Below are 72089 nucleotides of genomic sequence, written 5' to 3'. Positions count from 1 at the left end.
GACTCCTTACAAATCAGGAAAGATAAAATACCACCGAAAAGTTATGAAATAATGAGACTTCAAGAAAGAATAGAGAAACAAGTGAAGTAAGAAAGAAATGTCCCACGAATGCATGAAATAGGAAAATATCTGAGTGTAATTATGTTCAGAATAGGTACTGATCAATAATTCTAAAGAAATTTCTAATTTCTTTATGAAATCCTCCCTAAGGGTGAATCAGATTTTCCCTCTTATCTCCTCCACAGTGCATTGAAACATGTAAGTCAGTGATTGAAATGGAGCTCAATTAAAATGCATGGCAAAAAGTCAGAAAGCTGTGCATCTCACGCACATGTACATACACAACACACACACACACACACACACCCGCCTGCCCCATCAAAGTCATATGTTGAAACTCTAACCACCGGTACCTCAGAATGTGACTGCGTTTGCAGAAGGGTCTTTGAAGAGGTAATTAAGGTTAAATGTGGCCATGTGGGAGAGCCCTTAATCCAATCAGACTGGTGTCTTTATGAGAAGAGGAGATTAGGGCACACAGAGACACACAAGGGATGAGTGACCGGAAGAAAGATTTCTGTGAGAAGCTGGTCGTGCCAGGCGTTTGCCTTCTCAGCCTTCTTTGCAGCTGGATGTGGGAGGAGACCCAAATTCTGCTACCCCCACACACCTGCCTGGCCTAAGTCTGTAGCTAGTAACACAAACAAGGCAGAACTGAGGTCCCTCTCTGGAAGTGGTGGCAGTCACAGGCAGTAGCAGATGTTCCGGGGGTGGACAGTGGCGGCAGTGCCTGCTGCACCAGGAGAGCCAGACGTCAGCCGGGCCCCCAGTGTAAGCTACAGTGTTTGGATCGGGCCTGGCAGGATCAGCCCTGCTGTGTGAGTCCAAGTGACACTCCTGGTCGCTGCCCAGCCTCTTACCTCAATGCCCAGCCTCCAAGTAATTGCACGAGCTGCCCCAAATCCTTTTTTTTTTTTAATAGATCTTTATTGGAGTATAATTGCTTCACAATACCATGTTAGTTTCTGTTGCACAACAAAGCAAATCAGCCATATGCATACACATGTCCCCATATCTCCTCCCTCTTGAGCCTCCCTCCCATCCTCCCTATCCACCTCTCTAGGTCATCGCAAAGCATGGAGCTGATCTCCAATCTCCCTGTGCTATGCTGCTGCTTCCCACCAGCCAACTATTTTACATTCAGTAGTGTACATATGCCGATGCTACTCTCACTTTGCCCCAGCTTTGCCCTCCCACCCTATGTCATCAAGCCCATTCTCTATGTCTACCTCTTTATTCTTGCTCTGCAACTAGGTTTATCAGTACCATTTTTTTTCTTAGATTCCATATATATGCATTAGCATACGATATTTGTTTTTCTCTTTCTGACTTACTTCACTCTGTATGACAGACTCTAGGTCTATACAACTCACTACAAATAACTCAATTTTGTTTCTTTTTATGGCTGAGTAATATTCCATTGTATATATGTGCCACATCTTACTCATCTTTCCATCTGTTGATGGACATCTAGGTTGGTTCCATGTCCTGGCTATTGTAAATAGTGCTGCAATGAACACTGTGGTGCATGTCTCTTTTTGAATTATGGTTTTCTCAGGGTATATACCCAGCAGTGGGGTTGCTGGGTCATATGGTAGTTCTATTTTTAGTTTTTTAAGGAACCTCCATACTGTCTTCCATAGTGATTGTATCAATTTACATTCCCACCAACAGTGTAGGAGGGTTCCCTTTTCACCACACCCTTTCCAGCATTTATTGTTTCTAGCTTTTTTGATAATGGCCATTCTGACTAGTGTGAGGTGATAACTCATTGTAGTTTTGATTTGCATTTCTCTAATAATTAGTGATGTTGAGCATCTTTTCATGTGCCTCTTGGCCATCTGTATGTCTTCCTTGGTGAAATGTCTATTTAGGTCTTCTGCCCATTTTTTAACTGGATTGTTTCTTTTTTTGATATTGAGTTCCATGAGCTGTTTGTACATTTTGGAGATTAATCCTTTGTCTGTTGTTTCATTTGCAAATATTTTCTCCCATTCTGAGGGTTGTCTTTTTGTCTTGTTTATGGTTTCCTTTGCTGTGCAAAAGCTTTTAAGTTTCATTAGGTCCCATTTGTTTATTTTTGTTTTTATTTCCATTACTCTAGGAGGTGTGTCGAAAAAGATCTTTCTGTGGTTTATGTCAAAGAGTGTTTTTCCTATGTTTCCTCTAAGAGTTTTTAGTGTCTTGTCTTACATATAAGTCTTTAATCCATTTGGAGTTTATTTTTGTGTATGGTGTTAAGTAGTGTTCTAATTTCATTCTTTTACCTGTAGCTGTCCAGTTTTCCCAGCACCACTTGTTGAAGAGGCTGTCTTTTCTCCATTGTATGTTCTTGCCTCCTTTGGCATAAATTAGGTGCCCATATGTGCATGGGTTTATATCTGGGCATTCTATCTTGTACTATTGATCTATACTTCTGTTTTTGTGCCAGTACCATACTGTCTTGATTACTGTAGGTTTATGGTATAGTTTGAAGTCGGGGAGTCTGATTCTTCCAACTCGGTTTTTCTTTCTCAAGATTGCTTTGGCTATTTGGGGTCTTTTGTGTTTTCATATGAATTGTAAGATTTTTTGTTCTAATTCTTTGAAGAATGCCATTGGTAGTTTGATAGGGATTGCACTGAATCTGTAGATTGCTTTGGGTAGTATAGTCATTTTCACAATGTTAGTTCTTCCAATCCAAGAATATGGTGTATTTCTCCATCTGTTTATGTCATCTTTGATTTCTTTCATCAGTGTTTTATAGTTCTCTGAGTACAAGTCTTTCACCTCCTTAGGCAGGTTTATTCCTAGGTATTTTATTCTTTTTATTGCAATGGTAAATGGGAGTGTTTCCTTATTTTCTCTTTCTGATTTTTCATTGTTGGTGTGTAGGAATGCCAGAGATTTCTGTGTATTAACTTTATATCCTGCAACCTTACCAAATTCATTGATTAGTTCTAGTAGTTTTCTGGTGGCATCTTCAGGATTTTCTATGTATAGTATCATGTCATCGGCAAATAGTGACAGCTTTACTTCTTTTCCAATTTGTATTACTTTTATTTCTTTTTCTTCTCTGACTGCTGTGGCTAGGACTTCCAAAACTATGTTGAATAAGAGTGGCAAGAGTGGATATCCTTGTCTTGTGCCTCATCCTAGTGGAAATGCTTTCAGTTTTTAACCATTGAGTATGATCCTTGCTGTGGGTTTGTCATATATGGCCTTTATTATGTTGAGGTAGGTTCCCTCTATGCCCATTTTCTGGAGAGTTTTTATCATAAATGGGTGTTGAATTTTGTCAAAAGCTTTTTCTGTCTATTGAGATGATCATATGGTTTTTATTCCTTAATTTGTTAATGTGGTGTATCACATTGATTGATTTGCATATATTGAAGAAGCCTTGCATCCCTGGGATAAATCCCACTTGATCATGGTGTATGATACTTTTAATGTGTTGTTGGATTCTGTTTGCTAGTATTTTGTTGAGGATTTTTGCATCTATGTTCATCAGTGATAGTGGTCTGTAATTTTCTTTTTTTGTGCTATCTTTTTCTGGTTTTGGTATCAGGGTGATGGTGGCCTCGTAGAATGAATTTGGGAGTGTTTCTCCCTCTCAATTTTTGGGAAGAGTTTGAGACAGATCGGTGTTAGCTCTCCTCTAAATGTTTGATAGAAATAGCCTGTGAAGCCATCTGGTCCTGGAGTTTTGCTTGTTGGAAGATTTTTAATTATGGTTTCAATTTCATTACTTGTGATAGGTCTGTTTATATTTTCTAATTCTTCCTAGTTCAGTCTTGGAAAATTGTACATTTCCAAGAATTTGTCCATTTCTTCATGGTTGTCCATTTTATTGGTCTATATAGTTGTTTGTAGTAGTCTTTTATATCCTTTGTATTTCTGCAGTGTCAGTTGTGATTTCTCCTTTTTCATTTCTAATTTTATTGATTTGCATCCTCTCCCTTTTTTTCTTCATGAGTCTGGCTAAAGGTTTATCATTTTTGTTTATCTTCTCAAAGAACCAGCTTTTAGTTTTATTGATCTTTGCTATTGTTTTCTTCATTTCTATTTCATTTATTTCTGCTCTGATCTTTATGATTTCTCTCCTTCTATTGACTTTGGGTTTTCTTTGTTCTTCTTTCTCTAGTTGCTTTAGGTGTAAGGTTAGATTGTTTATTTGAGATTTTTCTTGTTTCTTGAGGTGAGATTGAATTGCTACAAACTTCCGTCTTAGAACTGCTTTTGCTGCATCCCATAGGTTTTGGGTCATCATGTTTTCATTGTCACTTGTTTCTATGTATTTTTTAATTTCTTCTTTGATTTCTTCAGTGATCTCTTGGTTATTTAGTAATGCCCTGTTTAGCCTCCATGTATTTGTGTTTTTTACAGTTTTTTTGCCTGTAATTGATTTCCAATCTCACAGCATTGTGGTCAGAAAATATGCTTGATATGATTTCAATATTCTTAAATTTACTGAGGCTTGATTTGTGATCCAAGATGGAATCTATCCTGGAGAATGTTCCATGTGCACTTGAGAAGAAAGTATATTCTGCTACTTTTGGGTGGAATTTTCTGTAAATATCTATTAGATCTATCTGGTCTATTGTGTCATTTAATGTTTGTGTTTCCTTATTTATTTTCTGTTTGGATGATCTGTCCATTGGTGTAAGTGGGGCGTTAGAGTTCCCTACTATTATTATGTTACTGTCGATTTCTCCTTTCATGGTTGTTAGCATTTGTCTTATGTATTGGGGTGCTCCTATGTTGGGTACATAAACATTTATAATTGTTATAACTTCTTCTTGGATTGATCCCTTGATCATTATGTAGTGTCTCTCTTTATCTCTTGTAACAGTCTTTATTTTAAAGTCTCTTTCATCTGATATGAGTATTGCTACGCCAGCTTTCTTTTGATTTCCATTTGCATGGAATATCTTTTTCCATCCCTTCACTTTCAGTCTGTATGTGTCCCTAGGTCTGAAGTGGGTCTCTTGTAGACAGCATATATATGGGTCTTGTTTTTGTATCCATTTAGCCAGTCTGTGTCTTTTGGTTGGGGCATTTAATCCATTTACCTTCAAGGTTATTATCAATATGTATGTTCCTATTACCATTTTCTTAATTGTTTTGGGTTTGCTTTTGTGGGTCTTTTTCTTCTCTTGTGTTTCTGGCTTAGGGAAGTTTCTTTAGCACTTGTTGTAAAGCTGGTTTGGTGGTGCTGAATTCTCTTAGCTTTTGTTTGTCTGAAAAGCTTTTGACTTCTCCATGGAATCTGAATGAGATCCTTGCTGGGTAGAGTAATCTTGGTAGTAGATTTTTCTCTTTCATCACTTTAAATATGTCTTGCCACTCCCTTCTGGCCTGCAGAGTTTCCACTGAAAAATCAACTGATAATCTTATGGGGATTCCTTTGTATGTTATTTTTTGTTTTTCCCTTGCTGCTTTTAATATTTTTTCTTTGAATTTAATTTTTGTTAGTTTGATTAATATGTGTCTCAGTGTGTTTTTCCTAGAGTTTATCCTGTATGTGACTCTCTGTGCTTCCTGGACTTGGGTGACTATTTCCTTTCCCATGTTAGGGAAGTTTTCCACTCTAATCTCTTCAAATATTTTCTCAGACCGTTTTTTTTCTCTTCTTCTTCTGGGACCCCTATAATTCAAATGTTGGTGCATTTAGTGTTGTCCCAGAAGTCTCTGAAATTGTCTTCAATTCTTTTCATTCTTTTTTCTTTATTCTGCTCCTTGCAGGAAATACCACCATTTTGTCTTCCAGCTCACTTATTCGTTCTGTTGCCTCCGTTATTCTGTTATTGATTCCTTCTAGTATATTTTTCATTTCAGTTATTGTGATGTTCATCTCTGTTTGTTCTTTAGTTCTTGTAGATCTTTGTTAAACATTTCTTGTATTTCCTCAATCCGTGCTTCCATTCTATTTCTGAGATTCTAGATCATCTTTACTGTCATTACTCTGAATTCTTTTTCAGGTAGATTGACTATTTCCTCTTCATTTACTTGTTCTTGTAGGTTTTTACCTTACTCCTTCACCTGTGACATATTTTTTTGTTGTCTCATTTTTTTCTTTTTTTTCATGAGTGGGATTGTGTCCCTGTTTTACTGGTTGTTTGACTTGAGGCTTCCAACACTGGAATTTGTAGGCTATTGGGTAGAGTTGGGTCTTGGTGCTGAGATGAGGAAGTCTGTGAGACCTCACTCCAATGAATATTCCCTGGGATCTGCGGTTCTCTGTTAGTCCAGTGGTTTGGACCCAGAGCTCCCCCCACAGGAGCTTCCCCCCGACCCCAGGCTGTGAATCAAGATCCTGCAAGCCACATGGGGTGGCAAAAAAAAAAAAGAGAGAGAAAAATAACAAAGTAAAAAATAAAATTAGACTAGGAAACTAACAGATATGTTAGAAAGAATGTAAAAATAAAAATATAGATGAATTGACAACCAGAAGGTACATCAGTACCACAATATTAAAAAAGAGGAGGGGGGGAAAGAAAAAAAAAAAAGGGGAGGGGAAGGCCTTGGCTGTGGAGAGCAGGGTTTGGGCGGTGGGCAGGGCCAATGCTCAGGACCCACAGAGCTGGAAAAGGCCCTGGGGGCTGTGGGGGGTGGGGCTTAAGGTCAAGGAACAGAAGGGGCCCAGGCATGCCCCCCAGCCCAGTCTCAGGGGCAGGGGACCTCACCTGGGAGCCTAGCAAACTTCCTGGGCTCGAGTGGGTGGAGCAAGTGTCCTCCTCTCCTCTCCTGCTCCTCTGGTGTGGGGTCTGAGAGGGCCCCTCCCTCCTGCTTCTCCTGATCTCCCCAGCCTCCCTCCTATTCCCCCAGGACCAATATGGCTGGGGAGGGGGGAGGGGGACCTTGCAGGGCAGGGGACCTGCCTGGGAGCTCAGCAGGCTCCCCTTGCCCAATTGGGCGGGGCAATCACCCTCTGCTCCTCTCCCACTCCTCCCTGAGGGCCCCTCCTGCTGCCTCTCCTGTTCTACTCTCAGCCTCCTTCCTATGCCTCCAAGGACCCACACAACCTAGAGGGGGCTTTGGAGGGCAGGGGATTGGCCTGAGAGGTCAGCAGGCTCCCCGGACCCCAGTGGGCAGGGCGACCGCCCTCCTCTCCTCTCCTGCTCTTCCTGGATGGCCCCTCCTGCCTGCCACTCCTGATCTCCCTGGCCTCCCTCCTATGCTCACAGGACCCACACAGCCTGGATGGGGCTTTGGATGAGGCGGAAGCAGCTTGGGAGCTCAGCAGGCTCCCCTGCCCAAGTGGGCCAGGCGATCGCCCTCTGCTCCTCTCCCGCTCTCCCCAGAGAGTCCTGCCCACCTGCCTCTCCTGATCTCCCTGGCCTCAGGGGCGCTGATCTTGTCTGGCCTCCACTTCTCCTCCCTCCTCGGTCCCCCTACATCCTACCAGTTCACTTTGGGGTTCATCCTGTCTCCTTGGGGGTCAGAGTCCCCCACCAGCGGCCAGCAGATGCCCTAGTTGTGGGGAGGCACTAACTCCGCGTCTTCCCACATTGCCATCTTGACTCCTCCCCCCCAAATCCTTTTAACAAATTCATTTTCTGTTCAAAATCAACCAGAGTTTTTCTGTGATTGCACTGAAAACGCTGACTGACAATATTGCTATCTGAGTTAGAGCTCTTTGCTATCTTTGTCTAAAGTTCTCACCTATTCCAGGAAGCAGCCAACCTTCCATTGTTTCTATATATTTTCCTTCTTACCCCAAATGGTACCTCACCCTGTACAAGACCATGTTAGTCGCTTGGCTTGATGATACTCTGCCATGACAGTGTGTGTCTTACATCTTATGTATATCTTCACTTAAAGCAAAAAACAAACAAAACAAATTGTAATACATATGTATCTTCATTTAAAGCAAAAATATATTTTAAATATATATATTTAGGAATGTTAAATATATTGTAAATATTGATCTCAGTTGCATACTTATGAACTGTGTGAGGTGCAGAAGTGTGAAAAAACACTGAGTTAGAGTATGGAGAATGGATCTACTCAATTTCTGGAGGCAGAGAAGAGAGCCTAGGGCAATGGTTACCAATCAGATGATCATTAGAACATTCCAAGAGCTTCTGATTTTAAATATAGATTCCAAGTCCCTCAGAGAAACTTACTTTATATATCTAGCATATAGCCCAGAAATATGAGCTTTTATAATGCTTAGCAGAATCAAAAAAGACTGTCCAAACTGACCAAATAAGAATGGAGGTTCAAGTTACAAAGGTAAGCAATAAAAAGATTAACGTAAAATATAACTAACAAAACTTGGGAGAAGTGTTGTGGAGTAGGGAACTATCGTAAGAAAGCTAAATACTTCATCTTTCATGATGAGGGCTCAATAGATAAGGACTAAAGATGGTAAATCTACAAATGGACTTATAAGCCTTATCACTCAGAATTATGGCAGCAACCATCTGGAAAAACTAAAACTGTATCTTTTCAAGGTTCTGGCCCAATTAACTAGTCTTTTCCTGCCCATTATGCTCTTTTTTCTGCAATTCTTTTTTTTTTTTTAATTTTTATTTATTTATTTTATTTATTTTTGGCTGTGTTGGGTCTTCATTTCTGTGCGAGGGCTTTCTATAGTTGTGGTGAGTGGGGGCCACTCTTCATCACGGTGCACGAGCTTCTCACCATCATGGCCTCTCTTGTTGTGGAACACAGGCTCCAGATGCACAGTCTCAGCAGTTGTGGCTCACGGGCCTAGTTGCTCCGCAGCATGTGGGATCTTCCCAGACCAGGGCTCGAACCCATGTCTCCTGCATTAACAGGCAGATTCTCAACCACTGCACCACCAGGGAAGCCCTCTGCAATTCTTTATACTTTCTATTTGATAATATATTTTTATTTGTTTATTTCTAAAGTTATAGCAAGGCCCATTAGGCAAGGATCTTGTCTGTCCTGTTCTTTGTGTCCCCACAATTGGAACAGTGCCTGTATATAGCAGGTGTTTAATAAATTTTTGAAGAAGGAAGGAAGGAAGGAAGGAAGGAAGGGAGGGAGGGAGGGAGGAAAGAAGGAAGGGAGGGAGGAAGGAAGGAAGGGATGGAGGGAGGGAGAAAGGGAGAGAGGGAAGGAGGAAGGAAGGAAGGAAGGAGGGAAGGAAGGAAGGGAGGAAGAGAGGGAAGGAGGAAGGGAGGGAGAGAGGGAAAGAGGAAGGAAGGAAGGAAAGAAGGAAGGGAGGGAGGAAGGGAGGGGGAGGGAATGAGGGAGGAAGGAAGGGAGGGAGGGAGGGAGGGAAAAGGGGAGGGAAGGAGGGAGGGAGGGAGGGAACAAGGGAGGGAAGGAAGGAGGGAGGCATATGTAATGGTAGATACTCCTGGGGAGTAGAATAAGGATGGCAGAATTTTACACTTTATTTATGCTATTCTGGACCATTTGAACATATTTTTCCATGAAAATGTATTATTTTCTAATAAAAAAATGTAAATGCTCTCCTAGCAGCTCTGATGTGTAGCCAGGTTTGGGCACTGGACTAGGGAATGAAAGAAAATACCTATACGGTTAGAGAAGGATTTAGAATCAACTTAGATAAGTGTGTGTGTGTGGGGGGGGTGGTGGGTTTGCTGATTTTTTAGTAAGCTTTTTTGTTTTAACATTTTTTCTTTTTTTTTCTGATTGTGTTAGTACTAGGCTGTCCCCCATATTATGTGATGCGAATAGCGTTGGAAAGACAGTACCCAATCTTCTCCTAACAATTTAAAATTATCCATTCCTTTATTCAAAAAACTTTTCCAGATTGTTTATTCTGGTTGGATGGCCACTTCAGTCCTCTTTTAAAATGCGAACACTCTATAGAGGGGTGGCACACATTATGTGATCAGTATCTTAGTGTGAATTTCTTGTGTGGTTTAATCATCTCCTCACTCTGTTTAAATGCCAAAACACAGAAAAAAGAGATAAATCTCTCTACAGGATTCCAGCTACGAATGTTTCATATGATGAATGATGAATTTGATCTTCTCTTTCATATTTGCATTTACACAAAGGCTGAGAGTAAATATGGAACTTTCAACTTAGCCTTTTTTTCTTTTTTGAAAACTGAGTTTTTCTTTTTCATTGAAATATAGTTTATTTACAATGTTTCAGGTGAACAGTAGAGTGATTCAGTTATATACATTCAGTTATTTATACATATATATTCTTTTTCAAGTTCTTTTCCATTATAGGTTATTACAAGATATTGAGTATAGTTCCCTGTGCTATACAGTAGGTCCTTGTTGGTTATCTATTTTATATATAGTAGTGTGTATCTATTAATCCCAAATTCCTAAGTTATCCCTCCCACTCCCTTTTCCACTTCAGTAATCATAAGTTTGTTTTCTATGTCCATGAGTCCATTTCTGTTTTATAAATAAGTTCATTTGTATCAATATTTTAGATTCCACATATAAGTGATATCATATGACATTTGTCTCTCTCTGTCTGACTTACTTCACTCAGTATGATAAACTCTAGGTCCATCCATGTTGCTGCAAATGGCATTATTTCATTCCTTTTTATGGCTGAGTAGTATTCCATTGTATATATGTACCGCATCTTTTTTATCCATTCATCTGTCGATGGACATTTAGGTTGCTTCCATGTCTTGGCTCGTGTAAATAGTGCTGCTATTGAAACCACACTCCTTCAGATGGGGATCGAACACAGCCGCACCTCAGATTGGGACTTGAACCCACAACCCCTGACTTAGGTGGGGACTTGAACCTAGTGTCTTTTAATTGAAACTGCTCACCTGGAGTCAGGACTTACTGAAGCTCAGGTTCTTTTGTTTCAGCACAGAATGAATTCAGTGTGAGGCAAACTGATAGGCAAGAGTGAGTTTATTAGTATAGGATGCTTGTGAGAGATACAAGCAGGCAGGCAAGGGAGCACAGCCCAGAGAAAAAAGCGGGCTACATTTTTATAATCAAAGAAAAGGGGGGGGGGGAAGGGAGAAGACCACCTTCTTTCTCATTCTTCTTCCTCATTCTTTGGTAAATGTCAAGGCTTACACTATGAACATTGGGGTGCATGTATCTTTTCCAATTAGAGTTTTCTCTGGATATATGCCCAGGAGTAGGATTGCTAGATCATATGGTAACTCTATTTTTACTTTTCTAAGGATTGAAAACCGATTTTATTTTATTTTATTTTTTATAGGTTATTACAAGATATTGACTATAGTTCCCTGTGCTATACAGTAGGTCCTTGTTGTTGTTTTTTTTTAATATTTATTTATTTATTTTGGCTACACCGGGTCTTACTTGCAGCACGTGGGATCTTCATTGAGGCATGTTTAATTGCGGCATGCAGACCCTTAGTTGTGGCATGCTGTGGAATCTAGTTCCCTGACCAGGGATTGAACCCAGGCCCCCTGCATTGGGAGTGTGAAGTCTTACCCACTGGACAACCAGGGAAGTCCCTGAAAACTGATTTTAATAACAAGGTAGTGAAGCTCTTGACAGAGTTTGCCTCATATCTGTATGATCCCCATTTGGAGTCAGTGTCATATATTCAAGTGTACCAATGATTCAGTATTTTTAAAAGAAGAGGAAATAAGTGAGTGGCATGGCTTGCTTTTGCTGATACACTCTTATATCTACTTGCTCTGAAAGAGATGAAAGCTAGTATATACGGAAAGTCCTCCCACACAGACACTGCTGTGGTGCATTCTTAAAATCACTTCCCTTCTAAATGGAAGATCAGGCAGCTCTTCTGCCCCTAATATAGATTCAGGGCTAAGGACTCAGAGTGATCCAAGGTTGCAGAAGCCCAAGAGTCAGGTCTCAGGACTTACAATACAGGTTTCTGGAAGTAACAAGGTCACCTTTCATTACCTGTTTCATCCATTTTCAGGTCAGTTTGTTTTTCTTCTGCATATACTACTTTTTCTCACTTTCCAGTGACGACCCAAAAGATTAGAATCTACACACCATAAGGAGGATTTTGCTTTGATTCAACACAATAGAATTCTCTATCCAAATAAGTTTTACTCAATTAAATACTTATCTTGGGAAGCCAAAGATTCATTCCACTGATGTACCATATTTCAGAACATTTTCAGAGGTCCTTGGAATTGTCTTCAGGGCCTAGAGTACATTTTTTTTTTTTTTTAAGTTCAGAGTGGTAGCAAGTAAGTCTTTAGGAATTTAATTGACTTAAAGCAGCAGGTCTCAAAATTTTTGGTCTCAGGATCCTTTCACACAGGTAAAAATTATTGAGGATTCAGAAACTGTTTATGTAAATTGTTTTACAGTATAAATATTTACCATGTTAGAAATTAAAATAGAAATTTAAAATTTTTTTATTGACTAGTTCATTTTAAAATAATAAACCCATTAAATTTTTATAAAAATAATCACTATGTTTTCTCAAACAAAAATCTTTTGTGAGAAAAGTAGCACTATTTTACGTTTTTTTTGTAAATAATTTTAATGTCTGACCAATATAACACAGCTGGATTTTTATATCTGTTTCTGCTTTCAATCTGTTACAATGTAATTTTAAATGAAGTATATGAAGAAAATCCAGACTCACACATATGTAGCTGGGAAAGAAGGATTATTTTAAGAGTTTTTTCAAATAATTATGATATTCTTCTTTGACACTTTACTAAACTCAACAAGTGGTAGTTTCTTAATGATTAGTTGCATAGTGAAATCTGAAACCATATCAATAAGCTTTTCATATTCTATTACATTAATATCCCTTGGTCTAACTTGCACTTTGAAAGAATTCTTTATCCATGCATAATTTTGTAGCATCATGCATTGGCTATTTGGAAACTATCAATTCACTGAGTTGTGCAGATCTTCCAAATATCAATACATTTCATTATATAATGGTATCACGTGCCATGAAACCTCTGGAAAACTCCACTGTACTCTCATGAGAGTAAAAGAAAAAAGACAAATAATGTCTCAGTATTATTAGTTAAAAACAGGTTTGACTTTATTGACCCCCCTAAAAGAGTCTCAGGAACCCCAGAGTCCCCAGACCACACTTTGCGAACCCAGACTTAGAGGATAAGCTAAAAGTCTTTCAGAGTCAAGTTTTATAAGACATGTTTTCAAATTAAGCAACACAAAGCATATCATTTAGGAACTTAATAATTTCAGCTACTTTAGCAGCTTTTGTGGAAAAATACATTTCAATGAATTCTTTCTGCTGTCAGGTGTACTGATTAATGTCAAGTTTCATCCCCTTACATCATATAAGACAGTTCATGACGTTGGCCCATTTTAGGTGCTAGAGTTGCCCTAAATCACACAGCCAGTTAGAAACCAAGCTGGGTCAAAGTCCACAAAATTTAGCACTGTCACAACAAAAATATTTTTATTTTCTAAACCCCACATGGGGCCCATTTACTTCAAGAAATGTACAAAAGGACCGTGGTTAGTATTAGGAATAATGTGGATATCCTACAGCGTTTACTGGAAAAGGATTTTCTATAGCTCTAATGCAAACATTCCTGTCTGTTCTCTTTTTAAACTGTGATTTACAATTGTAGAATTGAAGAGCTATAAAGAACTAAGAGGCAATCTAGTCTAATGTTCTAATTGTACAAATCATAAAAGTGAAAATCAGAAAATCAAAGCTACGTATCTACTCTGAGGCAGAGCTGAAACCAAAATCCAGATTACGTGGCATCTTGCCCCGTATTCTCTGCATAGACAAAGAAGGTTCTCAAAAATATTATCTTATCTCAGCTTTGTATTTTCCATTTATCACCCAATCCAAATTGGAGATGTGCAAAAATGTGTCCACTAATTTAGAAGCATTTTAGACTTTTTTTCTTCCAGAAACAAGTATGTCAGTTTTTTTAAGTTATATTCTTGTAAGCGACCCAAAAGTTATAAGTGACATTTTATAAGCAAGGGATGAAGAAATATTGAAATAATTTGGTGAAATGCCCACACATTGCAAAGCTAACCAAAATCAGAAAATTATTATCTATTTTATCTGCCTTGGTGATATTCTTCCAAATGTAATAAACTAAGGTTCATGGTCTTGAAATAAGCAATAAAAATGATACTTAACAAGAATGACTAAAGATAGGTGGAGTGCCATTAATTAAGCAATAATCCCTTTGAAATCAGTCATTACCAGCAGTTTTTCCTATGGGCCATTACCACTCTAACTAGCAAGTCATTAATAGTGGTAATAACCAATTCTGAGGGGATTGTTGCTCGAATAAACTATATATAATGATTTTTAAGCTTTGTAAAAATTTTCACACTTTTATGTTAACCTTTGAATAATAATTATGAAAGGAATTAGCTGAGAATATTACTGACTAATTTTTTAAAACATAAATATTTATCTCTCGCCATCTATTCCTATGTGTTTTTCTATCATGTCCTTCACATCTGAGGGTGGTGCTCCTGATACTCCAGTATATAGAGGGTTTTGCTATCCTCGTTTTTTAAATTTTTTTTATTGAAGTATAGTTGATTTACAATGTTGTGTTAATTTCTGCTGTACAGCAAAGTAATTCAGTTATACATATATATATACATTCATTTTCATATTATTTTCCATTATGGCTTATCACAGAATATTAAACATAGTTCCCTGTACTTTATAGTAAGACATTGTTGTTTATCCACTCTATACATAATAGTTTGCATCGGCTAAACCCAAACTCCCAATCCACCCCTCCCCCACCCCCCTCCCCCATGGCAACCACAAGTCTGTTCTCTATGTCTGTGAGTCTGTTTCTGTTTCATAGATAAGTTCATTCGTGTCATATTTTAGATTCCACATGTAAGTGATATCATATGGTATTTGTCTTTCCCTTTCTGACTTACTTCACTTAGTATGATAATGTCTAGGTCTATCCATGTTGCTGCAAATGACATTATTTCATTTTTGTATGGCTGAGTAGTATTCCTTTGTGTGTGTGTGTGTGTGTGTGTGTATACACAGCACATCTTCATTCATCTGGCAGTTGTTTCCATGTCCTGGCTATTGTAAATAGTGCTGCTATGAACATAGGGGTGCATGTATCCTTTTGAATTATAGTTTTGTCTGGATATATGCCCAGGAGTGGGATTGCTATCCTCTTTTTATACAATCTTTGTAATGACTGTGTGGTGGTTTGCAAACTGCCCTCACTCGTTTAGAGCCCAGCATTACTACTGACTTCATCTTTTAAAGTCCAAACCTGCTTGAAGTCATTTTTTGTCCAATTTCATCTAGGTCACTTTGCTGTTTTTTTTTTTTTTTTTTTTCGGTATGCCTGTAACACTGAGTATCCTCAGTAATGTAGATAACCCCTATAGCTTGCTCTAAGTGCAAAGGGCTACACCCAACACAGAAACTGACCCAATTTAGGGGAGGGGGGATTGGTAAAAGGGTTCCCGATTTTTTGATCCATAATGGTAGCCTACAGGTAAACACTTTGGCCCTGGCTTCCTCCTTCCTCCCCAGCTCCTGGAACTCCAGCAGGGCTTTTGGTGGTAGCTTTACCTTAGTTGCCTAGTTATCATAACTTGTTCTTTTTTCCCTTCATGCTGCATCTAGGTCAAAGAGGGGATGGGTGTTGGACCTCTCTGATATAGTTCACATCACAACTTGACTCAGATAATTTTACAAATTATAAAGCAATATTGGGTAAACATAGACCCACCACCAAAAGAATGAGTCAAATAATGGGTATAATAACTATTAATGGGCTATAGCTTTTAAACACTGTGAATCACTATGTTGTCCACCTGAAACTTATATAATATTGTACATCAATTATACCTCAATTTTTAAAAAGTTTAAAGAAAAAAAGAAAAAGAAAAATCATGGGATACATGAAAGGATCCTGGAAAGAAAAAAAGAACACTGAGTAGGGAAAAGAGAAACACCCATCTTCAAAAGAATTAAATTTTTTTCTTTGCTCAGAAATAGCATTAAGGCATAAGAATAAAATCTTCCATTTTGTACAACCCTTCAGAGAGCCCTTATATTTACTAGATGGGAAGCTGCCCGATTCGTGAATCATTCAATAACACCAATTAGATCTTCAAATTGACTCAGCTGAATTTTGTTTTTTAACACTACGAATCTGGGTTGGAACATGTGACTACTTTGACCAATAAAATATGAAGAAGCTATGCTTTATGACTTTCATAGCTAAGTTACAGAAAGGATACAACTTCCACCTGGTGATTTCTCACCCTGCGATGCTCACTCTAAGAACCCAGCCCCGTGATGTGAGGAAATCAAGCAGACACATGAAAAAGCCATGTTCCAGCTACAGCCGCAGCTGTTTCAGTCTCCCCAGTCAACCAGCATTCTCAACTGCCAGACACCTGATGGAGCCACGTGGAGCAAAGATGAGCCTTCCCCACGGAGGCCTCCCCACATTGCAGATTCATCAGCAAAATAATGTTTCTTTACCATCCTTACGACTCTCATCTGTGTTGGTTTAGAAGTCTCAACCCCCCCCCCCCCAAACAAATGTTTCCAACAGGGGCTACCATGATGGTCCAGTGAACTGGAAGTTATTACTACCACTGAGCCACTCTGACCTCTCCAGGCTACTGAACCAACAGGCAAAAAAGGGACTACAGTATTGGCCTGGGAAATTATCATTATTAACAAGGGGAAATTGGGTTACTGCTCCACTTTGTGGGTAAGATGGACTATGTCTGGAACTCAGGGGATTCTCTGGGGCAACTCTTAGTAGTTCCTGAGTAATATTTAGGATTATGGTTACTGGAAGTTTACAAACTTTCAAAGTAATATGCTAAATCTTTTGGTCCAAGGTGAAGACCAAAGGGACAATCTTGGTCACCAACTTTACACACAGAGCCCAAACACAAAGAGCCTATGCACAAGAGGGGACAACCGTGACCACCTAGGTCCTAGAAGAGTGAGTCCCTCAAACTCAAGAGAAGATCCCTCTCTGAAGCATCGAGTTTTGAGAAGTTCAGGTTGCCAGATTGGATGGAAGGAGAGAGGGGGACAAAGTAAGCTTGGCACCTGCCCCTATACACTTACACATTTCATCAGTTCTAATTCCAGTCATGGATACATTTTTATCTTTCCCAATCATAATTGCATAATATGATTTACAAAAACCATCTTATGAACCAATTATGCTCACATATAAAAATTAGAATACATTTTCCATTTCTTTATGGAGGTTCAAATATTCAGAATCTGGTTTCTAAACAAGATTTCATTACTAAAGAAAAGAAACTTTTAAGGTTAGAAGCAAATAAGTCTTTAAATAGAAATTCTTCCTCCATTTGGACTCAGCAAAAAAAAAATAGTGACTTGTTTTCTATTTTAAAAATGGGGAGGTTCAAGCCGGTGTCAGAACACCTATGGAAACACAAGAGAAAGTTGACAAAAACACACAGCAAGTGAGACAGTTGAGAGAAATGCAGGAAGGAAGAAAATACTTGGTTAAATATATGTTTCCTCTGTCTGAATTTGTCTAATTTTTTTCATGTCCCCTGAAAACTGATAACTTATCTTAAGCTACAGACCCCAGCCAAAAAACAACCAAAATATGTAGATAGTATTTAAACAAACTACCATGTAACCCAATTTCCAGTCTTCCCTCACTTCATGGGTCACCTTCTTTGTCAGATTGCTCATGTATTTTTTTTTTTGCTCATTTATCCTTTAAAGGAATTTTGAAAAATGATGTACCCCCCTCACCTATTTGTTTAGTTTAAAATTAACTTTTTTATAACTTTTCATGATTGCAAAGGATCTACTTTCCAGTACGTTAAAAATATTAACATTTATAGATATAATTGTTACTGCACTCTTTTAAACATATCCAACAGATCCTAAGTATTATGATTTGGGGTGTTTTTTTCAAATTTTAACATCTCAGAAATTGAAATGAATCTCATTATTGCTCTGATCAGGTAGCAGGTGTGCCTGTGTCAGTCACTAGGAAGAAAATTCTAGAGAAAATAGCATTTAAGAAATGCTGTACCAAGGCTTTTGATGACTCACCCAGACTCTGACAGCTAAGCAAAAAAGTTTATTCAAAGACTGAGACTCTGAAGATTAAAAAATTTTAGTAATAAAATAATCTAGTACTAGTTCTAATGTGGTGGGGGTGTGGTCAGGGGGATAGAGTGCCACACCACCAAGCAATTCTCCGACACCAGATGGGAGTCCTACATTTCAATTCAATTCTGACACTATCTACCTGGACACAGCATCAGATTCCACAGGTTAAGGTCTCAGTCCTACAAGACAGCCCCCCCATCCCCCTACTTCAGACACCAGTCACAAATCCAGGTTGTGACTTCTGAACGACAGGCTGTCGATCTGAGGTTCCAAGGACACCCTCTTTGGGTCTGATTAATTTGCTAGAGCAGCTCACAAAACTCAGAGAAACATTTCACTTACTTGATCACAGGTTTATTATAAAAGGATACAGTCATCCCTTGTATCTTTGGGGCATTGGTTCCAGGACCCTTCTCTGATGTGAAAATCCTCAGATGCTCAATTCTCTTACATAAAATGGCATAGTGCAATCAGCCCTTCATATCTGCAGGTGCAGAACCCATGGATACAGAAGGTATAACTCAGGAACAGTCAGATGGAAGAGATGCATCGGGCAAGGTCTGGGGAAAGGGTAAAGAGCTTCCATGCCCTCTCTGAGCCTGCCACTCTCCTCAAATCTCCACCTATTCACCAACCCAGAAGCTCTCCCAACCCCATCCTTATGGGTTTTTATTGAGATGTCATTACATAGGCATGATTGATTAAATCATTGGACATTGGTGATTGATTTAACCTCCAGCCCCTCTCCCTACTCTTAGGAGGTCGGGTGGTGGGGGGGTGGAACTGAAAGTTCCAACCCTCCAATAATATGGTTGGTTCTCCTGGCAACCAGCCTCCATACTTAGGCGGGGTCCAAAGTTATCCCATTAACATAACAAAAGACACCTTTGTTGCTCTCATCACTTAGGAAGTTTCAAGTGTTTTCAGAGCTCTGTGCCAGGAATAGTGGACGAAGACCAAATATATATTTCTAATAAATCACAATATCACAAGTAGTATCTTAATTAATTTTTTCTGTTCATATTTCCACATATACATGAGTGTATTTGATGGTAAAGATCCAAATAAGTCTAAAAGATCTGTTTCAGTAATAATAGAACAAAATTTGTAAGTGATAAAAACCATCATAGTTTGTTACAGATTTTTTCTGGCTTAGTTATACAAAAGTAATAGTGCATCTAAACAATCAGTGGTATCTAAGATTTAATAAAGTATGAGACTAATGATTTAATACCCACAGATATTCACTTTTTTAAAGTTACATGAATAAACTCTTCTTTTTATGTGGTAAAATATACATAACACAAAATTTACCATTATAACTATTTTTAGTGTACAGTTCAGTGGCATTAAGTACATTTGCTTTGTTGCACAATCATCACCTGTATCCATCTCCAGAACATTTTCATCATCCCAAACTGCCACTCTGTACCCACTAAATAATAACTCCCCATTTTCCCTCCTCCCTAACCCCCGGTAACCACTATTCTACTTTCTATCTCTATGAATTTGACTATTCCAGGGACCTCATATAAGTGGCATTGTACAATATTTGTCCTTTTGTATCTGGCTAATTTCACTTAGCATAATGCCTTCAAGGTTCTTCCATGTTGTAATATGTATCAGAATTTCCCTCATTTTAAGGCTGAATAATATTCCATTGTATGTACGTACCACCTTTTGTTCATCCATTCATCCATTGAGGGACATTGGGTTATCTCTACCTTTTGGATATTGCGAACAATACTGCTATGAACATTGGTGTGCAAATATCTGTTCAGATCCCTGCTTTCAATTCTTTTGGGTATCTAACCTGAAGTGGAATTGCTGGATCATATGGTAATATTATGTTTAATTTTTTTAGGAACCTCCACATTGTTTTAAAAATGCTTTCTTTACAGCTATTTCCATTCCACTTCTCCCACAAGAATTAACCTAACATAAAAATATTTTTTGTTTAAAAATTTTTGATTATTTATCATAATCTTCTACAAAAAATAATATAAATTGAAACATAAATTTCCTATTATCATAAAGACCTAGGTGTTAAAATTTCTTCTAGATTGAGTTATCAATAACAGTATTACACATTTGATCAAAACAACATAAGTGGGTTATAGATTTCATAAATATTAAGAAAGGGATTATTTACAAGTCAAATCATTTTAACTTTCAAATGAAATTGGTATTACTTTAGAATTTTAGTGAACTGCTATGAAGATTGGATGAATGTATCTTTTCAAATTAATGTTTTTGTTTTCTTTGGATGTATACCCAGAAAAGCAATTGCTGGATCGTATGGTAGTTCTAATTTTAGTTTTTTTGAGGAACCTCCACACTGCTTTCCATAGTGGCTGAACCAATTTACATTCACACCAACAGTGTAGTAGGGTTCCCTTTTCTCTACATCTTCACCAACATTTGTTATTTGCTGTCTTTTTGACGATAGCCATTCTGACAGGTATGAAGTGATATCCCATTGTAGTTTGATTTGCATTTTTCTGATGATTAGCAATGCTGAGCATCTTTACATGTGCTAGGTGTCCATCTGTATGTCTTCTTTGGAAAAATGTCTATTGATGTCTTCTGCCCATTTTATAATCAGGTTGTTTGTTGTTTTCATATTGAGTTGTATGAGCTGTTTATATATTTTGGATATTAACCCCTTATTGATCATATCATTTGCAAATATTTTATCCCATTCAGTAGGCTATATTTTTCTTTGTTAATGGTTTCCTTTGCTGTGCAAAAGCTTTTTTTTTTTTTTTTTTTTTTTTTTTTACTAATTTTTGGCCATGGTATTCTATTTATTTATTTATTTGTTTATTTATTTTTGGCTGTGTTGGGTCTTCGTTTCTGTGTGAGGGCCTTCTCTAGTTGTGGCAAGCGGGGACCATTCTTCATCGCGGTGCATGGGCTTCTCACCATCGTGGCCCCTCTTGCTGCGGAGCACAGGCTCCAGACGCGCAGGCTCAGCAGTTGTGGCCCACAGGCCCAGTTGCTCCGCGGCATGTGGGATCTTCCCAGACCAGGGCTCGAACCCGTGTCCCCTGCATTAGCAGGCAGACTCTCAACCACTGCGCCACCAGGGAAGCCCCTGTGCAAAAGCTTTTAAGTTTAATTAGGTCCCATTTGTTTATTTTTGTTTCCTTTGCCTTGGGAGATAGATTCATGAAAATATCACTATGATTTATGTCAAAGAGTGTTCTGTCAATGTTTGCCTCTAGGAGTTTTATGGTTTCCAATCTTACATTTAGGTCTTTAGTCCATTTTGAGTTTATGTTTGTGTATGGTATTAGAGAATGTTCTAATCTCATTCTTTTACATGTAACGGTCCAGTTTTCCCAGCACCACTTACTGAAGAGACTACCTTTTCCTCACTGTATATTCTTGCCTCCTTTGTTATAGATTAATTGAAAATAAGTGCATGGGTTTATTTCTGGGCTTCCTATTCTGTTCCATTGATCTATGTGTCTGTTTTTGTGCCAGCGCCATACTGTTTTGATTACTGTAGCTTTGTGGTATAGTCTGAAGTCAGCCAGCATGATACCTCCAACTCTGGTTCTTCTATCTCAAAATTATTTTGGCTGTTTGGGGTCTTTAGTTTTCCATACAAATTTTAAAATTATTTGTTCTAGTTCTGTGAAAAAAAAGTGCCATTGGTATTTTGACTGGGATTGCTTTGAATCTGTAGATTGCCTTGGGTAATATGATCATTTTAACAATATAAATTCTCCCAATCCATGAATATGATATATCTTTCAATCTGTTTGTGTCATCTTCAATTTCTTTCATCAATGTTTATAGTTTTCCAAGTAGAGGTCTTTTACCTCCTTAGTTAGATTTATTCCTAGGTATTGTTTTTCTTTTTGATATGATTGTAAATGAGATTGATTTCTTAATTTCTCTTTCTGATAGTTTGTTGTTAGTGTATAGAAATGAAACAGATTTTTATATATTAATTTTGTATCCTACAACTTCACCAAATTCATCGGGTTCTAGAAGTTTTATTTTTAGTGCTGTCTTGAGGATTTTCTATGTATAGTATAATGTCATTTACAAATAGCGAGAGTTTTATGTATATCTCAGAAATAACTAAATTTCCTCATCAATTTCATTATTATGAACTTTCATCAAATCTTTAACCGTGGTCATTTTTAAGTCTTTTGTCATTTACAGACAGTTCTGGGTGTACTCTGATGCTTTTGCAAAAATGTTCCTGTAAAAGGGTTTCATTTTCAAGGAATTCATGGAAAAGACTCTGACAAGTACCAGTTTCTGGTAACTGACTATACTGCTGAACTGAATGAATAAGCATTTTCAGAACTCTAACGGAAAACTGATAAATTCATAAAAGTGCTAACAAAAGATCAAGATTAAAAAAAATTAATTACATGGGAATGAGTGAACTGATGAGGATGATTATAATTTTGGGGACTTTCTGTTTGAATAAAAAAAAAGCAAATAGTGAGAGTTTTAATCCTCCCTTTTCGATTTGGTTGGTTTTTATTTCTATTTCTGCTTGCTGTGGCTAGGACTTCCAATATTATGTTAAAAAGAAGTGGCAAGAGAGGGCATCCTTGTCTTGTTCCTGATTTTAGAGCTTTTTTAAAAAAATTTATTTATTTTTATTTATTTATTTTATTTTTGGCTGTGTTGGGTCTTCATTGCTGCGCACAGGCTTTCTCTAGTTGCGGTGAGTGGGGGCTACTCTTTGTTGTGGTGTGCGGGCTTCTCCTTGTGGTGGCTTCTCTTGTTGCAGAGCACAGGCTCTAGGTGCGCGGGCTTCAGTAGTTGTGAAACGTGGGCTCAGTAGTTGGGGCTCACAGGCTTTAGAGTGCAGGCTCAGTAGTTGTGGCACATGGGCTTAGCTGCTCTGTGGCATGTAGGATCTTCCCGGACCAGGGCTCGAACCCGTGTCCCCTGCATTGGCAGTTGGATTCCCAACCACTGCACCACCAGGGAAGCACAATTTTAGAACTTTTAAAGCTTTCAGCTTTTCACCATTGAGTATGATGTCAGCTGTGGATTTGTCATGAATGGTCTTTATTATGCTGAGAAATGTTTCCCTCTATACCAACTTTGATGAGAGTTTTTATCATGAATGAATGTTGAATTTTTGTCAAGTGCTTTTTCTGTTTCTATTGAAAGGATCATGTGAGTTTTATCTTTCTTTTTGTTAATGTGATGTATCACACTGATTGATTTGGGGTATTGAACCATCCTTACATTCCTGGAATAAATTCCATTTGATCATGGTGTATGATCCTTTTTATACATTGTTGGATTCAGTTTGCTAATAACTTGTTGAGAATTTTTGCATCTATATTCATCAGAGATATTGGTCTGTAGTTTTCTTTTTTTGTAGTGTCTTTGGTTTTGGTGTCGGGGTAATGGTGGCCTCATAGAATGAATTTAGGAATGTTCCCTCCTCTTCAATTTCTTGGAATATTTTAATAAGGATAGGTAGCTCTTCCTTATATATTTGGTAGAATTCCCCTGTGAAGCTGTCTAGTCCTGGACTTTTATTTTCTGGGAGTGTTTTTATTACAATTTAAATTTCACTACTAGTGATCAGTCTGATTAGATTGTCTATTTCTTCCTGGTTCAGTCTTGGCAGGTTGTATGTTTCTAGAGATTTGTCCATTTCTTCTGGATTGTCCAATTTGTTGGCATAAAATTGTTCATAGTATTATCTTATGATTTCTGTAATATTGGTTGTTATTTCTCCTCTTTCACTTCTTATTTTTTTTATTTGGGTATGCTTTTTTTCTCAATGAGCCTGGCTAAAGATTTATCAATTTTGTTTACCTTTTCAAAAAAAACAAGTCTTGGTTTCATTGATCTTTTCTGTTGTTGTTGTGTTTTGTCTCTATTTTATTTATTTCCTCTCTGATCTTTATTATGTCTTTCCTTCTACTACTTTGGGTTTTTTGTTATTTTTCTAGTTCCTTTAGTTGTAAGGTTAGGTTGTTTGAGATTTTTCTTGTTTCCTAAAGTAAGCTTGTATCACTCTAAACTTCCCTCTTAGAACTGCTTTTGCTGCTTCCAATATTTCAAAGTGCTCCTTTGACCTAAAGTTTAAACACCCAAGGACAATGTACCAAGCAGTGCATCACAGTAAGATTTTAATGGGTGAGAGATTTGACTCTTTTGTAAATTGGGAGAAAGAAAGTTTATAGCTCTGGCAAATCTAGGGGAAATGGAACTTGTTTCATACCCACCCAAGTCTCAGCTAAGTAGCTGTTCCTGCTCATCCTGTCACTCCTCCTTGGGCATCTGCCAGCTTCATCATGGTCACACCTTGAATTCCAAACTATTCTTATCCTTGATAGTGCTGGCCTCACTGAGAGGCTGAAATGGGAAAATCCTATACTTTCCTTTGTGGTCTAATCCTTAATTCCCTTCAACTACCCCAACATGAGGCATTGCAATAACAGGTTTTAGGTTCTAAGATGCTATAGACAACCAGAGAAATTGCAAAGCAGAGGTAAAAACTTGAAACTGCACTATTCCCACAATCCAAAGAAAAAGCTGAATAAAACAGGCAAAAATTTAGAATCTTCCTTGGGTGCCATAGTGGACACACTTGCCCCTGTCTCAAGAATCAGCCTCCTCTCTTCCTGTCTGAAACAAATCCATCCTTATTTTTTCCAGTGCGAATCTCCATCCATTGCTGCATTTGGAAAATTTAATCTACTCAGAAGGGATAGCCATGTCCTCTCTCTCTGTGGGGGGCATTCCAAGGCAAAAAATTACCATCAGTAATACCTTTCCTCAAGCTTAAATTAATTAATTGAGAATAACATCATGAAAGGCTCCAGGTAAACAGTCCAAATTGGCTTTGTTACCTTAAGTCTTGTACCATTCAAGATCTCTCTGCCAGTGAATTATGTTTATATTCATCCCCTTCTCCCTGTAGTCTTATAGTGGTACATATTGGACCAAGCACGCACACACACAGACACACACACACACACTCACTCCTTTTAAAGAAAAAAATTACAGTAAGTCCCCTACATATGAACCTTCAAGTTGAGAACTTTTAAAGATGCGAACGTGCCTCTGGTTCCAGCAAGGAACCAGAACCTGTGCCATCAACGTCAGGCGTGAGTGAAATTACAGCTTGCCCTCCATTTCCTATTGCTGATGATCCTTCTGCTCTACCACCTCCCACCTCCTCTCCCTCCTCCAGTCAGTAGCTCTTCTTGCCTGTTCACTCGATGCCAGCCCCTGTATTCCAGCTGTTGTACTGTACTACTGTACTTTCCAAGGCACTGTATTCTAAGATTAAAAATGTTTTCTTTATTTTTTGTGTTTGTTTTTATGTATTATTTGTGTGAAAAGTATTATAAACTTATTACAATATAGTACTATACTAGACTGTATATATAGTATAATACTGTATGTATACTGTGTGTATGTGTGTATATATATATATATATAGCTGATTGTGTTAGTTGGGTACCTGGGCTAACTTTGTTGGACTTATGCACAAATTGCATTTACAAACGTGCTCTCAGAATGGAACTCGCTAGTATGTAAGGGACTTACTCTATTTCCAAAGACAGTACACATTAAGTCCATATTAAAATAGTATATCCATTAAGATAAGAATCAGCTGCATATAACCAAAGACCTAAAGAAGTGACTTTAACAAGGTAGAGGTTTCTTTCTTTATCATAGTCTGGAAATCAGCAGTCCTGAACTGGTCTGGTTAGGGCCCACGCTCTTTCCAACTCCCCACGTCCCCAAGATCTGGCTTCATCCTCATGGTAACAAGATAGATGCTTGAGCTTCAGCCATCACATCTGAGTTCCTGGCCCTCCCTTTGAAAGGACACCTCTGGAAAATTTTATATAACTCTTCCATTTACATGTCATTGGCCAAAATTTCACAAATTTCCCTGCCCATAAAAGAAATCAGGTTTTACATTATGGTACCAATTATTTTATCAATACCTTAGGCCTCTCATAAAAACAGGACTCATAGCAATGTCTTGCCAGAAGCAAAACTGTATTATCTGATGACCATTTTAGTTATACCTAAGCCTGGAAGAAGCATTGATTTGTTTTCAAATTTGGATCCAAGTTAAATTCCAGTGTTGAGCATCCTTCTCTCACTAACATTTATAATCTGAATGGAGTCCATATAAAGATTCATTATGCTCTTTAACAAAGAAAATCCTCTGTGGTCAGAGAGAAAGTGAGGGGTGGGAAAGCTCATTTTAGGTTTACTCACATCTTGCCACTTTCTTAATTTTACTTATCCTTAGACTGTATGTGTCTAATGAGTGGCAGTTTTTTCTTTTCTTTTTTTTTTATATAATATATGGAATATACTTCCAAGTGTAACACCCAAGTAAGCAAGTTTTAAATGGCTCATTGGGTAAATTGCAGACTACTATGAATGGGAGTGAGAGAAGAGAGCAACTGTAGTAAAGCAACAGTGACTCAGTGACTTCTGCAAAAGGGGAGATGTTTTCAGTTAACCATCAAATTGGAAGTTTTCTACTTTCCACCAAAAGCAAAAATTATCTATATAATCCCTCCCGCTGATACATCACAGAAAATAAAGAACTCCCTTCAGGTGTTAAGACCCTACATCAGGCATTTTTCAGAAAGTTCACTGAAACAGTTTTCAGCATCTCATTGTTGCATAGATCCACACAATAGAAAATTTAGAAATTCATAAATAACATTAATAACTCCCTATAGTTAAAGTGTGAGTTTTCAACAAATAAATGTAGAGTTTCTGAGAATTCTGTGTCCAGGAATGAGTGAAATTTGGACCAGCATGGAAAGAGAGGAAGTAACTGACAGATGATCAAAAACCCCTTGAAAAAGAAGAGAAAACTCAGGAAGAATTATAACACAGACATTTCTCTTAAGCAAATGTAACAAAGTATGTGCCTGATTATTCAGTGAAAAAGATTAAAATTAATTAATAATAATATACTACACTGTATATTATTTCTACTTTGTTATGTGTAAATCCATTTATAAGACAATATTTAAAATATGGTATGTAACCCATATTTCTCCAGGTCACACAAACCTGCAAATACAAATCAGTTAATATAAACAGCATAGTGGTAGAAAAGAACAGGCTGTGGACAGACTATCTAACCAAAAATTAGCATAGAGAGTTCAGAAACAGTCTCATACATATATGGTCATCCAATTTAAGACAAAGGTAACACTGCAGCGCTATGCGGGAAAGAAGGCCCTTTCAGTTAATGGTGTTGGAGCAATTGGATATTCATATGGGAAAAAAATGTACCTTGACCCCCAACTTCACACCATACATTTAAATTAAGTCAAGATAAATTACAGATCAAAATGTGAAATGTAAGCAATAAACATAAGAGAACACATTCATGATCTTAGGGTAGGCAAAGATTTCTGAAAGAGAATGTATAAACACTAGCCATGAAAGAAAATAATTGATAAACTGAACTATGTTAAAGTTAAGACTGTCACTGTTCTTCATGATGTCTTCATAGAATATCATAAGAAACATCATAAAGACACCATAGTCTTCATAGGAACATAAGAAAGTTAAAGGCAATCCAAAAAAAAGAGGACATATCACAACACATATCCAACTAAGGATTCATATCAAGAGTATAGAAAGAACTCCAGTACAGTGGTAATAAAAAGACATATAACACAATAGGAAAATGGGCAAAAGTCTTGAGCATACTTTTCACAAAAGAGGATAAACAAATAACCAATAAACATGAAAATGTACAGGGTAAAGAGAATTAAAATGACCCACAGCATGTTACTGCTCCAATCGTGCCAAAATGGTTAAAATGAGAAAGATAGGAAATAACAAGTGCTGACAAGAATATGAAGCAACCCTGACTCTCACATGCTGCTGGTGCAAAAGCAAACTGGTTCAACCAGTGTGGAAAACTATTTGACAGTACCTACTAAAGATAACATACATCTACTCTGTGACACAGCAGTTCCACTCCTAGGTAAATACCCAACAGAAATGTATAAATAGATTTACCTAAAGACATGTACTGGAATATTTATAGCAGTACTATCATCAATAGTCAAAACTGAAAACTACCCAAATGCCTACCAATAGTACAATGAATCAAATACTATACAGCAATAGGAATGAACTAGCATGCAAAAATATAGATAAAACTGGCAAACATAGTGTTGTGTAAAAAAAAAAAAAGCCAGACATAAAAGAGAATACTGTATAATTTTACTTATAAAGGGTACAAAAACAGTTAAAGCTACTCTATGCAATTGGAAGTCAATAGCAACTGGAAAGAGACATGAGAGATCTGGGACACTGGTCGTGATCTGTTTCTTCCTCTGAGTACTGATTACACATGCATGTGTGGTCTGTAAATGTTAATTTGTACAATTAAAATATGAGCACTTTTCTGTATGTATATTACACATTAGTAAAGAGTTTTTTTAGAGTAAGTTATGGATTGAGACTGCCTAATTTCACATTCACTAGCTGCATGATTTTCAGTAGATTAACTAATCTTAGAATTTCATGCTGATAAATTGGGAATAAAAGTAGTATCTACTTCAAATAACTATAGACAAGATTAAAACTCCACCATAATGTAATAAATAGGGGCCCCCAAATTCAACTAGGTATAAATATAAGTCACATTGAAAGGTTAATCAAATGGCAAGGCAGTCCTGTGCAACTCACCACCTGGGGGCTCTAGGAGTCCAACTATACAATTCAAATCCATCCCAGTCCTGGCAAATGTAGGCATTGGTTTGAATATAATGGAATCCAATTATAATATAATATAATTATAGTATAATAATTCTGGATTATATGGATAGCCAGGACTTCCAACACAAATAGTTAGTTGGTGCCCATTTTGTCACCCATGGAGAAGCTAGGTTGGAAAAGTCTTGGGTCTCTACCTTCTTGCTTACTGAGCCAAGATTGACTTCTGTTTCCTAACTTAGCATGACCCTCTCTTCCATTTTCCCCCTCTCTTTGAAGAGGAGAACTCTATCCCATCCTTTTTATTGAGAACATGGGCTGAGCAGAGGACAGGAGAGAAACATAAACCCCCTAATATCTGAATTTGCATGTTGCAGGATAGGAAGTTATTAAACATATAAATCACGTGAATAACAAGCACACAATAAATATTAGCTATTTTCCCCTTCCTGGCTGTTGACCCACCCACTTTGCAAGACCTCTGAACCTCCTCAAGATCTTTCCCAGCTATTCCTATAATCCTCAGAGGATATTTGGAATTTTCTGCCATGTACTGATCCATCATCCCTGAGACACTGGGCTAATAAACATTGTAACTTTTCATTTATTTTTTAAATAAATTTATTTATTTATTTATGGCTGCGTCAGGTCTTTGTTGCTGCGTGTGGGCTTTCTCTAGTTGCGGCGAGCCGAGGCTACTCTTCATTGTGGTGCGTGGACGTCTCACTACGGTGGCTTCTCTTGCTGTGGAGCACGGACTCTAGGCACGTGGGCTTCATTAGTTGTGGCACACGGGCTCAGTAATTGTGGCTCATGGGCTCTAGAGCGCAGGCTCAGTAGCTGTGACACACGGACTTAGTTGCTCTGCTGCATGTGGGATCTTCCTGGACCAGGGATCAAACCCATGTCCCCGGCATTGACAGGCAGATTCTTAACCACTGCACCACCAGGGAAGTCCCAGCACTGGGAACTAGATCACCACACTGCATGGGGCTCAGCCCCTCTCCTCAGACTGACATTTTGTTATTGGGCCCAGCTAGACTGTTTGTTTCCTTAGGATAATCTCAGCTTCTGTTGCAAACACTCCTAGTCCATTAGACAAATCTAGATATGTCTGAGTCCCCAAAATGAAGCCACTTGTATTCGAGGAGAAACTCCCCCTAAAACATTTCATTACATATTGTTGGCTTTATGAAACGCAGAGCTTAAAAAACACTTCATACTGCTCTGAAGATGGATGTCTGAACCAGGTGGATCCAGTGGATACATGGGACAAAAGCTCTGGGACCTGGAAGAGCCTACAATACTCAGTAAGCTTTAGGCCATGTTATCAAACTCTCTTTCAAGGCTGCATCTTCGTGATGCTGACACGGGATACATCCAGAGTCCACACAATTCCGAGCACCCACACAACGTCACCCCTTCTCTCCTACTCAAGAAAATGTGTTCGAATGTAAGAAAGTATACATGGTGGTTAATCATAAATATAACCTCGACAGTTCACTAATCTACTAAAGTAGGAAAACAGTCACAGGTTTTAGTTCTTCCTTATAAAGAAAACACTACTGCCACCACTGTACCACTGTTGTTTTGGCCACTGAATGCGTCACGTTCCTATGACACTAAGACCCACTACCTGAATAAGACTCAATTCACCAAGATTCATCAGTTTACAAAGGACAAAAACCCAAATCAAACTAACTTGGGAAAAGGGGAGTTTGTTGAGAGTATATGAGGGAACTTCACACGAATGCAGGAAAGGAGCAGGGTAAATCTGGGCTCCAGAGACAAGTTTCATGCTGTCTGGACTCGCCTTGTCTTTTGTATCTGCTTCATTCTTTCCTGGAAACCAGTTTCTTCCACATTGTACAGAAGGTGGCCCTCTGAGCTCCTGTGGCTCTCACAGCCAGAGAGGGGTCGCTGTCCCTTGGTTACCACGTGAAAATCCATGGAGAAAGCGATTGGCAGCACTTCTGTCAGATGTCTACCCCCAATCCAATCAGCAAGGGCCACAGGGTTTGTGTTCCAGGGGACAGACAACTTTACAAACCAGAGCCATTCCAGAGAAGGAAAATTATTGATATCTATTACAAAGATACATTTCTGTCTGGATGCAACATAGTTTCTATTCTGATTATGACACTTACCGAATGCAGGGGGTAAAACTAACAGAATAAGTCACAAAAGAAGGCAAAATCAGATCCTAAGAAGTAGAAACCAATAAGTGGTTTTCTCAGTTAAAACAGCAAAGTTGAAATCAGGGTTGGATTGAATATCACAGCGGTGTGAAAGTGAGTGAAAGGAAGTTGTTTGTGACAGCCTGATGGCTTCCCATGATAAGGCACTGATCCCCATCTTTAATAATAACCAATAATAAGCACACTGCACGACTCTCTTTTACTTCTAATATTATGGGTAAAATTGTGCAGGCCGAATCAAATGCAATTACCGCTTAAGGCAGAATGGATGAAAACCCACAGCTCCTACACATTAAAAAGATTCAGTGGGTGAAAGACCTAAAGGGAAAGATGCAATAATGTTTTTTATGATTATTACTTCCATTGTTATTATTTTGGCTTGGGTTATTATAATTATTATTATGATAATTACTTTTTTATTGATGCTTCTCGTTACTTTTATCTTGAGACAGAAACAATAACTGCCCAGCTCTCCTTGTAAAAGTGCCAAGGGAGTAGTTGGAAGTAATGATGAAAAAGTCTTTTTCTTTTATATTAATTCTGCCATAAAAGGGGTGGTTACTCTTTCTATAAAGGTAGATTATGTCACATAAAATAAAGTCATATATTTTTTCCAAAGCTGTTCACTCAAACCTGGAAGTAACTTCTTCTTCCTTATGAAAAGGCATACTTGAGTGATTATCAATCAAATCTTCTGAACTTCCCTTCCTCATATAATATGCGGAGTTAATAAAGAGGCATGGCCCCTGTTTCTGTGCCTGGGTCCCATTTTCCCCCATGTTCCGGTGCTTCGTTGACTCCATTGATTAAAGAGCTCACATAGCAGGGTTTCATGTGACCAGTGTTTTTCAGGAGGAGAAGAACAGGGATTAACTGATCTTTTGTCCCTGAATAATATTAGATGATAGAAATTTAATAGGAACTGGTAGGTTTCAATTTCACCAGGAAGCCATAGAGAACTTGACATTTCAATTTGTTTCTGAATCATTCATACAGGAGAAAAGCCAGGAATATACATACATTAATAAGCTTTCTGACAGAGCAATGAGGAGAGAAGGAGAGAAAGAACTACACGGATCATTCATCCATAGGAGACTCAGCAAGAAATGAGTTTGAGCCGTGTGTAGAGATTTCTTTTCATCCGTGTTTACGAGCTGGGAATAAATAAGTGTGTTACTCTGGGGGATTATTCCACTGAGAACCCAAATTTAAGGTAATGCAGATTTGGGAGATTTTAGGAGACCTGGGCAATTCCTTGACCCCTGCTTCCTCCCCAGTTGAGGCCCCTGTCACCTGCACTTGGTGTGGACAGTGGGTGAAGCTAGTGCCCTGTGCCCCAGTACAGTCCTCCTGCATCCTCCTTATCAACACCTCCTTCCGCCTCAAGGCCGTCTCAGTGCCCAGCCCCTGTAGTCACAGCAGGAAGCAACCTAGATAACCCTCTCTTTTCAAGGCAATAGTGACTTGTGTCACCTCGGGGTGGGGGAGGATTGAGCTTAATTATCAAGAATGACCTAATTACGGGTGTTCCTGCACCCTGCAGCCCAGTACCTGACAAGTCCTGCTACAGAGGACACTGCCTCCTGCAAACACCTGGATGCCATAGAGTGTACTCATTAGAAAATAATAGCTTCTAATCTAAATAAAGATATAAATTTTTCCTAACTTACCTTTCAGAGCACCTAGATGAGCCCTCCTTAACTAATCTTGATAATAGACATTTTAGAAAATTTTACTTTAAGGTTCTTGGTAAAGATTGAGAGTAAAGAAAGTCCATTCAAGTATTTTTTATGTAAAAAATTAATGTGCACACAACTTTTTAAGAAAAAAATTTTTTTGAATAAAGAGAGGTTTGCCACACGTACATGCGAACACCCACCCTTGTTAAACTCAGAAAGATGAAAAATGGACAATTAGACCACATCCATTTAAGATGTCTCCATCATGGGAACTAATAAACCATTGATGCCATCTCTGGCTTTATGAGCTGTTTACACCTGGGGCAGCCTATGTGGATAGTAATTAATCATCATACATCACCAAGCTCCACTCACTGCCTAACAGATGAACCCTCTGCAACCCTCATGGTTTCCCCGCATTTCTTCATCTGTGAATTCATTTAACCTTCAGAATACTGCACAATTGAGTGATTCTGCATCTCAAGTAACTTTTCCTTCATTTTGACTTTTTGTTTGAATTAACATTAGCCAGGTGTTGTAAGAAAAATAATGCCCACCTACCCCCAAGCTGTTCGTATCCTCATCCCCAGACTCTGTGAAGATGTTTCCTTATATGGAAAAACAATTTTTGCATATGTGAGTAAATTAAGGATCTTGAGATAGAGATAGTATCCTAGACTATCTTGTTGAGCCGAATGATGTAATCACACGGGTCCTCACGAGAGAGAGGCAGAGGGAGAGACTATGACCAAAAAGGAGCAGGTGATGTGATGCCGGCAGCAGAGACCGGCAGAAAGCATGTTGAAGATGGAGGAAGGGACCACAAGACAAGGAATGTAGGTAGCCGCGAATCTGAAAAAGGCAAGAAAATGAATTCTCCCCTCGTAGCTTCCAGAAAGAGCCAGCCCTGCCAACATCTTGACTTTAGCCCAGTGAAACTGATTTCAGACCTCTGACCTCCCAAACTGTAAGATAATAAATTTGTGTTGCTTTAAGTCCCTAAATTTGTGGTAATCTCTTACAGCAGCAAAAGGAAACTAACATGCGAGACAAATGTTTTGTTATCTTGTGAACAAATGCCCTTAAAATTAGGAGGGCGTTTTTAACCTCCTATGATGTATGTTATTTGGGAAGCATGTAAATAATACTGGCATTCAGGATAAAAATGAAAACAACCCATCTCATAGTTATATGGATTATTAATCAAAAAGTATTTACTCTATACCTACTTTGTAGAATACATTGTATTGTGAGAGACAGTTGCATAAGTACATTGCCCTTGAAGAACTTTTTCAAAATGGTAGGAAAGCTAAACATACATAAAATTAAATAACTTTGAGTATTGTTTTCAAATCACCTGTTAATCTCCAAAATATTTTCTGGAATATAGTAGGAGCTATACATATTCTATTGCACTATATAAATTAAGTTCGTGTGATGTAAAACAACAGTGCAAGTATTGTTGTGAAACAGCCTGTGATTAGCTGTGAAATTGTTGTTATTTTAATTAATAGCTGAGGAACAGAGAAAAACTGTTACAGCTTGGCTGGGAAGTTCTGATTCATCCGCTGTATTCACCAGACATTGCATCTTCAGATTTCCATTTATTTCAGTCTTTACAAAATTCTCTTAATGGAAAAAAATTCAATTCCCTGGAAGACTGTAAAAGGCACCTGGAACAGTTCTTTGCTCAAAAAGATAAAGTTTTGGGAAGATGGAATTATGAAGTTGTTGGAAAAATGGAAGAAGGTAGTGGAACAAAACGGTGAATACATTGTTCAATAAAGTTCTTGGTGAAAATGAAAAATGTGTCTTTCATTTTTACTTAAAAACCAAAGGAACTTTTTGGCCAACCCCATAGCACAGCTGATTCTAAAAGGCTGAATAAACACCCAGTGAAGATATTTGGTCTTCAAAATATTTAAAGCCCTCTCTGAATCTCTGAATGATCAACTCTATCTTTGCTCTTATTAATCCCTCAAACCTGGTCCAGTCTATGGACAGAATGCAATTTGTTCCATATTTAAAATGGAAATTGCTTAACCTTTCGCAGTTAAAATACCCCTCCGTTATTTCAGTGAGGGGAAGAGAGAACAAGGGAAGAGACATTCCATCCAAAGTGCAGTGGTTTCCTGCTTGAATAATCTCAAACCCAGCCCCTCAGGCTACCGTGGTCTATGAGGAGCAGGTGGGTTCACCTCAAAATGGACCCATTCTGGACCACTGTTAACAATTGACAGTCTTCATGAGAAATCTGCTAAGGATTACATTCAATTATTGCAACTTTTAACTATCTTTCCTCAAACTTTGACTCTGTGCTCCTGAGTTAGAGAATGTCAGATTTTTCTTTTTATCTCATTTTGAACTGAGGTCCCAAGACAATAGAAACCCATGACTCCCACATTCCAAAATGACTACTTGATCACCTATAAGATTTACAAAAGAAGTGCTCAAGAAAGTTGTACGACCCTTCACTGACCACCTACATTCAGTCTATAAAATTTGCTGGCAGAGATAAGAAAGGAGTTGGAAATTTGAAGCTGTTTATAGTCACCTCCTGAATTTGGGTGAGATGATGGAAAAACCCATTGAACTACACTCAAAATATCAATAGACAACCAAGAAACATAATTTAAAGAAAAAAACAAGACAAATGAGAAAAATAAAGAGGAATGAGTAGAACACTAGATTTCAGCAGAAATAGCAGTTAGGCAGCATAAAAGGACTTTTCAATATGTTGAATATCCTCACACACATTTGAAAACAATTTGCATCCAGAAAACAAGAACAGGCTGCCATAAGGAGAGGATCAGAAAACAAGAATTAAATGTTAAAAACAAGAAATAAGTGTGAAAACAAGAATTAAATGTGAAACAAAATGTGAGATGAGAATTAAACGATAAAATTTTAAATGCAATAGAAAGACTGGAAGAAAAAGTCAAAGAACTCTCCTAGACTATAAAATAATAATAAAAAGAAATAAAGAGCAAGAGAAGAACAGAAACACAGAGAATCTGTGAAGACATCCAATACTGAGGTTCTAGTAAAATAGGGAAAACAAAGAGACAGAACTTGAGAAAATTGCCTAAAGCTAAAGAAAGAAATGCTTCTTTAGAAAGAAAGTCTAGTAAATGCCAAGGACAAGGAATGAAAAAGGACCTCCACCTAGACACAGCCTCATGGAATTTCAGAACACCTTAGACAAAGATCCCAAGGACTTCCAGAGATATAAACATGTCTAGAAAGAAATAAAAATTATATTGGATTCAGAATTCTATTAATAACAATAGATGTTAGAAGGTAATGAAAACTTCAAATCAATGCCTTCCATAGTTTGAGGAAAAAATAACTCCAAAAGTCTAGAATTCTGGACTCAGTTTAAACTACTAATCAAACGGGGAACAAAATAAAGATACTCAACAACAAAGAAATGTTTACCTCTCAGGCATTGTCTCTAAAAAACTTACTTGAGGTTGTGCTCCAACAAAATGAAAAATATCCACTCTTTTTAGATCCAAGAACAAAAAGGTATGAGACCTCCCACCCCACCCCACACACACAAGTAAAGAATGTATCTAACCCACAAGTGGCATAGAGAGTAATATTAGGCTGAGGACCATACCACTGGCATAAAGGGCAGCTAGCCAGAATCAAAGCAGGAGATGAGGGGAAGGGGTACCAGGCTAAAAACCATAAGGAAAAGAAGACAATCACCTTAGCATACAGTTAACATATAGTATGGTTAGAAAGTTGGATTATTTTGGTGATAAACTGAAGGCATTTGCTTACTTCTCTCATTTACAGAAAGAAAGAAACATCAGAAAACTTAAAAACTCTATGAGAAACCTGATGGCAAAATGAAAAGCAAATTAAAATGTGGTATTCTCTGATAAGCTATGAGAATTTATTTGCCCTTAATTGTCTTAACATTTAAGCCTTACTTGTCTTAACTCCTGGGTGCACAGGTCTAACAAAATAGCATGGGCTTCCCTGGTGCCTCGGTGGTTGAGAATCCGCCTGCCAATGCTGGGGACACGGGTTCAATCCCTGGCCTGGGAAGATCCCACATGCCACAGAGCAACTAAGCCTGTGCGACACAACTACTGAGCCTGCGCTCTAGAGCCTGTGAGCCACAACTACTGAGCCTGTGCACCACAACTACTGAAGCCTGCATGCCACAACTACTGAAGCCCACGCGCCTAGAGCCCATGCTCTGCAGCAAGAGGAGCCACCACACTGAGAAGTCCGTTCACCACAACGAAGAGTAGCCCCCGCTCACTGCAACTAGAGAAAGCCCACGCACAGCAACGAAGATCCGATGCAGCCAAAAATAAATAAATTAAATAATCTTTTAAAAAAGTAACATGAATCTCCTTCCCTGGGGTTCAAACCATTTTTGGTTCTATGATGAATAATATATTAACATGTCATACTAATATAATGCTCTTAATTCATTTTGTAGTTTTTGGATAACTTATTAAAGCATGAAAATACATAGTTACAAAATAGAGTATAAATGTGAGAGGCTTCAATAATACAAAATAATGTATCAATCTATATGAAAGAAGGTCATGTGTGATGAAGAGGAGGTGATGTGAGGAAGGAAAGGAAGGAAAGGAAAATGTGAGTGTAATCATTTCCTCGTCATCTTTCCTAGTGAAAATTTGATGAGTCTTAAAGTTGATAGATTAAGAAATAAAACTTAAAACAAAAATGGTTATGAGAAGTATTTCTGTGGGGCAATGCACTACAGATGGGAGAGGGATGTAGAAGGAGAATTTGGCTTATATTTTTATGATTTTCTGAAAGGCTTCAATTCATTATTATTTACAATGTATCTGCTACTGTTTTTAGTCATGGGAGAAGCAATTCAGAGAACACGGGTTAAAACAGACTCCAGAGCCAAAACATGGGCTCACATCTCGGCCCTGCCACTTCCTAGCTGTGGGGACTTGGCCAAGTTAAACACTCTGTGCCTCATCTATGAAAAAGGGATAATAACAGAATCACTTCACAGAGATGTTGTGAAGATGAACTTCTTTTTAGTATGAAAATTGTAAAGCATAAACAAGTATAAACATAGTGGTACCCATATACCTCATGTTTAATTATATTTTATTTCACTTTATTTGTTTCAAATCATTGGGTATTCTTTTAGGAAATAAAATAATACAGTGAACGCTCCTAACTGACCCCAGTAGACTCCCTCCCTCTTGAAGGAAACCACCCTTAAGAGTTGGGCATGTATCTTTTATATCCTTGTTTTTATATTTTTATTACATTTATACAGACACATGAATAATACATGGCATTGAATGTATGTTTATAAGTTACATAAATGATGTTTGACTCTATAGATCTATTTCCAACTTGTTTTTTCTCATGATTTTGAAGGTTATCCATTTTCACATACATAGATGTAGTTCAATCATTTTTATCTGCTGTGTGATATTCCATCACATGATTATAGTACAGTGTAGGTGTCCATTGTTTACTAACGGGAATTTATGTTTTTCCACTATAATCTCTTTCTGCCTTAAAATATTTTTCTAGCAGTTATTATGAGCACTTGCATACAGTTTGTCCTAACTAATCTCTGTCTGCCTATTGCACTTCCTAGCTACTCTTCCCCATACCACCAGAATGATTTTTCTGTATATAAATCACACCCAACCACTCCTTAAGCACTTTATCATCTCTAAAAATGAAATCCAAGCTCTTTAGCTAGGCGTGTAAGTCTGGCTTTTGCCCAGCCTCATTTTCTGCCACTCCCCACTCACTCCCTATGCTCCCCACAGGTCAGCCCTGGCACACTACTGCAGATTCCTGAAGGCACCATGCTTTTTGCAGTTACCTATGAGGTCTATGCCTTTTTTTTTTTTCTTGCCTGGACTGGAAACCTCCTCTTTCCTCATCAAGCAGAAATAAATGCTTCCTCTTCTCTGCTCCCGGAAGACATTGTGTATAATGCTACTAAAATGCTTACACAATTCATTGTCATTTTTTTCAGGTATGTCCCCCTACTATTCTGTATATTTCTGGGAAGGAGGGTCTGTATTCTAGTCATCTTTGTATCCCCAGTGCACAACACAGTAGGAGCTTAATAAATGTTGACTGAAAGAATGAATTGAAGAGTGGAACTAATTCTATAGCAATTGAGAACAACTGAGTATTTGTGATAAGGAGAGATGAAGAAAATCTGATGTCTGTGCTTGAAACTGCATAAAATGGAAACTAGAGGCAAGAAATCAAGTTAAGAAAGGTATTGCAATGTTCTAACAAGGTTTCAGCATGTGTTGTTGCCTTATATCAAGGGATATGATTTAAATAGTGATATGTCTTAACATGTGTAATACTAAGCTATAACAGGGTCTAATATTAGGCAGGAAGCTGATTGCAATTATGTTGATGGTAATTTCCTTTCACATGTACTGCGGTGTGCCCCTAAGCCCCGTCTTCATTTCCACCATGGGACATGTGTCATTTACAGTCTCCCAACCTTCAAAAAGCTATTCCACGGCAACAGACTGCGAGCTTCTAAGAAAGGCCTTAAGGCACTCATCCAGGGACTGCTGTGTGCTAATAAATGTTTCTTAAAATGACATGGGGCTTCCCTGGTGGCGCAGTGGTTGAGAATCTGCCTGCTAATGCAGGGGACACGGGTTCGAGCCCTGGTCTGGGAGGATCCCACATGCCGCGGAGCAACTGGGCCCGTGAGCCACAATTACTGAGCCTGCGCATCTGGAGCCTGTGCTCCGCAGCAAGAGAGGCCGCGATAGTGAGAGGCCCGCGTAGTGAGAGGCCCGCGCGCCGTGATGAAGAGTGGCCCCCGCTTGCCACAACTAGAGAAAGCCCTCCCACAGAAACGAAGACCCAACACAGCCAAAAATAAATAAAATAAATAAATTAAAAAAAAAAAAAATGACATGGAAGTTATGTATTAGATGAATTGTGCACTTATTCATAAAGAGATCATTAATTAAACTTTTCTATAAACAAATGTGTCCACATGTATAATATCAACTGAGCAAGAGCTCAGAAAGCTTGTTGTTCATCCTTTACCCACTTTGAGGAACAGACAAAGAGAGATGACAGATTTCAGAGCTGGCAGTCCAACAAAGTTCCAATAATAATGCTGGCATTTATGGGCAGTGCATCAGGCTTGGGTAAGTACTTCATGTACATTATTTCATTTAATCTTGACCACAAGTCAATGTCCATTCTTACCAAGTAAGAAACTGAGGCTTAGATGGATTAAATAATTTGTTTTGAGTCACACGATACATAGGTGATCGAGTGAGATTTTCACGAAGTTTTTCTGACTCCAGAACCTTTGCTTTTAGCTGCCATTATGACATTGTGTTGGCAGCTGTTTCCACTTCATGTATGGGGCCAAATCCAAGCTAATGTTTTTCATCTTATCCACTGCTCAATTAAGAAAATTACTGTAGTGTGCTTTGGATGCCTAGGCTTCATTTCCTCCTTCCTGACAGTATGCTGGCTTTCCCATTGCTGAAGCCAAGAGTTTCCGATGTTCCTTCCATCTGAGTCTTTCCTCTCAGTATAGTCAGGGGCTGGCCTGGAGCAAAGCTCAGCTCAGTCAACCTCTCTCTCCCAGGGCTCTGAATCTCCAAAGGGCCTCAAACACCATAGAAACCACTGGAGTTAATGCATTCTAGGCCTCAGGCGGGAAGATTACTGAACAGGTCCAATTAAAGAGACCCAGCAGAGATGCCTGGGCTTGTACTTCCCGGCCCTGGTTCTTCATTCTTCCTGTCAATTTTGTGAGAGCTACATCTCCTTCTAAGGAATTCTATTTTTGCTTAAAATATACAGAGTCATTTTCTGTGACTTCTAAACAAATAACTAAATTAACCAAGTTCATCTCTAATTCCTGGGAATATTTCCCTTAAATGTCCCCTTATGGAGGACAACGTACAATGAGTACCATAAGGCAGACAAATGCACTTAATACAACACTCAAAACTGTGTCAGAGGACTTCCCTGGCGGACCAGTGGTTAAGACTTCGCCTTCCAATGCAGGGGGTGCGGGTTTGAACCCTGGTTAGGGAGCTATGATCCCACATGCCTCAGGACCAAAAAACCAACACACGAAACAGAAGCAATATTGTAACACATTGAATAAAGACTTTAAAAATGGTCCGCATCAAAATAAATAAATAAATATTTTTTTTTAAAAAACCTGTATCAGAGTAAGTCCACGTCGTGAGTGTCCTGTTATGACTTCAAGATCATAATCTTTCCCACTATGACCGCAGACTGCCCCCTCCCCCAGTGCTAGAAGAGAATCCGGCACCTACCTCCCCTGACCTCCTAGCTTCTTTGTTGAGCAAGGTACTGAGACTCTAAACTGTTGCCAGGGACTTCCCTGGTGGCGCAGTAGTTGGGAGTCTGCCTGCCGGTGCAGGGGACACGGGTTAGGGCCCTGGTCTGAGAGGATCCCACATGCCGCGGAGCAACTGGGCCCGTGAGCCACAATTGCTGAGCCTGCGCATCTGGAGCCTGTGCTCTGCAACAAGAGGCCGCGATAGTGAGAGGCCCGCGCACTGCGATGAGGAGTGGCCCCCGCTTGCTGCAACTGGAGGGGGCCCTCGCGCAGAAACGGAGACCCAACACAGCCATAAATAATAAATAAATAAATAAATAAACTGTTGCCAGCTGCTTTGAACTAGGGGAAAATATAAGAGAAACAGTGGTCATGAGCTCAACTCTAAAGGTCCTTGCAAGTGGTATAGGAAGACCGAATATAACTGGTATGTTAAGAAGAATGAATCAGTGTAGTGATCTAAAATGAGATAAATGACAAAAGACATCTCAGAAGCTAGACTGGGAAAGTGAGGCAAGAAACAGACAAATGGACTGTGCAGGATGGTAGGGACCATGAAGAGGAAGCCTCTGGGTGTCAGGATACGGCAAAGAGTGGATATGAGAGTCAGGGTTAGGAAACCAAGGATCCCACGCTGTATCAGGGCGTAGCTATCACAAATGACACTTTGCTCCCATCAGTTAGAAAATCACCAGATAATGACTGGAATATATGGGTGGAATATAGAATAAAAGACTGCAAGGACAAATACCAACATTTTAACAGTACTCATTCCAGGCAATGAGATCATAGGTGATTTTTATTTTATTCTCTATATTTTCTGAATTTTTCAATAGTCAGTGTTCAATTTTTCTGAATTCTTCAAATGTTCTGCAATGAGAATTTTTTGGGAGGGAACTCTATAACATCTAATAAACTGGTTCTGGAACTCTGGAATCACCTAGCACATCAGTGTGACTTGGGGACGATGACTCTCTGTGGAAAGCTCTGTAATACCCACCTGCCTAATACCCATTTTTCCTTTAAGTGGAAAATTAAATTACGCCAGAACCTGTATTTCCCCTAATCCCATCCTGCAGCCCTCCTCCCAGGCATCTGCTGATAAAGTTGGCCAACTCACCGATCCTCAACATTTACTCCATCAATACCTATAGAATGTGTTCTCCCTGAAATAGTTGTTATTCAATACAGGAACGGGACCTTGCTGTGAACAAATTTCCTGGAGTTTCTACAGCCTTCATTCATTCAGCAAACATTTATTTGGAACTTGCAGTGGTTGAAGAAAGTTAACTTTTCTCTGTTACATGGAGTAAGTACGCTGCTCTTTGGTCTATGTAAGTGGCCACTCCAGTGGCCAGAAAGAAAAAAAATTTATTTCCTTTCATGAGAAAGAGAGGCAGGATTCATGGCGTGAGATAAAGAAGAGGTCCATTATGTATTATTTGTCTTGTGGGCTGATGCTCAGTTGAACATGGTAGAAGCCCTCTTATCTGATAAAATGGGACTAATATTTGGTGGTCCTGATGATTATAATTCTGCATCATTCCTAAACGACCACACCTAGAATGCATGTTTACCACTGACATTTTGCTTTTTTGAAAGTGTAACAAAAGAACATCAAGATGCTTGCAAAGTTCCCGAGTACAACGAAATCTTTTCCAATTGTCTTACCTACACTTAACTCAGTAGATGTTCTTTTATAGTGATTCATCTTTGTCTTTCATCTACATTAAGTTATTCAACAATAACACTGTTTGCTTCACTCTCTTAAGTATCCATTTTAGTAATATTTAATTTAATAACATATTTATAATAATAAGTACAGTGAACACAAACAAGTTTAGAAACAAACAAAATTGACTCTTGGGTAAGAAACCATTTGCTTGAGTAGAGCCCACAGGCCCCCCAGCGTTCAGCAGCCCTGGGCATCAGTCAAAGGGAGAGTTGATTAGGCAGGTCTGGTGTACAAGTGGCGCTGGTTAAGGAATTCCTATTGCCCATGCTTTTGGCCTTGTAACTACCTACTCCCCTACCTCACAGCTGACTCTGTTATTCGCTCTCTAACTCCTAGCAACTGAAGAAGAGATTGCAGAAACTGCCCAGACCAGAAGTTGGCAAATTATGTTCCATTGGCCGAAGCCAGCCCACTGCCTGTTTCCATAAATAAAGTTTATTGGAATGCAGCCATGCCCGTTGTTTACCTACTTTCTTTTGCCCTGCAAGGTCAGAGTCAAGTGGTTGTGACAGAGACAGTATGGCTCACAAAACCTAAAATATTTACTATCTGACCCTTTACAGAAAGTTTGCCTACCCCTGGTCCAACCCAACCAAAAAATGAGTCATAGGCAATAGTGTACTAGTAAAAGTTAAACAGCTGGCCCTCTGGAGGAAAAAGTCCTTATTTGTAGCAGATACTGATTTCCATAGTGTGAGCACTGCCACCATTTCAAGCTATCCCTGACTTTGGAGTTGGGGAGAGATGTCACACTGGAGATAGTCTTTTGCTTGTCTGCTTTAATTTGTTATTGAAATGATGATCAAATCAAATCAAACACAGTGACCATTTTAATCAAACTTTTACTTTGAAAGTATAAAAATACAATCAAAATTTCAAACAGTATCTTTTATACATGCTTTACCAAATTAATGCCAGAAGAACTCTCAAAATCAAACTATAAATGATGCCCATACACTATGATATGAACACAGTAACCAAAAGTTCACATTTTTAAATGCACTGATCTTTCCCTCAACAGAACAGCATACTCTACACATTTTCCCAATTTATCTCTCATCTTACAAAAAACTAAAGTCACACTCTCAAGCCAGTGCAAGCCTGTTCCAGCACACTACTGAGTGCAGAAATCAGCTTAAATGGAGGCTGTAAATATGGAAGCAATAATAAACCCTGGATTCATATAAAACCTCTCTTGAAGCTCCAGGCCTAAGATCCCACAAAGAGCCTACCTCTAGTTCCGTCTCTAGCTACATTTATAACGTATTCTGAGTGCTTACATTTTATCTGGGACTGTTCTTTACGTATAGTACTTTACACTTATCAATTATTTTAACTCTCACAATAACCTTCTTTTCTTAAGGCAAGTACAATCATTATGCCCATTTACCAGATGAGAACATTTGAAACAAAGAGAGGTTGTGAAATTTGACCTAGAAAAGAAGTTTTTGAGAAACCTGCACAGCAAAGCAGTTGATTTGGAACATTCCTTTCATTTTCAAGTCACGTTCCTGCAGTCTTCTAACCTTTTCCATTGTAATGAAGATCAAAAATGTTGATGCACAGGTATTTCTTTCCCAATTCAAAAGAAGAAGGCTCATTTGTGTTTGGGGTTGTGTTCATCAGGAGAACTGAAAAAAATTCTAGAGAAACTACATTCATGAGAAGAGGGGCAAAGGACAGAAGGGGGTGGGAATAGAACCTCAGGGAAAGAGAAAGATAGCAGCCAGCACACGTTGAGCCTTTAAAGACTCTGAGGACGAGATAGGGAGAGATTGGGGGTAGCTGCCATACTATGATATGCAAGGTGCTAGGGAGATGGGAAAGAGGATTTTAGGTAGTTTTGCTCTATGTAAAAGAATTTCCATTAGGACCCTTGTTAAGAGACATAAGTGAAGTCTAAACGAATTTTCTTGTGATTTTTTGGATATTAGGCTAATGTTTTTTTAATTCAACACAGTGTTGAGACAATTCAAAATGTGCTAACATTAATATGTTACCCTGTTAAAGCTAAAACTAAAGAGAATGAAGTCTTTTTCTTTAAAAGACAAAACAGTTGGGTTGTGGCTTTTATTACCCACAATAATGAATCATCCATCAGTCCACCCAGTACAGAGAACAGAGTAGACAGACTCCAGGACTTGGTGGATGAGCCAGTGAAGCCCACTGTCTCCAATGGAACCCCACCAAAGGAACAGAGCCCACACATGTCAGGGGCTACAAAGGTGACCAAGTCCCAGTATCTCTCCATAAGAAGTGCACCATCTGGCAGGAGAGACCAGACATATAATGACAACTATAAATAGGTGCTGTAATAGTACTATATCCAGTGGTATGTGGAGAGCCTCTGCGTTCCTGCCTTCACACCCTTCCGCCTTTGTACTGCATGTTGATGTTTGCTACCTGTGCAGGGCCAAGCTGCTAACTGCAGTCACAGCTAGCCTGATTTTTAAAAGGCATAAAGTTGGGAGCATTTCACTGACAGGCACCATCTCTCCATTCTAAATCATTTCCTTCTTTATTGGGACCTTCTTCCAACTTCCCTCTGACACCTGCTTGGGACACAGTTGTGTGGGGATGTGATGCTTAATATTATGGCAGCCATGTTGTGAGCATGAAGAAGGATATCAGAGGCACCAACCCAATGTCCTGACATGGCAGGTCCCCTGAATGAACCAACTATAGATGCACCACTTTCCAGATTTCTTATGTGAAAAAATTATCTCTATTATTTAGCCACTTGAATTCTGGTTCTGCAATTTACTAGCTGTGTGACCTTGAACAAGCTATTTAACCTCTTTGTACATATTTCTTCATTCAAATAATGTCAATAGCAATACCACTTACCTCATAAGGTTGATGTGACATTTCAATGAGTTAATACATGTCAACAGTAGATTTCCTAAATAATAGTTAAATAATAAATATTAGTTATTAATATTATTTACATTATTAGTTGGGTATTTTGCTGCTTATAGGCATAAACTATTCCTAACTGATACAGACATTTACCTAAAGATGTGATAGAGGCTCCCAACATTATTTTGCAAGCTTTCCAGATACCATTCTTTAACAGAAGTCAGTGAGTATTTATTGAGCCCTTCTTAAGGGCAAGTCTCTGTTCTAGAAACCAAAGGAGTGAATATGTGGAACTGGGATTTATAGACTCACTGTATCAATGGGAGAGATGTTTGGGAGGGACAGAGGAATGCTCCTGCTAGCTCTTGGTATCACCTATGGGCACACAGCTCCCTTAGGATGCAGAGAGTTGATATATGCTTTGCCTTATACTTGGCTATGAGTTGGTAATGACATGGTTCTCCACTCATAGATCACAAACATTCCACTTAAACATCCAGGTGCAGATGATGCCTCTTCAGCACATTTCATACATTCTCCTTTTCCTGTATGAAGTTTTACTGTGATCCCGTTACCTTCTACCATGGTATCACTATGCTCCCACCAAGTTTCACTCTTGGTCCCAAATATTGCCTTCTTTTTTTCCAGCATATATTACAGAACATCATGCATCAATATCCAATACAGATGGTCCCCGACTTATGATAGTATGACTTACAATTTTTTTGACTACGATGGTGCTAAAGCTATACACATTCACTAGAAACTATACTTGGAAGTTTGAATTTGGATCTTTTGCAGGGCTAGTGGTATGCGGTATAGTACTCTCTCCTGTGATACTGGGCAGGTCAGCAGCCGCAGCTCCCAGTCAGCCAGGCGATCAACTGATACATTTACAACCATTCTGTACCCACACAACCATTCTGTTTTTCACTTTCAGTACAGTATTCAATAACTTACACAAGGTATTCAGTATTTTGTTATAAAATAGCTCTTGTATGAGGATTTTGCTCAACTGTAGGTTAATGTAAGTGTTCTGAGGTAGGCTTGGCTAAGCTACGATGTTCAGTAGGCTAGGTGCATTAAATGCATTTTCTTTTTTTTTCTTTAAAAAATTTTTTTAATTAATTAATTTATTTTTATCTGCATTGGGTCTTCGTTGCTGTGCACGGGCTTTCTACAGTTGCAGAGAGCGGGGGCTACTCTTTGTTGCAGTGCGCAGTCTTCTCATTGTGGTGTCTTCTCTTGTTGTGGAGCACGGGCTCTAGGCACATGGGCTTCAGTAGTTGTGGTATGAGGATTCAGTAGTGGCGGCACACGGGCTTAGTTGCTCCTCAGCATGAGGGATCTTCTTGGGCCAGGGCTCGAACCCGTGTCCCCTGAATTGACAGGCAGCTTCTTAACCACCAGGGAAGTCCTAAATGCATTTTCAACTTATAATATTTTCAACTTATGATGGTTTATCGGGATGTAACCTCATCATAAATCAAGGAAGATCTGTAATCTCAAAGAGCTTTGTTCTCTGCCCCCAGGCCATTCCATTTTAACCACAGCATATGGCCTTGAATCTCCTGCTGGAGGTTAGAAAAAGATACTGGCCTTCGAGCCAATTGGCTTTGGGTTCAACTGTTTTAACAGAGGAGTAAATTTAACATCTTGGCCCAAATTTGTTTCCCATTCTGTTTTGTCATCCTTGGGCTTGCATTTTTACAGGATGGGATACAGCAATGGACCTGACAGGATATCTTAGCAATGGCAGCTGTTGGTGCTAGATTAGATTTCTCCCAACCTCTGATGACTTGTCAATGCGTCTTTTGTAGGAGTCTTGTCAATTTCCTTCCACTTCAGCCCATGTCTTTATAGCCACCTTAACAACGCTACATGATTCTTTCTTTCCTTATTCCCTTTATTCCAAGAATTATTTTTTTCCCTGGCCATTTGCTTTCTTCTAAATAGTTTAAATTTTCTTTGGCAGATGCAAGAATAAATCTACCAAGGCCCTTGTCTACTCCCGTGTCCTCCTAGTGGGAGGGTCACTTCCGGAGCCCTGGCAGGAGGTGCTCCCCTAAGCACATGGGCTGCTCACCTCGGATTGTCCAGGGCTGCCGTGTTCCTGAACATGACCTTGGTGTTAGCAGGTCTGCTCCATTTCACTGCTGATGAGGGGATCAGGCTGATTCCTGCTCACTTCAACCCTCACCCATGGCTCACAGGCCTTATTCTTACCCCTGCTGGTAATTCTCAGTGCTAAACTGCAGCAGGTTGTCAACTGGTAGGCATATTGAACATTCCTTTTCATTCTGGAGATCTCAAAAATAAATAATAAGGCCCTAGGTTAATTAACTTGACAATCCACCAAAGCAGGGATTCCCAGGCAAGTGACAATACTTTTTGGCAAGACGACCCAGCTCTTTTACACTGAGGCCCCTGGTTTCCAGAAAGTAAGGAAACGGTTAACCCTAATCTGCCTGGGAAATGACTTCTGAGTCTGCCTTCTCAGAGTATTGTTTTTTGGAAGTGGTCAAGTTAGGATAAATGTGGAATTTATCCTGTGTCTGTGTGGTTTGCTGTGCAAGCCCTGGTCCAAGAGGCATCCCCTGGGCTGGAGGAGCTGTGGGTTGGCATGCAGGCCTTGGGCTTTCATGTTTAGCGTGGTAAAAAATGATGATGGGAAATCACCTGTAGCATTCATATAGCTCCATGAAGGGGAGGGGACAAAGGAAATGGTGTGCTTCAGTAGCTGCCAGGACTTCCAATGAATTGAAGATGCCCCACTGCTGCATCCTGCCCTTCACCCTTCTATAAAGCTAAATAAATATAGTAGTAGATTAAAGCCAATCGTGCCTTGTGCATTTGATTGTCAACTTGAACTGATGCCAACCACTGTGGAGTGTAGAGGGGCAATTCAGCTATAAGGTACTCTATATATTTAGAAAATTGTTTGTATTAGAAAAGGATGAAGCATCAATGACATAAGAACACCCTGGTTATACCAGTTATATACCAGGTTATTCGTTCCTATTGTCCTCCTGAGTTTTCTGTCCAGGAGCTCCCACTAGCCATGTCTCCACACTTCAGGGTGAGGCTGTCTGTCAATATTCTCCACAGCCAAAGTCAGGTTCTCTCACAGATCTGACAGTCCTGTGTCCTTCCTCAGAGACCAAGTCTAATCTATGGAGCTTCCTCTCCCACCCTGCTCATTCCATCTTGATCCCAGTTTTCTCACCTGTAAAATGAAGAAAGTAAGAATGATAAAGAAAATAACATAGAACTGGAAATAAATTATTCCAGCCACTGTTTTAATACAATTTGATTCACATAATTCTTTCAACATTTCTAAACTCTAACTTGACATTTGTAGAGAATAAGTGCCTCAAAGGCAAGATCCATGTATTTTGTTATTCAATTTGTATGAATATAATACCCAAATCAACTGGTATTAAGATAGTGGCCAGGGCCAGTGTGGGGGAGGGAGGGAGCATGTTTGGCTTTTGTTTGGGTTTTTAGTTGATGAAGTCATTGGGCTTCTGCTATTATCATGCCAATAGTCTTTTGGGAGATTGAATAAGGTACTTGTCCATGGCTGGTGGGCATTTTCTTCAAGACTCTCAACATAATAAAAAAAAAGCCAAATGGAAATGATGCTAGATAATGACCAAGCTGGAAACATCAGTCCCAGTCAAACAATATCAGAAAGGTTCCATTTTCCCTTTGTCAATAGCAAATTAAGTAGTTCTACAGCTGACCAAACAGCATTTATACCTAAGAAGAAAGAGAAGAGGAGGAAGCACCAACCAGAGTTATTTCCCCTACTCTGTCTCTTTCTTGATGTCTGTCACTTATACCAATTGCCTACACAGATCATCAGAACTATGCTTTTCAAACTTTTTGACTCCAGGCAACAAAGAAAGATTTATTTCATATCTTGGCCTAGTATGTTTCCCATTTGTTTTTCAATGTAGACTGTGACTCACTAAATTGATTTCACGACCCCACAAATAGGTTGTATCCTCCAGTTTGGAAATCACTGGACCAAATCATGTGAGAACTCTTCAGAAACTGTGTTAAAATTTAGTAATAATCCTTACCCAGTGGTAGTTTAGATGATTCCAGGGAAAACTCAAGACTTCTACCCTCTCCTTCTTACTCTCCTCTTTCCCCAAGAAGGAAGATCCTTCTCTGGATCGATCTCATTCTAGGACAAGGCACTATGACTCAGTCTAGTGAGTAAAGTGTTCTAAGGAATCAAGTGGATGAGTACAGGGTTACATAGAAGAAGAGGAACTTCCGCTGGAAACGTCTGAGACAGACAACCGGACGCCTCCTCCTTAGGCCTTTGGAAAACTCTCTCATCAGTTTCCCTCTGCTATTCTCTCTGCTGGGGGATATTTTAGGTGGTTCTTCCACACATTGGAGCAGCAATATCAAAACTTTGGGATGGAAGCAGGCAGAGTAGTTCTTTCATCCCACTTGGGTTTTGGTCATCAGGTGGGCCAGAGTTGGTATTGTTTCTTAATGTAATATTGTACATGTTTGGGAGTTCTTAATAATGCTATAAACTACTTTACTCAAACTGGCAGAATTCTAGTGAGTAAAGAGGTCTTAACTTCTGGGTTTTCTTGAGTTTCTGTTTACCCTCCACCCCATCCTCAGCTGCTTGAAGGCTGCTGGGGACAGCATTATTGGTATATTGATGTATCTGCCTGGGAAATCATCTTGTAATTATCCTCTGCCTCATTTTTTTAATAACATAATAAATTTTATTCTATAAAAAGGGTCAAATTGAACAGGTACAGATGAACAAAAATTAAGAAATTTTACTACCAATTTATTACAGTAAAGAAATGTCTAAAGTGTATATGTGAAGAAGAAACATAACCATAAAAGAAAAATAATTATAACATAAAGTCTCTGCCTCAGTTTTAGTGAAGAAAGCCTTTGTATTTGATGAACTTGAGTGTGAGGCAAACAAACCAAAAGGAATCTTTTTACCACCTAAAATCTGACATCTGTGGTCTACTAACATCTAAAAATTAAAGATCTATGAGTAATTATGTTACATTGTAAGTTATCTCTATGAACATATCTAAATATAAGACAGCTATCCAGGCTCAAATACTATGCAATATGACCCAATTCCACAGGTGGAATAATCCTCTTTGGCACAGGTGGTTGAATAATCCTCCTTGGTTCTGACTCATTCACTGAGGAAAATGTAAGCTCCATGAACATAAGAAGTATGTCTGGGCTTCCCTGTTGGCGCAGTGGTTAAGAATCCGCCTGCCAATGCAGGGCACACGGGTTCAAGCCCTGGTCTGGGAAGATCCCACATGCCATGCAACAACTAAGCCCGTAAGCCACAACTACTGAAGCCCGTGCACCTAGAGCCTGTGCTCTGCAACAAGAGAAGCCACTGTGGTGACAAGCCCACGCACCGCAATGAAGAGTAACCCATACTCACCACAACTAGAGGAAGCCCGCGTGCAGCGACGGAGACCCAACGCAGCCAAAAATTAATTAATTAATTTTTTAATTAATTAATTTTTAAAAAGATACTTTAGGTTAATCAAAACCTTCCAAAAAAAAAAAAGTATGTCTGCTTTCTTCATCAGTGAATTGTCAACTCACCATACAGTGCCTGATTTTAAAAATACATCCACTAAATATTTGTTGAATGAACAAAAAAGACAAATAAATAATAAATAAATAAGTAAGGGTGGGCTTCCCTGGTGGCACAGTGGTTGAGAATCTGCCTGCTAATGCAGGGGACACGGGTTCGAGCCCTGGTCCAGGAAGATTCCACATGCTGCGGAGCAACTAAGCCCGTGAGCCACAACTACTGAGCCTGCGCGTCTGGAGCCTGTGCTCCGCAACAAGAGAGGCCGCGATAGTGAGAGGCCCGCGCACCGCGATGAAGAGTGGTCCCCACTTGCCGCAACTGGAGAAAGCCTTCGCACAGAAACGAAGACCCAACACAGCCATAAATAAATAAATAAATAATAAAAATAAAGGAATTCCTAAAAAAAATAAAAAATAAAAAATAAGTAAGGGTGCTGAGAAGGAAGGAAAGGAGTTGGCTCTAACAAAGTGAGACAATAAGCAGGAGATACAGGAGCCCTTACGATGTATTGGACAAGGACCCTTCAGCTATTTCAGACCTGCCACTTCTACTGCCTCTCCCACCTGCAACGTGGAACCAGAGGAGTAGCTGGGTGGTTTGCCTGCCTCCACCAACTTCACAGTCCTCTAAATAACTGCAGTAATTGCAAACATTTATTGAACTTTGAGGATATATTGAGCCCAGCTCCAAACACAGAATTAGACTCTGTGTCTCCCCGTAAAGCAAATCCACAGAGCTACCAAAACACCAGCAAATAATGACTTTTCAACTTAATATCTCGAGACAAATATGTATATGACCACAAAGGTTAAGAGCTCTGATTCCAATTACTAAAGAGTGCCAGTCTTCTTCATTTTTAATCATCGGTTTTATTGCTATTTTGTTGTCAGAGTCATCACCAGGGTGCCTAACTCATTCTTTATACAGTTAATACAGATCTTTATCAAGTGTGAGAAGTGTGCTCATTTTCCTTCTTAATGCCAGACTCCTTCATGAATTGTCTCTGACGGTTGAGATGGGATGAATCCTGTGTGGGATTAATGAGAAGCTATACTGTCCGCTCTGAAACCCTTTCATTTATGGGCCCTCTTGAACATTAACATGATCAAAGGATTTCAAAGAAGCCAGGACCGCTATTCACACTAAAGCAAGAGTCTATCCAAGGGACCCATCTAAGAAAGAAGGGCTCTTAAAAACAAATGCAAAAGCCAGTTCTCAAAATTTAAACAGGAAGGCGAATCTTAAACAGCCTCACATGCAACTCAGTGTTTGTTAACCAAAGAATAAAGATTAAAAGATTAAAAGAGAGGCTTGCCGTTCCAGATTTCCTAGTTTTCTTCACACAGCTCAAAGACCATTTTTGCTAGCAGTCTTTTGACAATGGAACTACATGTCACACTCAAAACACAGCATGGTGATTTCAAATTGATGAATCGTATGCATGGTATTGGTATCTGAATGTATTAAATCACTAAAGCAAGGCAATATTTCAATGCAAGCACATGAGTGGGCTTTAGCATAAAACTTCCAGCAATCAGTACTACACACAAAGGGGAAATGTCAGGCATGGAAACTTTTGTCCTTCAATTAAATAAAAGAATTTTAGTGAAATAGACCATACCTTATTTATATCTTGACTTCTCGCTGCCTAATGGCTACTGTACACCTTTTAGGTTTTTTCATTTACCATTTGGAGAAAAGCCCGCTGTGTTTAACAGGGTGATAAGACTCCAACTGAGCCAAGGATATTTTTTTGTTGGTGAAGAATTGTTGGTTGGGACTTCCCTGGTGGCACGGTGGTTAAGACTCCACCTGCCAATGCAGGGGATACAGGTTTGAGCCCTGGTCCGGGAAGATCCCACATGTCGCGGAGCACCTAAGCCCGTATGCCACAACTACTGAAGCCCTCTCGCCTAGAGCCCATGCTCTGCAACAAGCGAAGCCACAGCAATGAGAAGCCCACACACCACATCCAAGAGTAGCTCCTGCTCGCCGCAACTAGAGAAAGCCTGCGCGCAGCAATGAAGACCCAATGCAGCCATAAATAAATAAATAAATAAATAAATAAATAAACTTAATTTTAAAAAACTTACCATTAAAAAAAAAAAGAATTGTTGGTTGAAGGTAAAGAAAACTGTTATTTTTAAGTCTGCAAGTGGTTTTTCTACTTTTCTGGAGAGGAAGTCTTCAATTCCTTGGGTGCAAACTGCTCCTATGATTTGAGAAAATCCTTTCAGTAAACTTTCTGTTTACGCAAAGATAAAGCAAAGAACTTATTCTGGAATAGAGGTGACAGACTCGGTGCTGCTAACGGGCTGAGCTGTTTACTCTGATCAGTATTTTTATAGGAAACTATAAAGCATAGTTCAGTGGTTATACACTCAGATCATGGAGTTAATATTACCTAGGTTCAAATCCTAGCTTCTTCTGTTCACTAGCCATGTGACTTTGATACTGACCAGGTTCTTGGCCATCCCCAATCATTAGAAATTGACTAGAGGCCAGACAACAAATTCAGACAAGGCTGTATTGGGACCCCTGCTGCAGCAGGGAGGTGAGAACAAGTAACAGGTTCCCTTGCTCGCTCCCTGGGGGGTGGAGGTGTGGCAAGCTTGCTCCTTATACGGGGTAAAGGTTGGGGTGTGTCCAGGGGTCCAGCCAGAAGGGGTGGCTTAGGTGTTTTGCCCATCCCTTAGATGGTGTTGAGTGCAGGAGGCATGTGCAGTACCCTGCTTTTGCTCCCAGCTTTTCAGAAGTGGCAGTTGGGATTTTTTTTTGGTCTTTTTTTATCTTTTGTCCAGAATTTGCCCCAAAGGCACCTGGACGCAGTTATTTTTAGTCCCATACAGTTTCTTTGTATTTTGTTGCTCGAGGAAAGGTGTGTCCAGGTGCAGCATTGCAGCACTGCAGCAGAGGGTCCCAGGTCCCAGACTGTCTCAACTTCTTCACAGTTTACTAATATCTTTTTGCCTCGGTTTTCATCTGTAAAACTGGATAATAGTCCTCTTCGTGGGTAACCTGAGGATTATGTGGGTTGATACATAAGAAATTTAGAATGGAACCTAGAAAATGATGATCTCTATATATTTACTAGCTTGTTATTCTCTGTTGACCAAGTTTCATCTCACAGATTATTTCATTTTAGGAAAGAAAGAGAAACAAGCTCAAGGGCAGGGAGATGAGGAGGCATTGGTGACAGGACAGCAGTCTGGGGCTGATGATGGAGTCGCAGATGGTAGCTCACGGACACGGCTTCACTCAAACAGCAGCCATGTCTGGTATACATTTCATTTTTCTCAATTACAATCACTTTTGATTAGTTTTGATTATTCCATTAAATCTCTTTAACTTTACAGCCTCATCTCAACCTAATTGTGGGAGGGATGATCTTTTGAAGAAAGAACAAAGACCCAGAGCCAGAGGATGGGCTAAGGGGGCAAGAAACAACCAGAAAAATCTGAGGAGCCTGAACACATGTCCTGAGGATTTCTAGGGACAGGTGAATCGAAGACTGTGGTAAAAGGCATAGCAAGCAGGATAGGAACTTGTATCCTAAAGATCTGGGCATAAAATGGAAGCATGGCCTTATTCCATGGTCACATGTAGATATTCACCTTTTGGGCTGTCTAGCCCCATTGCCAATGTTTGAGGGATTCCTTCAAGTCCAAATATTGCCTTCCTTATCCCTAAAACGTAGTGCCTTCCCTACCCCTAAACTCTAGTGACAAATTGTGTGACTTCAGCTGGTCTGAATGTCCTCACCTGTAACTCTTTATCTGACAATAAAAGAAGTAAAGCAGGAAAGATTGACTCTGGAAGAGTTAACAGCAACACACAACACCCCTGGGAGCCCAGACTGAGATGCTGATGACAACAGTCCCCAGCAACACGTTCCAGGGTGTGACTTTGACTTTGGTCCTGGTTGCCCAGCCTCCCTGCATTTCTATCCCTGTCCCAAGCCTAGCTCTTTAGACTTTCCAACATTTCTGGGTCCAGTGTTCTTCAATAAAATTTCCTTATCTACTTAAGTTAACACAAGTTTGTTTCTATTGTTATAACAAAAAATCTTAATTGGTACAATCAGGTCACCTGGATTATACTTGAAACATGAAAGCAACTTATTTGGGTCTTCCTCATAAACAGAAAAATAAAACAACAATAACAGATACTTTGAAAATGACAATTTAAATTTGGTTCAAAACTACAGGCTCTATTTATAGAATGGACCACAGAATTATACTGTCAACTGAATTGCCAGGTCATAAATATTTCTCCAGACTCAACAATTTTCATCTGACTTTACTTGCCCTTAGCAGGATAATTGTGGTGATATTACTGATCAGAATATCATCAGCCAAGAGAAGTACTGTACAATTCATCAAATCCGCAAATATGTACAAATTCCTGTTAGCTTAGACAGCCAGCTGACTAACCACACTCTCATCCAAGTGATGTCCTGTGAGCCCCTGAATCCCTGCCTGGGACAGCCCTCCTGCCACCAGTGTACCTCCCAGCCATCCAGTTCAGCACTGGAGAGGTTACCCTATAGTTACTAGTCTATTCTAAAAGTGTTGCTGCTGTTACATTTTTTAAAAACTGATATTTTCATAAAGCTGAATTTATTTTGTTTAAAGACTCAGCCTTTCCACTATGGAAAACAGTATAGAAATTCCTCAAGAAATTAAAAATAGAACTATTATATGATTCAGCAATCCCACTTCTGGGCATGTACCCAAAGGAAACGAAATCATTATCTCAAAGAAGTATTTGTACTCCTATGTTCGTTGTAGCACTATTCACAATAACCTAAGTATTAAAACAACCTAAATGTCCACTGAGGGATGAATGGATAAAAAATATATATGGTATATAGGCAATGGAATATTATTCAACCTTAAAAAAGAAGGAAATTCTGTCATTTTTGATGACATGGATGGAACTTGAGGGCATTATGCTAAGTGAAATAAGCCAGATGAGGAAAGACAAGTGCTGCGTGGTATCACCTATATGCAGAATCTAAGAAAAAGTCAAACTCATAGAAACAGAGAGGAGGAAAGTGGCTGCCAGGGGCTGGGAAGGAAAGGAATAGGGAAAGGTTAGCAAAAAGGTACAAACTTTCAGTTATGGATGAATATGATCTGAGGATCACGGTGACTATAGTTTATAACATTGTACTGTATAATTGAAATTTGCTGAGAGAGTAGAACTTAAATGTTGTACGCAAAAAAGAAAAAGGTACGGCTTCCCTGGTGGCGCAGTGGTTGAGAATCTGCCTGCCAATGCAGGGGACACGGATTCGAGCCCTGGTCTGGGAAGATCCCACATGCCGCGGAGTAACTAGGCCCGTGAGCCACAACTACTGAGCCTGTGCGTCTGGAGCCTGTGCTCTGCAACAAGAGAGGCCGCGATAGTAAGAGGCCCGCGCACCGCGATGAAGAGTGGCCCCCGCTTGCTGCAACTGGAGAAAGCCCTCGCACAGAAACAGAAACGAGGACCCAACACAGCCAAAAATTAATTAATTAATTAATTAATTTTTTAAAAAAAATTTATTTAAAAAAAAAGGTAAATACATGAGGTGATGGATGTGTTAATTAACTTGATGGGGGGAATACTTTCCCAATGTATACATATATCAAATCACCACATTGTACACTTTAAATATCTTAAAATTTTATTTGTCAATTATACCTCAGTAAAGCTGGGAGGGGGCATTAATTGGCCTTTGTTAAAATAAGTATGTTCCATACTACTTTTACTCCAAAAAAGTCCAATCTTTTATGAAATAACGATGAATGAAGATCGTAATTAAACAGGATTTTAATATCATTATTTGAAAACTATTTTTTTTGGTAACTCAAGGATTCCAGCAGACTTGGAGCCACTGATTTGGGGAATACCCCCTACCACTCCCCCACTACCTTATTTCCTGCCATTCTTCACACTCCAGTGATTTCTCCGGTGACCAGCACACTTGAAGAGTAGAAGTTTTATTAAATAGAGCAATTTTAGCAGTCAAAGATGATAATTAGAGGTCTTAGCCATAGAGAATCAGAGCCCTCTGAGGAGAGGGGAGAGGGTTAACAATGACAGAAATGGACTCGTTCTCCTTCCAAGAAATAATCACGGAGCATAGGTAGTCTATGCGGTAGCACTCTAGCATGGGGATTTTTTTTACTATATGACTGCATTTCTAATAACTTTTTTTCTTATTTTCTCTTCATTGGCAGACTCACCCAAGGAAGAAGCATTCAGTTCAAATCCCTCTTAGCCATACCTCCAATGCAACTAAGAGGTTACATGTCATGGAAATAAGCTTATCTCATCAAGATTTTTTCCTTCCTGGCAGAGGCTAAACAGATCCTGCTGCTTTCCCATTATCCCAAGTGCCTGCTATTTTCCAATTTTTTTGACCTTGTTCTGCCTAGCAAAATGTTTCTACCCAAGGGAGTTCAGGAACACAAGTACATGTGTAGAAATTTTTCTTTGCCCGAGTTTTTGCATTTAGTTCATTCAACATTACTTTGAGCAGCTACTATGTGCCCTGCATTATGGTGAAAGAAGCCTATAGGACACAAAGTTCCTACTCAACAAGGGTTTATAAGGGCTGAATTGATCCATTCAGGTGGTACTCTTAGAATCATACTAATGTATAATCTGTTTTAGTAATGAAAAATATGTGTAAATATTTATCATTGATCACATCTTCAGAAAAATTCCAAATCTATTTAATATCATCCTGAATACACTGGCTAAAGTTTGAAGACCCTAGAGAAGCTTGTAGGAAGGGCAAGTGGAAATATTTGAAGTGTTAGGCTAAGGACCTTTTTCCAACTTCAGGTATAACCATGGAGATATCTGAGGAGAGAGCTGGCAGGGGGCATGGAACTTAGGGAAAGTAAAAATGTGATTGAATCATTACATGTGTGATTTTCATCAGGGTAGCAGAAAGGGGAGGAAGGGGCAGTGGTTAGGGAGAGGAATGCAATATCTACAAAGGGTTTTTTCTGTAAACCCTACATTTGAGCCAGGGAGAAAAGTACACATACTCTATTTTGCCCAAGAGGGTAGAATTGGGGCCAAACGTGGGTGTTTCATTTGAACAATTACCATAGGAGAATGCTTTCAGAGGGACTGGCCTGGAAAGTGACGTCTCCCATTACTGGGATTGGTAAAGTGAGGCTAGATGAAGCCCAGCCAGGATATTGCTAAAGGGACCCCTACTCTAGGTGAGAGAGTAGACAGCAGAATCTACAGTTTCAGTGGTAAAAACATTAACAGAAGTGCCTGAAGAGTTAAACCAACCAATTTTACATACAAAACAATCTCAATATGGAGTTTCTTAATAGTTATAAATAACTTTTTATATATCATCACCAAACAGACTCTCTCCAAGGACTCTGCCTAGCAAAACGTTTCTACCCAAGGGAGTGCAGGCCTGGGAAGCCACTTATTACAATGTCATCTCTTTTATGAAACAAATATTCTTCAGTATTCCTTTAATCACAAATGACCTTCTTAGAACTAACACTGTAGTTATGAGCATGTTAACTAGAGCCAGCCGGAGGACTGAGTAAGAAATTTCATTTTGTTCACAAGTTGCTCTATTCATTATGCCCCTCTTCACATCATTTAAACTCCTTACACAATTAGAAAACATTCTGTAACAGGGTTAGTTACGGAATGCTGCATCTGACAGTTACAATGAATAAAAACAGAAGCTTTTTCAAAGGCCTACTATGTCCCAAAGAGCTCAGAATGGCCTAAGTGATAATTAGATGAAGAGTGACATTGCCTGTGTTGTAGAATAAGGCCTGTTATGCCATTACACATAAGATACAGAAAATGGATCAAACAGAGCAGTCAGCACATAGGCCCTCCAATTACCTTGTGTGGTCTCCCATTTGACAAATCACTTTCATTCTATTGTCTCATAAAATTCTCAGAACAAATCTATAAGTTTTCAAAGCAGATATTATGATCTCCTTTTTAAGTGAGACACTGAGAGTCTGGTGAGCCCAAGATCTCAGAACTACTAACACTTTTAATCCAAAGTACGTGGTCCTTTCCACTGACTTTAAGAAATGAGCCAGATCCACGTTTTTAAAAACGTACCAGGATTTTTACATCTGAATGATTATTACATTTCCTTCCCAGTGGTCACAGATCGATACTTAGACAGTGACAGCTATTTGTGCTATATGAACAAAATTACATATGTGTAAGCCAGTGGCTCTTCCAAATCTATAGGATAGTCTTTGAATTTTTTCAGTGCATGTAAATCTTTGTCCACAAGAGTAAGTATCCATATTTGTAGCTGGGCAACCTGGGACTAAACACAACATTGCTCAATGTAGTTTCACAATTGGTAAGAAACTAAATGTAATAATTACTCTGTTCTTTTTTTTTCCTGTTCCATTTGTTTAAAATCACAGACTAAAAAACTACAAATTCTAATAAATACTATAGCTATTTTGTTACCTTCCTCTCCACATAGATTTTCTACTAACTTCAACATATACAAAATGCAAATCATCTTCCATCTAAATCTGACTTCCCTTCCTGTGAACCTCTAGCCTTCCAAATCCTTGACACTTTCTTCCCTATAATTCCCCCTTCCCATTCCCATGCTCTCTTGCCCCACAAAGTCACCCTTTCTAATGCATTAAATATATTTTTAGATATGTATATATCCTTGAAAGGTGTTTTCATTCATTTATTCAACAAAATATTATTAAGCACCCCTTTTATTTTCCATGTACAGTCCTAGAAGCAGGTATAATAGTTAGCTTTCCTGCATAACAAATTACCCCAAAATTTAGTGGCTTAAAAATTATCATTTATTTCGTCCATAATTATGTAAATCAGTATTTTAAGCTGCACTCAGCCGAGCAGTTTTCTGCTAGTCTTAGGTGATCTCTGCTGGGCTCTCCCATGCTCCACCAGGTCAGCTGGAGGCTGATTCTCTCAAATCACTGGAGCCTTAGCTGGGACATCTCATGTCTCTGCTCCACAGGTCTCTCATCATCTAGGAGGCTGGCCTGGTCTTCTTCACATGGACATCTCAGGGCCCAAAAAACAGCAAGAGAGGTTAAGTGCCAAAGAACAAATACTTTGCAAATCTCTGATTGAATCACTTTTATTATTTTTCAGCAGTCAAAACAAGTCACACGGCCAAGTCCAGAATCAGTGTGGAAGTGTACCACCCAAGCACATAAATATAAGGCATTTATGCCTGCAAATTGGCATCTATGCCTGCAAAAAACCTTTTATAGTGGAGATTCAAAACTGGACAATGTCCCTGCCCTCATGAACCTTGGTTCCTCACATTCTCCATCAGCTCTTGGTACTTTTCCACTTCCTAAGGTTGGCCACGCAGATAGGTGTAAGCCAGTATTCCTTTGTGGTTTTAATTTCTCTGATTACTGACAAACATTTCTTTATACACTTGATAGCTATTCATATTTTCCCTTCTATGAATTTCCTATTTGTATGTCTTGCTTATTTTTTTATTGCATTTCCTATGGTTTTCTTACTGATTCTAGGAGTCCTTTGTGCATTAGGTAACAAAGATATTCATAGATGAAGGAAGCTGTATAATGGCCAAAAGACCCCTTAGTTGCTAAAACAGGATTCTCACCATTGTATATTATTTTATTGTGAACATATCATATGTAGAGACATATGCACAAAGCATATATTGATATGTAGAGTTTAAAGAATAGTTATAATCATGTACCACTGTCCCAGTGGATTCACCATTTATTGTTATTCCTCTGATTTGAGATGACACCTTTAGAATATCCTATTGACATTGTATACTTGGATCTATTTCTGGACTTTCTATTTTGTTTATTTTCCATTTTTGAGTGTTTTTATTAAGAATGGATCATGAATTTTGTCCCATGCCTTTTCAGCATAAGTGAAGATGGTCACATGATTTTCTCCTCGTATCGAACCACATTTTGGATCCTAGAATAAACTCCTATTGATCATGTTATCTCATTATTTTAATGTGCTGTAGAACTCTCTGCTAGTATTTAACTTAGGATTTTGCCTCAGTATTTGTGAATTTTTCTGTGAGCTGGAACAGTTTAAAGAGCTTTGGAATTATTTATATTTTAAAGATGAGGTAGACTTCACAGGATGTTTTTCCAAAGGAAAGATCTTTGACAACTTTATATCTCCCATTAAAATCATTCTGTTCAGAGTTCCAGTCTTTTCTGGACTTAAGTAAATTTTATTTTCCTAGAAATTTGTCCTTTTTATCAAATTTTCCAATTTGTTTGCAGAGATGTGAACAAAGTAGTCTCTTGCCTTTTAATTTCCGCGTGTGTGGGGGTGGTGGTGGTGGTTATTTGGCCCTAAATCATTGCTCATTTTTCGTATTTGCACTTTCTCCCCTTTTTCTTGACTCAGTTGGCTTTGTTTATCTAATTTATTGCTCATTTCAAAGAATAAGCTTTTTATTTTATTAGTTGCTACTTTCCTATTTTTTAAAAAGATTTATTTATTTATTTTTGGCTGCATCAGGTCTTAGTTTTGGCACACGGGATCTTCGTTGAGGTATGTGGGATTTTTTGTTGTGGTGCGCAGGCTTCTTTCTAGTTGTGGCGTTCAGTTTTCTCTTCTCTAGTTGTGGTGCACAGGCTCCAGGGCAGGTGGGTTCTGTAGTTTGTGGCACTCAGGCTCTCTAGTTGAGGTGCACAAGCTCAGTAGTTGTGGCATGCAGACTTAGTTTCCCTTCAGTGTGTGGGATCTTAGTTCCCTGTCCAGGGATCAAACCTGGGTCTCCTGCATTGGAAAGCAGATTCTTTACCACTGGACCACCAGGGAAGTCCCACTTTCCTATTTTCTAACTCATTCATTCATTTTTGTATCTTTATTAACTCTTCTGTGCACTTTCTTTTCATTTATTTTGTTGTCATTTTCAAACTCCTTGAGTTGAATGTTAATTCAATTACATTTCATTCTGTTTTTTATATAAGTATTTAAAGGTGTATCTCCTGTAAGTACTGCTTAGGTGTACCCCATAGTTTCTAATACACAAGGTTTTCATTATCATTATTTTCTGGATGTTCTACAGTCTTTATTTATATCTTGTCTTTGAACCAAGAGTTCTTTAGAAAATAATGTCTTATTTTCTAAATGGTAAAGGCTTTTGTTTTCTGAGATTTCTTTTGTTAATTTCTAGTTTTTCGAACTTATTGAAGAATGTTTGCATAATTTTTACTTTTTTACTTTACTGTAATTGTCTTTGTCAATTTTTGACACTGGTTTGTGGGTATTTGAAAAGAAAGTATGTTCTATATTTTTGTGGTATAGAATTTGCACAAATTTATTTACAGATATAAAACATTAATATTGATATTAATATACATATATGAATTAGGTTCACTTAATATATTATTAAGGTCTCCTACGTTCTTACTTATTTGCTGATTCTTATTTTCAAATGTTTTTAGAACCCTTCATAGTAGTAGTAATAGAAGTAGTAGTTAATGGTGGAGGCTAACTTTTTTTTAGGATTTGAAAACAACATTTATTGCTTATAACATTTACATGTTAAATGCAGACTTTTTTCCCCAGATTTATTGAGATAGAATTGACACATAACATTGTGTAAGTTTAAGGTGTACAATGTGTTGATTTGGTACACTTATATATAGCAAAATATTAACCACTATAGCATTAGCTAACACCTCCATTCTGTCACATAACTCCCATTTCTTTTTTGTGGTGAAAACATTTAAGATCTACTCTCTTTGCAACTTTCAAGTATATAATACAGTATTAATAACTATAATCACCATGCTGTACATTATATCCCCAGGACTTCTTAATCTTATAACTGTAGGTTTATACCCTTTAACCAACATCTCCCCATTTTCCCTGCCCCCCTGCTGCACTGGGTTTCTCTGTTTCTCTGTTTCTCTAAGTTCAGCTTTTTTAGATTTCACATATAAGTGATACCATACAGTATTTGTCTTTCTCTGTCTGACCTTTCACTTAGCATAATACCCTCCAGGTGCATCCAGGTTGTCACAAAGAGCAGCATTTTCTTCTTTTTCATCACTAAATAATATTTCACTGTGTGGAATATCATAGCCTCTTTATCCATTCATCTGTGGATGAACACTTAAGTTGTTTCCATATCTTGGCTATTGTGAGTAATGGTGCAATGAACATGGGAGTGAAAATATCTCTTCAAGATCCTTTTTCATTTCCCTTGAATATATACCCAGAAGTATATTGTTGGATCATATGGTAGTTTTTTGAGGAACCTCCATACAGTTTTCAAAAGAGGCTACACCAATTTACATTCCCACTAACACTGTACAAGCATTCCCTTTTCTCTATATTCTCATCAACACTTATCTTTTGTCATTTTGACCATGGTCATTCTAACATGTGTGAGGTGATATCTCATGTGGTTTTGATTTGCATTTCCCTGATGATTAATGGTGCTGACCATTTTTTCATGTATCTAGTGACCACTTGTACATATTCTTTAGAAAAATGTCTGCCAATTGTTTAATCAGGTCATTTGTTTGTTTTTGCTACTGACTTATATGAGTTTCTTATGTCTTTTGGATACTAACCCCTTATCCGATATATGGTTTGCAAATATTTTCTCCCATTCCATAGGTTGCCTTCTTATTTTGTTGATTTTTTCTTTTGTTGTGTAAAGCTTTTTGGTTTGATGTAGTCCCTCTTGTTTATCCTTGCTTTTGTTGCTTGTACTTTTGGTGTCATAGCCAGGTAATTACTGGCAAGACCAATGTCAAGGAGCTTTTTCTGTGTGTTTTCTTCTGGGAGTTTTACAGTTTCTGGTCTTGTGTTTAGGTCTTTAATGCAGTTTGAGTTATTTTTGTGAGTGGTATAAGATAGGGGTGCAATTTCATTCTGCCACATGGTGTTAGGTGGAAGCTAACATTTACTGAGTGTCTACTATGTGTCAGATAATGTTCTAAGTTCTTTAGCTGGATTATCTCATTATCTCTCAAGCCCTATCCTTGCTCAAGCCCTTGTCTTTCACCTAAACTACCTCAATGGCTTCCTAATTTGTCTCCCAATTTGACTATGTCCCACTCAAATTTCTACTCCACACAGTATAGCATGTAAATGAACATCTAGTTGTGCTCTGAAAACTTCAAGCCATGTAACACAGTTTATGCCCTATCAACTCAAATTCAGTGGGTTGGGGTCCAGGAAACTTCACTTTGGATGATCATTGTACAGACTAGAGTTTTAGAAACACCAGCCTGTTAGATAAAGGCATAACATCTTTCAGATGCATCATAGTATCCCATTTTTAAATAAAAAAATATAATTACCATGTAATTATATTTTTATAATTACCCATGTAATATGTTAATATTGGGTAATATATAATTCAGAATATACATAGTGAACAATGAAAGTTCCTCTTCACAATCCTCCAACTCTCAATCCTCTAGAGATAACTAATGTCAATATTTAGTGGGCATTCATTCAGTTTTCTTTCTGTTTATTTAGATGTCTATATGCCTACTCATACACACATATAATATGCATATATTAAAAGTAATAGAGGTCTACTTCATTCTGTTTAATAGCTGTATGATACCGTATGTGTAGACCTATGACAATTTATTTAATGACTCCCAGTTGATAGATATTTAGGTTGTTTCCAACTTTTCACTTATTACAAGCAATGCTGCAATGAACATTCTTGTGCTTTTGTCGAAGTATTTCTTTACAGTAGATTCATAGAAATTAAATTATTCAGTTAAAGTATATGTGCTTGTATCAGTTAGGAATCTTTGGGCTGCAAGTGATAGAAAACTCAATTCAGACCAGCATATGTGAACAGAGAAATTATAAGCTGGTTTAAAATTCAAACTCCAGGTGAGGAACTTGTTTTTGGAAAGGCTTGATCCAATGGATCCCACTTTTTTCCGTCTTTCTCTTCTTCCTTCCCTAATATTCAATTCCTCCCAAGGGTAATTCACCTCATTGATCCCAGTTAGCTCCCAACAGCTTCTGTGGCATCGTGTTTCCCCATCTACATCAAGCAAGAAGGGAGAGTGGCTTTGGCCCTGAGCTCTAAGCAAAAGTCCTGAGATTCTCTCTGATTTGATTAGCTTAGATCACATGTCCTCTCCTGCACCATCAACCATTGTGGCTAGAGAAATAGAATGTCTTGACTGGCTTAAGTCATATGTCACTCCTCTGAAGCTATAGGTGGAGCCAGCTTACCTGGAAGTGTTTTGATTCCCAAACAGAAATCATAGATGGTTAGGATGGATGTCCACCAGAGTGAATTATTTATTTGAATAAATCATTGCTAAATTGCTTCCAAAAATTTACACTACACCAACCATGTATGAAAGTGGCTGTTTCTCAATATCCCCACCAATATTTTCTTTTTTAAAAAATAAATTTATTTATTTATTTATATTTTTGGCTGCATTGGGTCTTCATTGCTGCATGCGGACTTTCTCTAGTTGTGGCAAGCGGGGGCTACTTCTCATTGCAGTGCACTGGCTTCTCATTGTGGTGGCTTCTCTTGTTGTGGAGCACAGGCTGTAGGCATGTGGGCATCAGTAGTTGTGGCATGCAGGCTCAGCAGTTGTGGCTCACGGGCTGTAGAGCACAGGCTCAGTAGTTGTGGCGCATGGGCTTAGTTGCTCCATGGCATGTGAGATCTTCCCAGACCAGGGCTCAAACCCATGTCCCCTGCATTGGCAGGTGGATTCTTAACCACTGCACCACTAGGGAAGTCCCATCTATTATTTATATTTTATTCATATTTACGAAATTTGTTGATGAGCATCTTTTCATGTGTTTATTAGCCTTTTATATTTCTCCTATAAGTTACCTATTTATAACCTCTACCCATATTTCTATTTTTGAAATACTTATAGAAGCTCTGTATACAATCTACACAATAACCAATCATCCATAAATTTACTGCAAATAGTTTTCTCTGTATGTTACTCACCTTTTAACTTTATCATGCCTTTCATTATGCTGAGATAATTTTTAATTTTTTTGAGATTATATCTGTCAATCTTTTTCTTTTATGGCTTCTGGTATTTATGTCTTATTTAAGAAGGCCTTTTCCACCTCCAATTTTATAAAAATTTGCTACATTATGGTCTCCAAATACTTTAATAATTTCTTTTATATTCAATTGCTTAGCCCATCTGAAGTTTATTTTTATGGATGGTTAAGGTAACAGTCTACTTTTTCTTTTTTCTGAATCAGTAACTAATTTTTCTAACACTGCTTATTGCATGGCTTATGCATTCCCCTATGGATTTGAAATACCATCCTTATTATCACCTAAATTTCTACAGGTGATACATAGATCTGTCTGATCTCTCTGTTGCACTGATTTCCACTAAAGTACACCACACAGTTTTCATCATGCCTTTGGCATCTGTTTTTACCATATTTTTTAACATTACTTAGCAATGTGTATAGGACATGCCCAAGACATGAGATAGAAGAATCTCTAAGATGTGAGCTTCATTTTTTTCCCAGCCTCCTCGCCTATCATTTAGCCCCTTGTCTTTTAGATTTTAGTAAAACCAAATGTAGATAATTCCAAACACACACAATTCTGGAGCACAGCTTGGATATTTTTCTTTCCTCTTCCTGGAACATCCTGCCCTCCTTCTTGAGTAACTCTTACTCGTCCTTCAGAATACAGCTCAGTCAAAATTACTTGCTTACTAACCTTTCCTGAAACCTTAGGTAGGCTTCTCTCCCCTGTCCCCCCATTCTCCAATTATACCTTCCACATCAATTAGACAGAGACAACCTTTTCAAACATGTGCCTTTTCTGCAAGCTTTCCTATGACGGAGCCAATATTTATTCTTCTTTATACTTCCAGCATCTAATGCAGTCCTTGTACATAGGAAATACTCAGAAATGTTTGTTGAATTGAGCTATGTTCTTCTTTTCTTCATTTTATTATGTGTTATATTCTATAAAGCTACTTCCATCTGTGGAATTAATTAATCTTCTTGGACACTAAATTTTCAAGACAAATTTATTTTTTAAAATTCTTGTCAGCTCCATCCACCAAAAAAATATTTTATGGTTGAGAAAAAAAATTTCTCTAGCACCTGCTATAGATATAGGTTATAAAAGCAGCACTAGCTGAAGTATCTGATAACTGAAAGCAAATACTTATTAGATCCAAATCATAATTGTTTTAATCCATTCTGCTTTTTAAATTACATCTTATTTTTCTTCCAACATGCTTCTCTTAAAGTTGACTATGTGAAATCCATTTCTAGAAATTTTGAGAAATTCTAAAATTCAAATCAATCATTTGTTATTTGCTAAGTTTTATACATATGCTGGTAACATATCAGGGACTTGAGGAAAACAAAGATAAAACCATCGTCTTTTAGGAGGAGAAACCTATGTAAATAATAAAAGCAATAATGACTTATCAATACAAGGCTAAAATATTTAGAGGGTTTGGTGGGACATAACAAAGTCTTTCATTTGTTACATAACCAGACCAGGTAAGTAGACTGCAAACATCTTTAATAACGTTCTGAAAATCTAATGTTACTGCTCTTCTTGAACCAAAAGCCCTTATGACATCTAGTATTTTCTTATTCCCTAAAATGCATGTTTTAAAAGTTTTGACCCTGGAGCTTGAGCTGAGCTACATTGATTCTAGGATTTAGGTGTGTCTAAAGGACTGGTGAGACAAACCCAGAAAAATTATCTTCATGTAAGACAACCAAGAACCTCCTGAGAAGAAAATCCTAAGCCATGAGGACAGAGGAGCAAAAGTTTCACTCATACAAGGACAAGAGGCTAAAGTGGGAGAGAAAGCATGATGGTGAGCATAGCAGAGCATCTGTTGTCGGCATCATGCTGCTGCCTCACTCGCACCTATGCAGATCCATTTTCAGTTATGTGAGTAATTCTCCTTTCTGATTCATCTCTAATGGATAGCAATTTCAGAACTAGTGTCAATGTTCCTCTCCATCCCTTTCCCATCTCCCCTTTCCTCCAAGAAGAGGAAGCCTTTTATGACTGGCCAAACTCTTTGATACTGATTTGTTGTGTGACCTTGAACAAGTTAGTTACTTAAACATTCTGCACTTCAGTTTCCTCATATGTAGAATAAGGTTAATAATAGTACTTATCTCCCAGGATTAAAAGATTAGTCAAAAAAAATTAAACAGAAAAATTATTCAAAAACGATTAAAAGAGCAATCAAGGATTAAGAGTTAATACATAAAGCACTGAGAACAGGGTTCAACACATAGTAAGCTCTCAATAAATGCCCATTATTATTACTCCTCTCCTTCTCAGTAAGCTTCTCCCCCACACCTTACTTTCTCTTTTTTCTGTTCTCTCACTCCATAAGGTAAACTGGCCCTGGGGTTTTTTTTTCTGATTTTCTGCCACTTCTTCTCTCATCCCTAAAGGCTTAAGGTGGGGGTCCATCTTAGCTCTGCAATAGACTTCTGTGGAAATATATTCTTTTCTTACATTCTCTTGTCTTACATTGGTTTTAGGCCTCTGAGACCAACTTTGTGAAGGTAGAAATCATTCTCCATGGAATCTAGCCTAGCTTTATCTAGTTACTCTATCAGAAGTTCTACTTGAGGTTTAGTGTCAAAGCCACAAAAGGTTTAGAAAAAAATACTTTGCCTTATTTAATTCCCCTTTGCTTGTATTCTTGTACAATAGTTCAGGAAGAGGTAGCTAATAAAAGGGGGATCCAGGCATTTATGATTCCACCAGCCTCCTATCAGCAAAATCTATCACCTGCCATCCTCAACAATCCTTCTGAAGTCAAGAGGAAGAAAAAATATTCTCACAGTCTTTAGAAACAACCTGGGTTTATCTATTATTACTGATCATAAGAACTATTGGTAGAAGTCTCTTTGTGCCATTTATTGAATTGTATTTGTAATCTAACTTATGTTTCTCAACCATGCCTTGTCAAGTCTCCTTACTCTATGAGATACTTTGTTAAAATTTGAATATATTGTTTTCTGAATTGGGAGGTATTTCATTATTTCAAATATTCTATTCCAATGAAAATTCTGAATTTATGTTGGTTACTACCCATCTCATAGTATAGCTTAGAAGCACAGGTGAAAGTGCCCTTCAAAGTGTCTGGTACCGAATGGTTCTAAATGGGCCATGTATTGCAGGCATTGAGAATACAATGACAGACATGGCTTCTGCAAGTCCAGGAGTTTACATTATAGGTGATAAGGTAGAACATTTAAAGAAGTAGTTATAACACAATATGATATATCACTACATGATACAATGACTAGAACTGTACCTGGAACACTCAATACTTGTTGAATGAATGAATGAGTGAATGAACTACAAGAATATATTGAATACAAGAAAAGAAGTAAAGAACAGGGCAAGAAGTGAATGACACTGCTAAAACAGAGGGGAAGATAAAGAGGATACCTGAGCATCACTGTGTTTTTTGTTTGTGTGTATGTGTGTGTGTGTGTATGTGTTTCTTCCAGTTTTATTGAGATAAAATTGACACACAGCACTGTATAAATTTAAGGTATACAGACAGCATAATGATTTGATTTACACACATCATGAAGTGATTATAACAATAAGTTTAGTGAACATCTATCATCTCATACAGGTATGAAATTAAAGAAATAAGACATTTTTTTTTCTTGTGATGAGAACTTGAGATTTACTCTATTAACAATGTTTGTATATAACATACAGCAGCATTAATTACATTTATCATGTTGTACATCCCTAGTACTACTTTATCTTATAACTAGAATTTGTACCTTTGACTGCCTTGATCCAATTCCCCATCTCCCCACCTCTAGTAATCAGATATCATTTTCTCTGTTTGTTTGTTGGTTGGTTGGTTCTTAAAATATAAGGACCTATAGCACTGTGTTATAACACTATGCTGAAGTATAGTAATTCTATATTTCTATGTATTTCAAACTGATCATCATAAGTCTAGTTACGATGTGCTACCATACAAAGATATTACATAGTTATTGACTATATTCCCCACCCTGTGCATTTCATACCCCTGACTTATTTATTTCACAACTGGAAACTTGTACCTCTTAATCTCCCTCACATATTTCTTTCCTCCCTCTAACCCCCTCCCCCCCTGTCAAACACCTATTTGTTCACTTACCTATAACTATGTTTTGTAATTTTTGTTCAATTGTTTTGTTTTTTTAGATTACACATATAAGTGATATCATACAGTATTTGACTTTCTTTGTCTGACTTATTTCACTTAGCATAATCCCTCTAGGTCCATCCACGTTGTTGCAAATGGCAAGATTTCATTCTTTTCTATGGCTAATATTCCACTGTGTGTGTATACACACACACACACACACATATATATACATACATATATTTATTATGTCTTCTTTATCCATTCATGTATTGATGAGTATTGGAATTTTTCCTTATCTTGGCTATTGTAAATAATGCTTCCATAAACATAGTGATGTGTGTATCTTTTTGAATTAGTATTTTTGTTTTCTTTTGATAAATACCCAGGAGTTGTATTTCTGGATCATGTGGTGGTTCTATTTTTAATTTTTTGAGGAATCTCCATACTGTTTTCCATAGTGGCTACACCTATCTACATTCTCACCAACAGTGCACAAGAGTTCCCTTTTTTCCACATCCTCACCAACACTTGTATTTTGATGTCTTTTTGATAATAGCCATTCTGACAGGTGTGAGGTGATATTTCACTGTGACTTTGATTTGCATTTTCCTAACGATGAGTGATGTTGAGCACCTTTTGCATGTGCCTGATGGCCATCTGTGTGTCTTCTTTGCAAAAATGTATATTCAGATTCTCTGCCCATTTTTTAATTGGGTTGTTTGGGGTTTTTGATGTTGAGTTGCATGAGTTCTTTGTATATTTTAGATATATCACTCATCAGATATATCACTTGCAAGTATCTTCTCCTGTTCTGTTAAGTGGCCTTTTCATTTTGTTCATAGTTTCCTTCACTTTGCAAAAGCTTCTTAGTTTGATGTAGTCTTGTTTGTTTATTTTTTCTTTTCTTTTCCTTGCCTGAGGAGAGAGATCCTAAAAAATATTACTGAGACTGATGTCAAAGTACATACTGCCTATGTTTTCTTCTAGGAATGTTATGCTTTCAGGTCTTCCATTTACTCTTTAATCCATTTTGAATTTATTTTTGTATGTGGTGTGAGAGAGTAGTCCAATTTGATTCTTTTCATTTAGCCCTCCTAGCACCACTTGTTGAAGAGTCTGTCTTTTCTCCATTGTATATTTTTGCCTCCTTCATCACAGATTAATTGTCCATATAAGTGTGGGTTTATCTCTAGGCTCTCTATTTTGTCTTGTTGATCTATGTGTCTGTTTTTGTGCCAGTACCATGCTGTTTTGATTACTGTAGCTTTGTAGTATAGTCAGGAAGCACAATACCTCCAGCTTTGTTTTTCATTCTCAAGATTGCTTGTCTATTCAGGGTCTTTTGTGTTCTACACACATTTTAGAATTATTTGCTCTAGTTCTATGAAAAATGGCATTGGTATTTTGGTAGGGATTGCATTGAATCTGTAGATTGCCTTGGATAGTATGGTTATTTTAACAGTATTAATTCTTTTATTTATTTATTTATTTATTTATTTTTGGCTGCGTTGGGTCTTTGTTGCTGAGCACAGGCTTTCTCTACTTGCGGCGAGTGGGGGTTACTCTTCGTTATGGTGTGCAGGCTTCTTATTGCAGTGGCTTCTCTTGTTGCGGAGCACAGGCTCTAGGCAAATGGGCTTCAGTACTTGTGGCATGTGAGCTCAGTAGTTGTGGCTTGCAGGTTCTAGAGCACAGCCTCA

This window comes from Balaenoptera acutorostrata, chromosome 11 (genome assembly GCF_949987535.1).
Source record: "Balaenoptera acutorostrata chromosome 11, mBalAcu1.1, whole genome shotgun sequence".
Classification (NCBI taxonomy): Eukaryota; Metazoa; Chordata; class Mammalia; order Artiodactyla; family Balaenopteridae; genus Balaenoptera; species Balaenoptera acutorostrata.
The sequence above is the reverse complement of the archived record's forward strand: the minus strand, read 5'-3'. Positions refer to the sequence as shown.